Source organism: Solanum lycopersicum, chromosome 4 (genome assembly GCF_036512215.1).
Source record: "Solanum lycopersicum chromosome 4, SLM_r2.1".
In the NCBI taxonomy this organism is placed as follows: Eukaryota; Viridiplantae; Streptophyta; class Magnoliopsida; order Solanales; family Solanaceae; genus Solanum; species Solanum lycopersicum.
Window position 1 is genome coordinate 37,897,349 of NC_090803.1, and position 72,089 is coordinate 37,969,437.

Below are 72,089 nucleotides of genomic sequence, written 5' to 3' on the forward strand. Positions count from 1 at the left end.
ATTTTTGGGTATATTAAGTTGGTTTATAACATAAAAATCCCATACCCAATTCATTATACAAAATTAGATTTCCATCTCCCAAACCAAGCCTCTCTAGAAACCTCCATTAGAGATGAAGCTCAAGAACATCCTATAGATTTGATGGTGATGATTTATTCATCAATTTTCATGGTTTTATTCTACGATAAGGTATGGTGATCCTTGACTTTTGGATAACCTTACATCTACAGAGCTCTTTCCAATGTTTACAAAGAAGTTTCATGATCAAACTGTGTATTCTTCAATCTAGCCATGGGTTCTTTCTCAAAACTTTTTAAAAATAATGTTTAGGATGAATTTATGATAATGTACTGATTTTCAAGTCAAATTAAATCCAATTTCACGATGAACCCAAATCCCCTTTAATTCTCAAATAATCTTATGTTATCGGCATTGTGATCTTGATTATGTGTTGGTTGAATTATGATTCTATTATGTTGAATTGTTTATATCTACTGCCTATTATGTATTGATGGTGAATTTTTGATGAGTGATCCATGGGGACCAGGGTTTGAAGGTTTGAATGAGATTAACCTATGTTCTTTTATCTTTTATAGATTGCTAATGTAGTGTATTCAATATGATCTCGATTATATGGCAATTGAAGTAGGATTTCATTTAGGTTTATTCAATATGATCTCGATTATATGGCAATTGAAGTAGGATTTCATTTAGGTTATGTTATCTTTAGCTACTAACCTATAATTGTATTGTTGATGAAAAAGGAGTGTTGATCATTAATGATCAAAGCAAGGGAGATTCGGTAAGATTGATCTATTCCTCCACTTTTCTATAGAATTGTTAGATGATTGGCCTTGTGTGGTATGGTCAACTTATGTTGGCGGTTTTTACTTATTGTCAATGTATATATGTGTTGATTATGGACTTTAAGGCAAATTGATGATATGTGAATGGGTGGTTACGATGATAAACTATGTGAATATTATGCCTAGTTTTTATTCTAGTCAATGATCTAGGTGGTGTTGCTAATGTTGTGAGTATGTAGGCATCTATGTTAGTTCTGGTCTATATGCTGCCAATGGTGAAGCATAAATGGTAAATGACCCCCTTACCTATGTACCCCTACATGAATGTGTTATTAGCTTATGTTAGGAGTCCTGAATGCAATGGTTGAAGTTATCGTGTATCCTATGCTAGTATGTGGTCTATGGTCTATACTTGAATGTGAATTGTGATCTTAAGAGATGGATGCCTCAAGATGAAGTTGATAGAAGTTATGTGATCATGTTGACCAATGCACACACACATTCACTCGTTATGCATGCTTACAAAGTAGTATGGGTTCATAGTGTCTACTGAAAGGTTATTCTCATATGCACTTGTGTCTACTACTATGCATGTAAGGTATATGTCTATGAAGCATGTTATTTATCCCGTAACTAGGATGACTTGATAGGTGTACTAGTATGATCAAGGGAATGGGACCTTGTATATGCATTGCACATGTGTGCCTTGATAGGATAGTCTTAGGTTTTGTGATTAATGTACACGAATGTGAAGGTATGAGTACGTTATGAACATGTCTTATATACTATGATGTCAAGTATAGGGTACAATGAAGTATGATTATACCTAGTGTCTAAATGTGTTTATATGAAAATATTGCTCATATACTTACACTTGTACTCTTATGCATGAATGAAATCAAGTACGAACATATGTTGTCTAACCGTGTTTATGTGAAAGGTTTGCTCACATATATGCATACACACACACATGTATGATGATCTAGTTAATAGAGGGGCTCTTGAAAGGTTTTCTCAAGTGTACCCTAAACTATATGGTGCTTGAATATGCTACGTCCATGTGAAAGGACTTCTCACATGATTTAGGTTGAGGAACTATTATTTATGACCTATGAGAAAATCATATGAGGGGTTAAGACTCCTAAGCCTACATTTTATAAAGTAATAATAATGGCTTTTCAATAAAAGGAAACTTAACTTAGCACCGAGTGAACTTAGATGAGGGGTGCCGCTTCCCAATGTGAGAAGACTTGTTCACCATAGTCCTCACAAGGTGGATAACTACAATGTCTCAACAGGCATAAAGAGGGTTTCCATAAGTGGATAACTACTATGTCTCAATAGGCATAAAGAGGGTTTCCATGTATGCCTCCAAGTTTAATAAACTATGCTTACCCCAAAGGATTTAGCAAGTGATATCACCTAATATGCTAGAATGATGTTAAAGTTCTACCTTGGCTAGGTAGAACACCTTCTCTTGGTTTAAGGCTCTACAATACCAAATTCCATGTTTAGCACCCACAGTCTTAGTGTCGGTTAAGGCTATAGTTTCCCTAATGTAAAAAGGGCAATGGAAGTAAAGTAACGACCCTAACTAGGATAAACTAAAGGAAGTTGCTTAGTGTAGGTGAAGTTATGAAACTGTACCTATGCATTGAACAAGAAGAGCTTGAGGAGAGCTCTAGAAAGGTGTTTGTCACATCAGGGGAGCACCCCCTAGCCGGTTATATTTGAGGACTAAGACTAACCTCTTAGCTTACATCATTACATTCGTAGGTTAAAATTGCGAAAAATTTAAAACTTTTCTACATCTATCTTGATGTATACATAGACCTATCGCATACACATAATATAGTCTTATCGAGTATACATATACCCTTCGTATAGGAAGATTACTTAGTCTTCTATTTTTATTGCACATAGATATATAAGATATAACATAGTCTTAAAACTGGATGTCTCACCTCATAACCATCTAAAACAACAGTATATCAATTGGGCATATCCCATACATCAACATAATAAAACCACATATAGGCTATACAATGTTTAGTACTCAAATGAAAAGGAAAGAACTAGAAGTCTTATAACTAAAACAAAATCAAGATGTTGATAGCGGCATTTCCCTCGGAAAGTAAGGACCTACCCAACTTGGATGAGTCAGAATCCCAAGTCTTCCTTCAAAGTCATCTCAAAAGTCCTTCAATGACCGGATCAGTTGTACTAAGTATGAGACCATATGCACACATATCATAAAATCATTCTAAAAATGAACATTTCATTAAAGTATGCATTTACTTTGAAAACCCTTATGAACGTTCAAGAAGACCATACCAATCAATTAGACATATTCATTAAGTCAAGAACATGTAAATCATAAGACCAACAATACTAAGTCTAGTCAAGACAACATGCATATCACATAATCAAGACAACTCTACCATCAAGCTATAACATCAACAAGCATGGATAAGAGTTCATTATAACATAACTAAAGCAAGACCATTACCCATGAACCTTTCTTAAGTCAACTAGTGCAATAACTGAGAAAAGCCCTGGAACCGTACTCAATCAAGTAAACTAAACAAAAACCATGACCAATGTCTAACTTCACATAGCATATCATTAATAGTAAATATCATCATACTTTAGCAATAGAGACCAAACACGTATTCATAAGTGAAACCAATCATCATATACTATCATCAATGTGCAAAATCATCATATACATATCATGTACAATTATAAGAATATACATATATAAGAACATCCTCCTAAGACTTCCCTCAAGGCTAACTAGTGCAATGTTTAGGTAGAGTCCCATACCCATACCTAGACTAAGCTAAACCCCTTACGTCATCCTAATTAGAGTTCATTCCTTTAGTTCATCTTTACCTTTTGGGAACATCTTGCCTTAACCAACATAGACCACATGAGTTAATGAGGAATCAGTGTCATGGAACCCTACACCGAAGGAAGGTGGACTACTTTCCAAGGTAGTACCAAAGCATGAACATCACAAATACGTGGATCAACTAGCGAGTATTTCTATGGGGGCAACATAGTTCAAGAACTAGGAGATATATTTGGGACCCTTCTTATGGTACATGCATTATAGTATCCAATCTAATGAGTACATTAGTGATATTACCTTCCCTATGTTGGAAGGGACACTCCTCACACTAGTTCACTCGGTGCTAAGCTAGAGTCCCTTTTGAAATGTCTTTAATGTCTTTATTACTCATCATAGCTTAATGTAGTTCATAAGGTGTGTCCCTTATATAATCATCATCATCATAGCTCAATAATAATTGCATGAGTATTTTCCTTTCATTAGAATTCTTATATGAGTTTAGCACATTTATATAGTCACATCATAATAAGGTACATTGGTAAGTTATCACCATCCTTATAACATTTACATCTTAGCCAATAACTCACAATACATATTTCAAGACATTTCAATTCGACATCATACCAACCTTATCAATCTTAATATAAGGTCTACTTCAATACAACATAATTACTTAAGCACAAGTAAACATAATCGAAGTAAAGAATAAAGATCACAAAACTTACTAAATCGTCTTCACAATGCCATCATCAAGGTCTTACCATCAACCTCCAACTTAACCCAACAATGGTATAATAGCATCACATAATATTAAAAAACATAACAACAAGACCAATTGAATCATTATACATTAATCCTTCACGAGTTCATAGCCTAGAATTAGAGACTTAGAGAAAGTTCGTAGTCTACTTCACCATCTAGGTCAATTACTCAATAACTATCATGATAGGACTACAATTTATCTCAATCTATTCATAAATTAGCAAAATAACATCATAGGATAGTAATTCAGACATTAACTAAGCCAATTACATCAATACTAGATAGTTCAATTTTAAGATCACAACCTAGGGTTAAGAGGACTAGGTCATCTTCTACAAACTAAACCAATTCATTAAGAAATATTACAATGGAGTTATAATACACGTTAATATATTCATAATATCCAAAAGAAATCATAAATAAATCTATTAACAAGATCAATTTCGTATTGGATGAAAACCCACTTGAATTTCATATTTTTTAAATCAATTTGATGGAACCCTTTGGTGAAAGAAGTCCCAAAAGGTGAAAAGAATCTCATACCTTGATATTTGATGAAGATTGATGGAGAAACTTTGAGTTTTGAAGACCTAGAAACCACCTCTATCTTGGTTTCAATGAATTTTTTTTGGGAGAGAGAAAGAAGAGAGAAGGAAGAGCTAATTTGGGTTTGGGAATTATGAGGGCTTAGGTTAGCTTAATTAGATTAGGGTCTTTATATAGGTTGTTAATTAACTTAATTAGACCTCCCTTTAAACCACAAGTAATTATCTAACCACCTAGTTAATTAATTTAGCCAAACTAAAAACGTGCAGCAAAATAGTTCCCTCACAGACGACACTACGACAGACGGTCCATTTGTCAAACGATGGCCAAGGAACCAACCGTCCTGTTGGTCCATCGTTTGTGACTAAGACTTTCCAAAATGACCCCTTTGACAAATTCACTAAATTTCCATCGACGGAGGCCATTGACAACCCGTCGATTGGACCACGAGTCGTCGACTGGTTCCGTTTGTGGATACCGCTTCTTGGCAACTTTTGTCACTACTTTCAAGGGTCCTCCTTAAGGGCCGTTGGTTGGTCCTTGGGGAGTCGAACCCAAACGTTTAGACTATGAACTAACTCTAATACTTGTTAAAACATACTAAGACACACAAGCACTTTCCAAGGCACATATTTCAAACGTCATGGACGTTTTGACCTCCAAACATCACCAAACTTTAGACACTACCTCAAAACATCATTATTAACCATTTTAACACGAAATTAACTCATGAGACACATGCGAAGCTCTAGTTCAACATAGTTCGTTTTAGGTGCGTTACAATAACATTTCTTATAAAAATACATTGCGAAATTTTACGTTTCACTTATCATTGGTCTTCATGATTTTGTCTTATGTCTCAAAATTATCATATTTTATTTAGCCATTTGAAAGTAATTTAATTTTTAATCATAATGGAGTGATAATTTTTTTATAATACTAATAAGTTTTAATTATTTCTTTTAAGGAAAATTGTGTAGTGTGAAAAAAAAAATATTTTTAGAAATAATGATTTTTTTTTATTAATAGAAAGTTAAGATATAACATTATTTATATTTCACATGATTTTTCTGAGTCATTTTTGTAATTATTTCAAAATATTAATGTATTTCTTTTTTATAATTTTGTATTATTATATAATATTATAATATAAATTAAAAGGGGGTTTAAATATTGATAAACTTCGAAATATTGTTAGATGTTGAAGAAAGACGAAACCAGGAGCCGTCATTTGTATTTGTCGTCATCATCAGTATCAGTAATATATAAGTGTCAGCTTGAACCCTGTTGTGGCTAGCCAGCCTTCTCCTCTCCCCCTCTCTCTCTCTGACACTTACTAGGGCATTTTCTCTGAAAATCACTGATGGAAAGTGAGAACCCTGCCGCAGATCAGCTTCCAGAGGCAGAATCGTTGCCAGATGGTTTCAGCTCAACCACTGACCCGCTGCCACCCCAACCACACCACAAGGAGGAAAACATAATTCATCCCCAGCCTACCAACTGTGAAAAATCACATCCCAAGTATATGGAGGACTGTAAGTATATTTCTCTCTTATTTCACACGGATATAACTATCTGTGTTTACAGTTATATTATCTGTTATTGTAATGTTACATGGAAACATTAAATCACTTTAAAATGGATCATGTTTTTCAATATATATAGTTAATGGGATGGTTGAAATAAGACAGAAATGGAGAATTGAAAGGAAATATTTAGAAGCAGTTCAAAAACATTGCAAGATGTGATCATTTGCTTGAATAATAAAATGCTGGAGCTTCAAAATCTTCCAAAGAGATCCATTAGAAATGAAAAATGACTGATAACATTTTAAATGATGATGTTCATTGCTTCAAAGAAATGTCTGATGCAGTTTCTTTTGTGGTCGTATGTCTGAATGGCTATACGCTTGCATGTAGCTCTTTACTTCTTCATGATGTTTCTACTTGCAGCATTGTTTCATCTTAGGTTATTTAAACCTTCAATCAGCCTTCTCTAAGTGATACTTCTTTTCCCACAGCTGGAGGAGACCCGAGCCAAAATATTTCAGCTGTCAAGGAGATATCATTACCAGAGAGTGTTGAAAACAAAAAAGTAGTAAGTAAACATCAATATCAATTTTCTTATGTTATATATGTTTGTTAGCTATCACTTTCCTGCTTTTTGATCCAATCTAGTCATGTTTCTGCATAAACACAGTAGACTATTCATTTCTCAAATTGGATACTTTGGTTTTTACAACATGGAATAAAATGGCTATTTCTCTCATTTTGGGATATGTGCACTGCCAGTTCTATCCTCTTCTGTGACCACCTTTTTGACAAATTGATTCTCCTGCTATATTAATTGTCTTCCCTGTGTTACAGCTTAATCTTTTCTACGTCTCTTAGTTTTTATGGTAGACCAGTTCCATCAGTTCTTTTTTCCACTCTCTACAGGTCTGTTGTTCTTTCTTTCATTTCTGTCCTAATCTGCACCAACGGACTCTGTGAACCACAATTTTATTTACAAAGTAGCTTTAGCTTAGGTTATGTCAATGAGAGGAAAACCGTGTCAGTAATTTGTTTTGATCAGTTAACCATGTTTACATGATCAACACAAAATGGAAATGAAAGGAAAACCTTCTCTTGGCAAACACTAAATCATATGAATTAAGGGATAGGTAGTAATCTATTACAAAAAAAGGGATAGGTAGTAATGTTTTAGGGAAGTATGTGTTAACAATTTTTGACGAAGTAATAAGAAATTTCATTGCTGGCATCAAGAAGATGAAAAATAGTACAAAAGTTAGGAAGATGACAATTTAATTAGCTTAATTACAAAAAAGACCACTACTGCCAGGGAGCTAACAAAGTTCAAAAAGTACTCAGGAGAATATATGGGTGAAAGATTATGCCAACTATATAGTTACAAAAGATATCCCCAAGGGAGTGATATAGAGATGATATGCCTTCAAAACATTTGTTGTTCTCTTCTGACCATACACACCAAATGATATAGTAGATATCATCTTCCAGAATGGCTTGATGGCCTTACCAACTCTCCAATTGGACCAGCATTCAAAGGCCTCTTTGGTGCTATGTGGCATTACCCAATTCCTACCAAATATACACAAAACATACTCCGTAAGTCAGTATTGACTGTACAATGTAAAAATAGATTGTTGTTGGGACTTCAGGTATTATAACCGTATTAAGGTTGAGGAAGTGAAGTGTGCTATTAGTAGAATGGGTAACGGAAAAGCAGCAGAACCAAATGAGACCCCAATGGAGTTCTGGAAGAGCACAAATAAAGCAGGTTTGGAGTGGCTATGATACGCGAGAAATGAAGGTGGAGTACAACGGTTCCGTTGTAAAAAAACCAGGGTGATATACAAAATTGCAACAACTACGGGGGTATGGAGTTGTTAAGTCACACTATAAGAGTTTGGGAGAAAGTGGTGCAGATAAGAGTGAGAAGTGGTGTGTCTATTTTTGAGAATCAATTTGGATTCATGCTCGGGAGATTGACCACAACAGCTATTCCTGGGATAGAAAGAGGGACTTATATATGGTGTCCATTAACCTTGAAAAGGCCTATGATAAAGTCTTGAGGGAAGTCTTGTGGCGATGCTAGACGACAAGAGGTGTGTTGGTGGCCTACGTAAAGGAGATAAAGGATATGTATGAAATAGCTAAGGTAAGAATGGTGGGAGGAGACTTGGAGTACTTTCATATGGAGATGGGTTACACCAGGGGTCGACTCTTAGCCCGTTTCTTTTTTTCCTTAGTGATGGATGTATTAACGCGATATATTCAAGATGAAGTGCCAATGACATAGTATTGACAGATGAGACACACGATAGAGTGAATGCTAAGTTGGAGCTATGGAGACAAACATTGGAGGATAAAGAGTTAAGGTTGAGAATGTGGGGTGCACGTTCAATGATGTGATGCATGAGGTAAGCGTGAAAGTGAGGCTTGATACTCAAAATATCCCCAAGAGAAATAGATTTAGGTATGTTGGGTCAATAATGCAGGGGAGTGGATACATCAACAATGATATCACACACCGTATTGGTATGGCATGGATGAATTGGAGGCTTGCCTCTAGAATTTTGTGTGATGCAAAGGTACCACGGAAAATTAGAAGTAAGTTTTAGAGGGTGGTGGTTAACCCTTGTTGTATGAGGATGCTATGTCCAGAAGATGCATGTTGAAGAAATGAGGATGCTAAGGTGGATATGTGGTTATTGTTTAAAATTACTAGGCTTACTAACAACCCAAAGAAAGTGGAAAGATTCAAATTTGTTATAGGAGTACCTGGATTTACATATGGGAAAATGGCCAAAAGCCCCCCCCCCCAAGCCTATAGCCGGATTTCAAACTACACACTCATACTTCACGAGGGTTCTGTTATCCCCAAATTATTTGACAATGAAATAAGTAGCCCTTTAAAACGTCACGTGTCTTGTGGTGGAACACCTATTGATATCTTTTTTAAAAGACGTTCTTATTCTTCCTTAATCTTTCTTCTTCATTCATATTTTAGCCCTAACTATTTTGTGAGAACTTTTATTAGGAGAACAACAAGAATTTAGGGATTTGAAATTAGCAAGGTTGCTGGAAACAGTGTAGAGATCACACATCTGCAGTTGGCTGATGATACACTAATTTTTTTGTAAGACAAAGGAGGAGAAACTCTTGATTATAAGACTTATATTGGTGTAAGTTGAGGCTATTTATGGGCTCCGTATTAATTGGAACAAAAGCCCGTTGTATCCAATTAATGTGGTTCCAGAAATGGATCACCTTTCTCGAATCTTGGGTGGTGGGATAGGCACTTTGCCATCAATATACTTGGGCATGCCTTTGGGGGCAGAGTATAGGCCCATAGATATTTGGAATCCAATTCAGGAGAAATGTGAAAAGAAATTAACCAGATTGAGATCACAATATCTATCCTTGGGAGGTAGACTAACTTTGACGAACTCAATTTTAGATGTCCTCACTACATATATGTTATCTATCTTCCATATACTCCAGTCAATATTTCAAAGGTTGGATAAAATCAGAAGAAACTTCTTGTAAAAAGGTTCAAAGGTTGGATAAAATCAGAAGAAACTTCTTGTAAAAAGGCAATAGGGAAAGGAAAGGTTTTCATTTTGTCAAATGGAAGAACATTATCAGAAGTAAAGAACAAGGTGGACTAGGTATCAAGAACCTTTAATACCAAAGCAAAGCACTCAAGGTCAACTAGCTATGGAGGTACCGTCAGGAAGACCAAGCCCTCTGGTATAGAGTAATCAAAAGCAAGTATGAGCAACTGAACACATGGGTAACTAAAGAGGTCAACACCCCATATGGTATTAGCCTCTGGAATCCATTAGAATAATTTGTAGTTCCTCAGTAATCAATTAACTGTCAAAGTTCAAAATGGTAGTAAAACAAGTTTTTGGATTGATAAATGCATCGCTACTGTGAGCCTTTCAGATATCTTCCTTGAAATCTTTTTTTTGACCAAGAGAAAACTATTGCTGAAATGTGGTCACCACAAGGTGGAATATGATCTTTAGAAGAAACTTGAACGACCGGGAAATTGCTAGAATGATTGTACTTTTCAAGCTACTGGAGTGTTTTCAAGGAATCCAAACAGGTGGAGACTATTTATGGTGGCATGGGCACAACAAAAGAAGATACAGGGTGAAAGAAGGATAAAAACAAACAAATCTTAGGGAGAATCAAGACTTCAAATGGCCTTGGAAGCAAATTTGGAGAGTCAAAGTGCCACAAAAAGTGGCATGCTTCACCTGACTGTTTGCCAATGAAGCAATTCTTACATTGGACAATGTGGCCAAGAGAGGTATATCTCTATGCAACAGATGCTCCTTATATGGTAAGGATACAAAGACCGTAAACCACCTCTTAATACACTGCAATTTCATTAACCAACTCGGGCAAATATTCCTTAATCTCACCTTAATCTCATAGGCATTTCCTAGAGTATGCCTAGTAAGATTGATGAGACTCTTTCAGTTGGGAGGAGGTTGGAGTTGGGCTACAAACGGAGACAGACCCTGCTGGTGTATGGTGGACAATATGGAGAGAGAGAAATGCTAAATGTTTTGAAAATAAGAACAACCTGCAGAAAGTCAAGCTTAAATGTAATTTGTTGTTCATGTTTTTGGTGTACAAATTCTACTCCAATGAGACTGAGTCAATCACAGATGTTTTAGGTCCATCTAGATCCTGGTTCACATTGGAGAGACTATAATCTTTTTCTTCTTTTTTGTAAATATGGTTTTTCAATACTACGTAGTACTGACTGAAATACAAATGTTACTAGTGTCAAAAAAAACTTTGATTTGGAGAAAATATTGGGGGTTAAATTTTGTGTGAGGGGGTGGGTGGGTGGGGGGGCTCTTTTCTCTTCTCCGAAGGGATATGTTGCTGCCGCCGGCATAGTCTGAGTATTTCGTTGCCACTACCATCTCCATCTATGGCTTTGTTATTTCTCGCCTTAACCATTCGCTCGTCTACTTACTCAAAGAGCTCTCCACCATTTCTTTCAAATAATAAAGCTTGAAAAAGAGAACATTCACACCACCATCAAGACCACTATGAGTCTAATTCGATTAAATTTTTTTTTTTGGTGATTGGAGATGGTGGATTTGATTTTTTTTTCAAAAATTTTACATGAGAGTTGTCACAAATTTACTATAATGAATCCAGTGGAGATGGAGGTAATGGCGAGACAATCTTGGGATGATAAGGGTGAAGATGTTTGGCATATGATACCATGGAGAAGAAAGAAATTAAATTTTTTTAAAATAATAATTTAAAATACATATATTTATGAAATAATATATTTAAACAAAGTCTTAATGTTGTTTTGTCTGCTGACTCTCTCAAAGAGAGTGAAATACACTCACTATGCCCGGTAAGTATTTAGGGAGGTAACACTTTCAGCTTTACAAAATTCAGGGAAAATAGGACCCTTATAAAATATGAGTGTGTAGTTGGGAATCCGGCTATAGATTGAGGGGGATTTTGGCCATTTTTCTCTTTACCTATTAAGAAACTTGATTCATTTTTTAGCTTTAGCTGTGGTTAAGTCAACAAAAGAAAATCACCCAATTTGAGAAAATCTTGACTTTTAGATTTCTAGGATCAATAATGTAATCGAGAGTTTATTGTTATATAAATGATATATAAAGAAACAATGGTATATAATAAATACAAAGAGAAGGAATGGGATGAAACACAATATTATTTAAGTGAAAAGTCAATAGTAATCACGTGTTTAGTGTAGTAACAGGGGTGTGGAGGTTACTCGATCATTGCAACAAGAGTTTGTGGCTCAGTTTTCTATTAAGAAAGAAAAGAACTTAATTCGTTGGGAAGTACACAGTTGAATTACTCTCAAAGCTTAAGTTGAGGGGCAAAATGAAGGGTTATCAAGCCATTATAAGCTTGCACCGAAGGGTGTAGCCTAATAGTCAATAAAGTCGAGTGAAACCATGAGGTCTTAAGTTCAAATTCCAGCAGAACCAAAAAACTACTCAGTAATTTCTTTATGTTAGAATAGAAGTAGGTTTATATAATCCTATTGGAATAGAAATATGTTTATACAATCCTATTAGGATAGGAATAAGTTTATACAATCCTATTAGAATAGAAATATGTTTATACAGTCCTATTAGAATAGGAATAGGAATATTAAATAGTATCCTATTTGGTAAAGGGTTGTATTCTAGGGTCTTTAAATAGGGTCTCGTGTAATAATGCAGACACAACAACAATTCAACAATATTTTTTCCCTATATTTCTCACACGTAATCAGAGCCTCTATGATCTTGGTAGAAAATCAAAGAGCTTCTGCTGTCTGCGGGCGGCTATCACTCATATATGCTGCGCGCCTGCCGATGATTATGTTAGCAAAAGTTGAGTCACCGTGTATCTTTCTGGTGACTATTTTCTCTTATCTAATTTGTATAGCACCATGCCATCATTCTGGTGACTAATTTTTCATATTTAATATGTGAAGCACCGTTCCATCATTTCGGTGACTACTTTTTCATATTTGATTTGTGTAGCACTGTGCCATCATTCCAATGACTACTTTTTCATATATAATTTGTGCAGCACCGTGCCATCTTTCTGGTGACCACCTTTTTTTTTCATATCTGATTTGCGTAGCACGGTGCATCTCCCCGGACTGCTTTTCATATTTAATTTCTGTAGTACCACAGATTTTTCCGAACTATTTTTTCATATCTGAGTTGCATAACTTCATGTGTCTTTTCAGTGACTCAAATTTGATTTGCATAGTTCCATTCGTCTTTCCGGTGACTCCTCAAATCTGATTTGCATAGGGTTATGCCATCATTCCAAACCTACCCATGTTATTTCTCTTTTTCGATGGGGTCGTTCCATCAAATTCGAACTATCCTATATAATTTCTATTTACTAATGGGGTCGTGACATCATTCAGACCATACCTATATAATTTTATTCCTTATATTGTGACCACTTTTAGCCATCAAATCTAATACTCTGGCATATGAGCATATTCCAACCAGTTTTTCAGTGACTTATTTATTATCAACTCATCTATTGATTCCAACATGATCCATATACTTTGTACTAGGTTTTGAGCATTTTGGCTCAGGGGAGTGTAGTAGCCTTGTATGTCGATTATGTGAGTCACTCTATGGTTTGAAGCAGTTTTTTTGGTCTTGTCTTTGATAGGACATAAGAGAGGTTTTTCTTTTAGAGGGCTTTCAACTAGAGAGAAGAGAGAAGAAAAATAGTTCTTTTGCTGCAGTCTTTTTCTCCGACCAGCAACCGTTGGATCGGGCTAAAATTTGGATTATGTGTTCCTGACATCTTGGTGGTTGATTTGAACGGTGGAGATTGGATTCGGAGGTCAGCAAGATCCTGTTTTAGGTTCCGAACAGCAGTTGGGTTTAGTCTTTGCAGGTTTTTTAGTTTGGGAAGTTAACACTGGAATTTTATCTCTGTGTTTACTGACATTATGCATCAAATCCATTATTTGATGAGTAGACAAGCACATTTGAGATTGACGTGACTGTCAATTTTGTGAAGTCGTTTGATCAATTTGCGGATATCTTTCCAAGTCCCTCATCGGTCCTCGTGTTTATTACATTTGTAACAAGTTAGGTACATGAATTGTATGCACTAGCTTGAGGGGGAGTGTTAGAATAGAAATCAGTTTATATAATCCTTTTGGAATAAGAATAGGTTTATACAATCCTATTAGAATAGGAATAGGTTTATACAATCCTATTAGAATAGGAATATGTTTATACAATCCTATTATAATAGGAATATGTTTGTACAATCCTATTAGAATAGGAATAGGAATATTAAATAGTATCCTATTTGGTCAAGGATCGTATTCTAGGGTCTATAAATAGGGTCTCGTGTAATAATGTAGACAAAACAACAATTCAATAATATTTTTTTCCTATATTTCTCATACTTCACATTTGCATAAGTTGGTGAATAGAGTTATTCGGCAGGTAGAAAGTATCCGGTGAAATAATCGAGTTGTGCACAAACTTACTTGGACACCATCGTTAAACAAAAAAGTAGTACAAACTCTCACTCTGATGCTGCTATCAAGACATTCCACCATGAAAAACAGAAGAGAAAACTAAAGCATGTTTGAATCTAGATCCTACTGCTTCCTTGCTTATATTCAGGTAGAAGAATATCTTCAAAGGAGTAAGAACTTTGTAGAATCAATTTTGAGATTCAATATTCCCAAGTTTCTTGCAAGTGCCTCAGACTTGCATCTGAAGGGGAAAATATGCGGAAGATGGAGGAATGTAGAACATTGTCCTATTATATTTTTCAAAACTTCAGCATTCTGAGGTATGCTAGGATTGTTCTATCAAAGGTTAGAAGGACGTCATGATCATTTCTGTAATCACAGAGGATGTGGGATGGGTTGATATTGCAAATAAAATTAAGGAATTCGTTGACAAAGAAAACTCAAATGTCATCTATTGTAGTACTGATCAAAGAATATGTAACAATTCTCAAGTGAAGGGAATCAAGAGATGATTCTTGGAGAATTTAGAAATGCTGCCGCAAGAGATGCTATAAATGAGATCTTAGTATACAAACAATCCTTCAAAAATCCAGAGTTCAATAGTTAAACATGCATAGTTAGTGTCGCTATAAACAGTAATCATGTTCGCTACTCTTATATTACGTACTTACTATTTCAATATGTTGCAAGTATCAGTTACTCATTTTATTGCCTGTTAGTAACTTTCCATCTTAGTAGTTACCATCAGGTGGTTTATGTGCTTCAGTTCCACCAACTCCCTGAGCTAGTGTTAAAATGAACTGCAATATTCCTCCATTATTACTAGGGTTCACACTTCTTTTTGAGGATTAGTACTGTATTACTAGGGTTCACACTTCTAGTCATTTGGCTGGAAATTAGTATGAAGAAACAATCTAGCTGTCCTAGGGTGCGTCTTTGCTGCTTTTTCTTTTTTATTTCCCCATTACTAACAAAAAAAATGAGATTTGTGTTTTCTGTTTCTTTTCTTGCTATCAAATTTTAGGATGTTGTTTCTTATATCAAGCTATGTGCAGGTTCCCTTTTTTTCTGATTGTTTTGTAACTTCGCTCTTTTGGTTATATTCATGTGTTAGGATGCCTCTGAAACCAAACGGAAGATGGTAAAACGTACCTTTAAGTCTGAAAAAGAGTTTTTGGAATTCACTTTGAAGTATCAGCAGGTTCTTGCAGAAAGAGATTCAGGTGTCTTGTTATAATCCTAATTTTGCTATTTTTTCAGTTTCAGGCTTCCTTTCTATCATAATTTGCGTCTTCCCCATTTCCTCTGGATATGGATAATTTTTTATTGTTTTCACAAGCGATGATTATTTCAGGTTTTAATGTCACATGTTGAGGCCAAATGCACTCACAAGTATACGTGGTCAACTATGATGAAATTATTGTCCCACATATTGTTTAAATTAAACTAATGCTAATTATTTTATTCAAGTTACTTCCCGTAAGTGATGTTGATTAACTAGAAAGACTAGGAAACTAGAAATAGGAAAGCATTAAATATGCCCCTGTACTATTAGAATAGTTTAAATATACCTCTCGTTATACTTTTGGACTAAATATACCGCTCTCGTTATACTTTAGGTTCAATATACCCTCGAGTTCTACTTCTATACTGATTTCCCTTTAGTTTTGACAGCGACATGTGATGAGGTTAGAAACAAATGAACCATCCCCAGTGATCCTGCTTCCCTATTTGTGATGTATTTACTTTCTCCATAGATATGGGTGCGGAGTCGCCTTTGTTAGGAGTGCTTTACCCCTGAATGTGGGACTTCCCGGCGCGAATTCTGATTTAGTCGGGCTCCAATGTGAGTACATGATATCGGGTGGGAAACCCAAAAAAAGTTTCTTTCCACAAAGCTCTCTTCCTGAACATATTTCCAGAACCTTTTTGGAAGTAGGCTCTTGTTATGAAGCTTTAAGTTCCTAACTCCCGGTGCCCCACTTTTCCTACCTTGTTGTGCTATAGGCCATTTAACCAAGTTGAAGCCCTTTTCTATCTTATTTCCTTCCAAAAGAAATTTCTTCTTAGAGCATCTATAGACTTGACAACCTTACTAGGAATAGGGAAAAGGGACATCATATATGTGGATAGAGAGTCCAGTACTGAGTTGATTAGTTAAACTTTTCCTCCTAGAGATAACATGTTCCAAAATTTGAAACAAATTCCACTTCAAAGGTTGATTTCACATCATATTCCTATAGCCTTATTGTGTGTGTGTGTGTGTGGGGGGGGTCTTGGGAAAGGAACAAAAGTTACTTCAAATTCGAAAATTGGTGGTTAGAATCTGAGGGCTTCATTGACAGAGTCAGAGAATGGTGGTCTTCTTTCAACTTCACAGGGAAACCTGATTATAGATTGGCTTGCAAACTAAAAGCTCTGAAGACTAAACTTAAAGAATGGAGGAAAATTTGGGTATACATAGGAGAAATTGCTTGAACAGCTGGCTGATCTAGAAGCTGAGAGGGTAGACAGACCTTACTAATGAGGAGTCTGCCAAAAAATCTGAATTGATGTTCAAATATGAAGAGTTGATAAAAAAGGAGGAGATCTCCTGGAGACAAAAATCAAGGGCTCTATGGCTGAAGAATGGTGATAAGAATACTAAATTCTTTCACAACGTAGCAAATGCACATAGGAGATACAACAACATTGATCAGCTTATGATACATGAAGAACTGAATCAAGAGCCAAGCAGAATTAAAGGGGAAACTGTTGAACATTATAAAAGGTTGTATAAGGAATCATCCAAGTGGAGACCTGAGTACATAAATGTGCAATGTCCTGTCCTAACAGAAGAAGATACTCAAGCTCTTCAAAGCAACTTTGAGGAAAGTGAAGTATTGAGATGTTTGAAGTTGTCTGCTATCAACAAAGCAGCAGGTCCAGATGGTTTTACTATGGGTTTTTTAATTAAATGTTGGGATGTGGTAAAGCAAGACATCATGGACACCTTTCAAAACTTCTATGAACATGAAGTTTCTGAGAAGAGTTTCAATGCAACTTTTATAGCTCTTATACCCATAAAGAAAGGTGCCAAGGAGTTGCGTGACTTCAGGCCAATTAATCTAATTCGTAGCATCTACAAACTTATCTCCAAAGTTCTTACCGAGAGGCTGAAAAGGGTGGTGGACAAGTTTGGTAGACTCACAACAAATGGCTTTTGTTAAAGGGCGACAGATAATGGATGCAGTTTTGAGTGCAAATAAAGAAGTTGATTCCAGAAATAGCCAAAAGAAGCCAGGTGTCCTTTGCAAGTTGGATATATATAAAGCTTATGACCATGTTAACTGGAAATACTTATTGAAGATGTTGAATCTGATAGGTTTTGGGCAGAAATGGTTGAACTGGATAAAGATTTGCATATCAACTGTAAGATTCTTAGTACTCATCAATGGTATCCCTGAAGGTTTCTTTCAAACCCAAAGAGGTCTCAGACAAGGGGATCCCTTGTCACCTTTTTTATTCCTGATCACTATAGAGGGTTTAAACAACATGATAAAAACTGCTAACTTGAGAGGATGGTTAAGGGGTTTTGATGTTGCCAGAGAAGGTACTGAGAGACTAGAAAGTCACACACTTGCAGTATGCAGATGATACCTTGATTTTCTGCGATGCTGTGGAAGAACAACTAAAGTATCTAAGAGTGATACTGGTCTTATTTGAAGCTATTTCTGGTTTGCATATCGATTGGAGGAAGAGTATGATGTATCCTATAAATGAAGTAAACAACATGAGTTGTTTAGCAGCAACTCTGGGCTGTGAAATAGGAGTTCTGCCTTCTATATACTTGGGAATGCCTTTGGGGGCCTAATCCAAGTCCATAGACATATGAAATAGTGTGATCGAGAAGTGTGAGAAGAAATTGGCCAAGTGGAAGTCTCAGTACTTATCAAAGGGGGGTAGACTGACCCTCATTTACTCAGTACTTGATGCTTTGCCAACCTATATGATGTCCATGTTTCCTATCTTACCAGGGGTCATTAAGGGGTTGGGTCGTATGAGGAGGAATTTTTCCTGGTAAGGCAACAAAGAAAAGAAAAGTTTTCATTTGGTTAAATGGGAAGAAGTCATGATAAGCAAGGAAATGGAGGTCTAGGAATAAAGAATTTGAAATTACAAAGCAAGGCTCTTAGTATGAAGTGGTTGTGGAAGTATGCAAACAACAACCAGATGCTATGGAGGAAAGTAATTAGAGCCAAATATGAAGAAGAGGACAACTGGATAACTAAAGAAGTGCGCTCCGTATGGTGTTTAGCCTCTGGAGGTCTATCAGAAGCTTGTGGAATGAAGTTAAAAGTAAGTCAAAGGCAAAAGTAATGGATGGGAATAACACCGGATTTTGGAAGGACATTTGGCATGAGAGAGGCAACATGGAAGATCTCTTTCCAGACATCTACAACCTAATCATGTTTCAACAAAGCACTATAGCAGATCTATGGTCACCACAACGATGGAATTTCATTTTTAGAAGAATCCTTAATGGTAGTGAAATAGTGAGAGTTGCTGAATTTTTAAACATTGTGAACACTTTCACTTGACTACAGCTAGGTGAGGATAAATTTTGGTGGACAGGAGATGACAAGGGAGTGTTCAAAGTCAACAAGTCTGACAAGTTGATGGATCAGACAGATCACCAGTGCTCAAGTTGGCCTTGGAAGCAAATATGGAAGAGCAAAATCCCTCACAAAGTCTCCTTTATTGTCTGGTCAATGGCTAAGGAAGCAGTCCTTACACAGGACAATGTTATGAAGAGGGGGAAAAACCTTGTGTTCTAGGTGCTTTCTATGTGGTGAAATATCAGAAACTGTTAACCATCTATTTTTACATTGCAAGTACTCCCATCATCTGTGGAGAATATTCCTAAGCCTCAAAGGCACTCTCCTGGACAATGCGTAGGAAGGTGGCTGAGGCATTACTTTGCTAGAAGAAGCGGGTGTACATGTTAAGGACAGAGGTAGATGGAGAATTATCCCGGGGGCTATCTTGTGGGTTGTTTGGAAAGAAAGGAATTCAAGATGTTTTGAGAGCATCGAGAACAATGAGCAGAAAGTTAAACTAAACTTCATGTTACTTTTAGTCTTTTGGTGTAATCAGTTATACTCTAATGACACTGTCTCTATTATTAATGTGTTAGGCTCAATTTAGATGTAGAGAAGTGAAATCAGGAGTACACTTGTGATATAAGGTTACAGTACGACCCTTGTACTGTTTTGTGATATATTAAAAAGTTACTAAGTTCGAAAAATATAGCCAATTTCTTCTCAGATTTCTCAATTTCCTGGTTTGTGCTTGAAGCCCAAGGGCATGCCTAGGTAGACTGTAGGCAACTCTTCTGTCTTGCACTTCAAATATTTGCCAGAGTCACAATCTGCTGCACCTCCTTTATTGGAAAATTACTACTCTTTCTTGAATTAACTTTGAGACCTGAGAAAGCTTCAAAAACAACCAAGATCACTCTTTAGTAGCAAATTTGTTCCTGCTCTGCTTCACAGAATACCACTGTGTCATCTGCATACAAAAAATGTGTCAGTTCCATTGTATCATTCACCCTGTTTTGATAGAGAAGCCCCTTATCCACTTATTCTGAGTAGCAACTCTCATTAAACTGTCCAGACCTTCCATAGCCAAGATAGAGAGTAAAGGGGACAGAGGGTCTCCTTTATCTTAAGCCTCTCTCTCCCCGACCCATTCTGTTTACAAAGAAATTTGATAGTAACAAAACTTTGAATGACCAGAATTATATCTGTGAAATTGTGAATGTAATTAAGCACATCACTAGGAGTAGTTATTAAGGTTGCAGTACTCTTTTAATAACAAGCAGCATTACAATATATCAACACATAAAAAAAAGCCCCCAAGCACATCCACAGAGACATTTCTCTCTCCTGCTTCCTATTAGGGGAATCACCCTTCTCCGGTGAAATTTCCCAGAGATTGTACGCATCTTTCTTGTTCACCTAGCTGCCACCTTCTGTGACAGCCACCTTTTCTTTTCTTAACCAGTTTTTGTGAAGTATCATATCAGATCAAGAAAGAAGGAAGATATAATATATTTCAATGCTGGCTTGAAGTCATTCAATATCACTTGATGGCATCTGGGAAGAAGGAATTTTGTAGGATGATGAGAAGATCGACTATACCCAGAAAGGTGATGGAATGGATTGCTAATTCTCGAAAAATATTTTGTTCCTTTCTGCCCAAATATACCACCAAGTACAATCCGTGACAATCTTCCATCACTCCTCCTTCATGGCTGAATTCCATCTCTATTCCATCATGTTAAGACATCTTTAATGCTTCTGGGCATTATTAATCTATTTTACCTTAGGTTTATAAAGATGTTCTACAGTTAATCTTCCCATTTACAGTGTAATTAAAGATGGCTAATTGTCTCTGCCAGTTCACCACAGAGGTAACACCGGGAGCGTTTCTTTTAATTTAGCTATCATGCAGATACATAGTCTGTAGACTAAAAGTTTTTTCTATTTTGCAATTCAATAGAAATCTTTATTCTTGGTTCCACATTTTATGGTTTATTTCACATTTGGGAGACTTGTTTGGTGCTCTAAAGCGGATAGGTTTTGAAGAACATGTACCTTGTTGGAGGCAAAACCAACCACCAAGGCGCCTGCTTATGAACTGAAATAAGAACTACTGACATCTTTCGTTCATTTAATTCAGCTATTGCTGTTCGGGATAAACTGGAGTCATTGTGCCGTGAGTTGCAGCGCCAAAACAAAGTATTAATGGTAAGGTCTATTCCATATTCAATAAAGTTTCTGTATATTCTTAGCCCCTATGCAAGGAATTGCTGCACCAAAACCTCACATCCAGCCTTAGTGGTACAAGAGGAATCTCTTCTTAGGTGGACATACGCCATTTAATTGGTGGATCTTAGTCCTAGTAATTTAGTAATTGCCAAGAGCATCAATGACTTGCTCTTTTACTTAGCGTATACAATTCCTTTGGCACATACTCTGACATTAGTTTGTCATCTTAAAGTCTCTGTTACCTTTTTTCTCCTTAACAACTTGCTGTCTAGAAGCCCAAGTCCAAAGAAATTTTCTGAGTTGTTATTTGTAACACTGAATACTAGTAACTAAGCATACAGCCCAATGTCAGACTGCTTTCCTGAATTAGGTTGAGATGATAAATACAGTTCAACAGGGTTATTGTCATTAATTGGCCGTCTCTCTTCTTGTCATAGTTAGTGTCCCCAATTTCCATTTAACAGTGAGTGCTATAATTGACTGTTATCTAGATTATCATCTTTTAATTAGATGACATTAGAGATGGCCAGTCCTTTTTTCATATATTTTTTTTAAAGTTTGTAACTTGTTTGATTTTCAGTTCTCAAGGTTGTTATCATTTACGTCTTGAAATTCTTGAACGCTCATTATAACTCCCTTTTTCCATAAGGATGTTCTTTTTCTCAATTTTCATATTTTGATGGATAAAATCTGTGTCAAGTAGAGTGGAAGTTGTGTTATCGTGCCATTTATTCTGGGATGAAGTCATGGCTTTTTATGAGGCGTGCTTATTGGTTGTTTGTATGTTTCATTGCTATGCCACCTACATTACATAGCAGGCTGTTGCTATATTGTCTTTTTACACTTTTTGCTTCGCTTATTGGTGATGAATTAATAATATCTTATTACTCTGCAGTTTATGTTGTTTTTTTGTGTATTTCCCTTCATTATAAGTTTCTATGACGTTAAGTTGTCTGTTTTCTGTAATTTGCAGGAAGAATGCAAACGGGTGTCATCCGAGGGTCAAAATCTGAGGCTGGATCTTTCGAACAAGTTTCAAGATGCGATTAAGGTCTGAAAATTTACTGTTCTGAGAAGACCTATCTTCTGAAGGGTTGGCAAGTATTTGTATATGTGTCCTTTTTCAAGTCGACAGTGGTCATTTGCTCTTAGCCTTATCCTACGCATTATATTATTTTGTGTAGTTTGTGGAGACCAATGAAGAAAATCTGAGTAAATTTTGTATTTTTTAAGGACTTCCCTGAAAAACACACAGTAAAAGGTTGAAAAGGCTTTGTCTCTTATCTATCATCATCAGGCAATTCCCTCTAACTTTGTGTTTTTGGTTTGGTAGGAGATGTTAGGTCTCTCTTACAGAGTCTTCCTGTATTGTTTGATGAAGGTTCTATCGTTCTGCTTGTTACATAGTTCGTCTTCTAATGTTCTTCATCTGCCTCCAGCTGGCTTAACTACTAGGTACCATCATAGCTTTTCTTTCATGTGAAAAGAAGACAATTATGATAGGATAAGCTAGAAATGCGACTAGATCTGTGATATAAAGCCAAATGTGATATGAAGTCAAATATTATGCAGAATTTTGCCTTTAACCTCCCGTAGTGTATCTCTAAGTCGAATTAATGCAGATACAGATACAGTAGTTGTATTAGACATATATATGGGAACACATAAAACTTTCAAAGTTAGGTGGAAATTACGAATTGGATACAATTGCAAAAGATAACTTCAAACCAAAACACACATTCCACAAACCATAAGTACTAACTAAACATCCAAGATACTGTCAGATATCAAATGTCAACATAGCACCACCTAAGCCAACATAATGTCTAACACCAAAATTTCTGCAAATCTGTAACTATATTTTTTGATAAGGTAAATAATTTTATTAATGAAGGGGAAACCCTGTATACAAGCTGTATACCATAAAGTGGAGAACCTATATACCAAAATATGGTTCTCCAACAAAGAAACCCAATCTTCTCCATATAATTGGGGACCTCATGGGTTTGCCAAAAAGAAACTAAAATCAAGAGGCTACTTTGCAAAATTACAAAATCCTAGACAACTTCTTCAAATGCTCCCCAATTTCGTTCTTTTCATCTCACTCACATGATAACTAATGAAGAAATACCCCATTCCGTTTGACTTTGCTTCCCTCTTGTTAGAATAGAAATATGTATATACAATCCTACTTAGAATAGGACTAGGAATAGTAGTAGGAATAGAAATAGGAATATGCAGCACTTATAGCAAGTGAGTATGTGGACATCAGAGTCAAAGGAGATGATCCAGGAATTATGTGCAAGCTGGACATAGAGAAGGCTTATGATCATGTCAATTGGGGCTTCCTAATAATGATTCTAAAACAAATGGGTTTTGGGGATAAATGGCTGAAGTGGATCGATTATTGCATGAAAACTGTTAAGTTCTCCATTTTAGTTAATGGAAAACCTGTTGGTTTTTTCCCGTCAGAAAGGGGTCCAAGGCAGGGAGACTCACTCTCTCCTTTCCTTTTCATCCTAGCCATGGAGGGCTATAATAGTATGATGAGAGTAGCTACCCAAAACAATTGGTTAAAAGGCTTCAAGATTTGCAACTATTCAGGAAGGGAAATGCAGATGTTGCATCTGCTTTATGCAGATGACACAATTATTTTCTGTGAAGCCAAGGCTGAACAGGTTGCCATTATAAGAATGACTTTGGTGGTTTTTGAAGCAGTCTCGCATTTCTCAGTAAATTGGAGGAAAAGCAGCATCTTTCCAATTAAAGAAGTCCCTCAACTTCAGAGCCTAGCGAGGATATTGGGGTGTAAAGTAGAACATCTTCCCACTACTTACTTGGGTATGCCATTTGGGCACATCATAAAGAGCTAGAAATTTGGGACGGCATAATTGAAAAGAGAGAGAAGAAATTGACTAATTGAAAGTTCAGTATATCTCTTTGGGAGGGAGAGTCACTTTAATAAACTCTGTGTTGGACTCTCTTCCAACTTATGTTATGTCATTATTCCCTATGCCTACTAAAGTGAAAGAAAGACTTGACAAACTAAGAAGAGATTTCTTGTGGACAGGGGTAAAGAAGGGAGGGTTTGCATTTAGTCATGTGGTAGAATGCACAGTTACATAAACAATCTGGTGGACTTGGAATCAGAAACTTGGGTATGCCATTTGGGCACATCATAAAGAGCTAGAAATTTGGGACGACATAATTGAAAAGAGAGAAGAAATTGGCCAATTGGAAAGTTCAGTATATCTCTTTGGGAGGGAGAGTCACTTTAATAAACTCTGTGTTGGACTCTCTTCCAACTTATGTTATGTCTTTATTCCCTACGCCTACTAAAGTGAAAGAAAGACTTGACAAACTAAGAAGAGATTTCTTGTGGAAAGGGGTAAAGAAGGGAGGGTTTGCATTTAGTCATGTGGTAGAATGCACAGTTCCATAAACAATCAGGTGGACTTGGAATCAGAAACTTGGGGCTGCAGATAGATGTCGTTTGTCAAAATGGCTACGGAGGTTCAACACTGAGGAAGAAGCACTGTGGAGGGAGGTGATAGCCAACAAATACGGGTTGAATGAAAATTGGGTCTCCAACTCTGTAAATAGCACTTATGGGGTGTCAGCTTGGAGAACAATAAGAAATTTGTGGCCTGATCTAAGTAGAAACATAGTCTACAAGGTAGGAAATGGGACGAAAATCCTATTCTAGAAAGAGAATTGGAATGGAAATGAGGCACTGATGGTCTTATTTCGTGACCTATTCTCCTTGTGTACCATTCTGGAAAAAACAGTGGCTGATGTATGGTCTACTCACTGTAGGAATATTGTGTTTAGAAGGCACTTAAATGACTGGGAGATTGGGAGAGTGGCTGAAGTATTACATGTTCTCAATGGTTTTAATGGGTTATCAGCAGATAAAGATTCTATCATATGGAAACACTCTAGAGATGGAAGACTTTCTGTTAACAAGCTATATATTAAGGAGGTGAAGGAGCATCCAGGTGGCAAGCTTGTCCCTGGAAGCAGAGTTGGAGGAACAAGGTGCCAACCAAGGTAAAGTGTTTCTTTGGTTGGTTACCAGAAGAGCATGTTCCACTCATGAGAAACTGAAAAGGAGGGGTTTCTATATTGCCTCTTGGTGCTCTCTCTAGGAAACCAACAACCATCTGTTCCTCCATTGTAAAGTGACAACACAATTGTGGAACCTTTTATTTGGGACTAACACATACATAATGGATTATGCCTGAGTATACAACAGATCTACTTAGTTGTTGGATCAGCAGAGGGGGGAGAAAATCTAAGAAAAAGTGGATTATAATACTATCATGCATTTGGTGGTGTATTTGGAAAGAAAGAAATAGCAGATGCTATGATAACAAAGCAAATTCAATAGAGAAAGTCGAATGGAACTGCTTGACTACTTTTTATTTTTGGTGTAAAGAAGAAGGGATAGAAGAACCTGCATAAATTTTGGATTTTATAGGCTATTTGTAATCTATTAGCCTTTTTGTTTTTTCTCTTGTTGGAAACCATGTTTTGGAGGTCTCCAGCATATCCTTAATGCTTACTAATACAACTTTACCTTTATTAAAAAAAAGAAATGGGAATATAATATATAGTTTCCTACTTGATCATGGATTATATTGCAGTGTCTATAAAATGGTCTCTATGTAAATATGTAGATACACAATTCAATAATATTCTTCTTGCGTATTCGTCATGTGGTATCATAGCCTCTACGATCTTGTATAAATAGAAAAAGAACTTCCGCTGCCAGCGGGCAGCTATTACCTATATATGCCGCCCGTCTAACCAATAATTCCGTTTGCAAAAGTTCGGTCGCAGTGTATCTTTTCAGTGGCTATTTTCTCATTTCTAATTTGGGTAGTATCGCGCCATTTTCTTTATCAAAAATTTTTTAAAAAAGTATCGGGCTATTTTCTCAGTGACTACTTTCTTGTATTCGATTTGCTGTTTGCATAGTACTTTGCTATCTTTCTGGTGACTACTTTTTCATATATGATTTGTGTAGCACCATGACATCTTTTTGAGTGACTACTTTCTCATATTATATCCAATTTGCGTAGCACCGTGCATCTTTTCAATGACTACTTTCTCATATTTGATCTGCGTAGCACCGTGCATCTCCATGAATACCTTCTTATATTTAATTTGCAGTACCGTGGATTTTTTTGAACTACTTTCTCATATCTGTGTTCCATAGCATCGTGTCTTTCCGGTGACTCCTCAAATTTTATTGGCGTAGCTCCGTTCGTCTTTCTAGTGACTCCTCAAATTTGATTTGCGTGGGGCCCTGCCATGGGTTTGGAGGTGAAGGAGCATCTAGGTGGCAAGCTTGTCCTTGTAAGTAGATTTGGAGGAACCAGGTGCTAACCAAGGTAAAGTGTTTCTCTTGGTTGGTTACCAGAAGAGCATGTTCCACTCATGAGAAACTGAAAAGGAGGGGTTTCTATATTGCCTCTTGGTACTCTCTCTATAATGAGGCTGAGGAAACAAACAACCATGTGTTCCTCCATTGTAAAGTGACAACACAATTGTGGAACCTTTTATTTGGGTTAACACATACATAATGGATTATGCCTGAGTATACAACAGATCTACTTAGTTGTTGGATCAGCAGAGGGGGAGAAAATCTAAGAAAAAGTGGAGTATAATACCATCATGCATTTGGTGGTGTATTTGGAAAGAAAGAAATAGCAGATGCTATGATAACAAAGCAAATTCAATAGAGAAAGTCGAATGGAACTGCTTGACTACATTTTATTTTTGGTGTAAAGAAGAAGGGATAGAAGAACCTGCTTGACTACTTTTTATTTTTGGTGTAAAGAAGAAGGGATAGAAGAATTTTTTATTTGCGTAGCATTGTGTCAATCCGTCTCTACTCATGCTGGACACACTAGTTTGACGAGTGTCCATTCCCCCATAATTTCCAACTCCATTACAGTAAATTCTCCATGTGGAATTGGGTATGCTGCTTGACTTCCTGAATGCAGGTGCATCAAGGAAACCATTTGTCCAAGTATTTAGGGTGTTAACAGTTTCATTAAGTGGAAATTAGTCGGTACACAGGGAGAGATAGAAGATTGTCCCGGCCTGCATTTGGTGGACTATTTGACCGTAAAGGAATCAACGTTGTTTTTAAAACAAGAGCTGCTCTATGGAGAAGATGAAGCTGAATTGTTTAGATCTTTCCTATTTTTGGTGTAAACATGAATATCCTCATGAACATGAGGATACCCCTAGTATCTTAGAACCAGTAAAATTACCCGCGCTTTGCACGGGTATTTAATATCACAGAGTATAAAAAGAAAAATACACAAAACCTATCAGTCACTACAGCTAAATTACTATATTATCTTACATAAAAGTGGTGTCACTGTGCCGCTCAACATGAGTAAAATACTCAAATATTTAATACTAAAAAAGAAGAAGAGCTTCAGAATTTTCATTGTTTTGAAATGAGAGGAAATCTCTCTATCTATAGACAACAAATGACAACAAATGGTAGTATGAACAAATATTTATTGTTTCGTATCGGAAAGGTTACAACTATTTAGAAAAGTTTCAACTGTTCAAAATGGTCACAACCTTTAATAAAAGTCACAATTTTTCATAAAAGTCGCAACTCTTCATTAAAGTCACAACTTTTCATAAAAGTCGCAACTTTTTATACAAGTCACAACTTTTCATAAAAGTCAGAATTTTTCATAAAAGTCCAAGTTTTCATAAAAGTCACAACTTTTTGTTAATGTCCCAACTTTTCATGATAGGGGAAAGCTAGTTTTGTAAATAAATAAATTAAAAGTGAATTCTGGTTTGTAGTGGCGCCACGTAGGCGGGCCTAAGGTTCACTTTTATATATACATATATATGATATGATTTTTAAGGAGTTCATAGGAAAACAACAACACTTCTATATTTCTGATTATAAGTATTAGTGGATTACGTCCCGAGTATTCCTTTGTTTATAACACAAGTTACCTTTTCTCAAAAGAAAAGTTTCATTTAAGGTCATCACTCTGAATAGTTTTCTGACCTTGCCTAGCAAATAGTTTGAGGCTGGTGCTTGGCTTTCTCTTTTGCCAGGTCCACCTTATTCAGGGTTTTAGAATGGTGACATGCCCAGTCCAATAGGTTGCCTTGATTGTGCTGTGCATGCGCGCGTTGACATCCTATACTTGATCTGATTGAACAACCTTTTGGGATCAGGTGGGAAAAAAGGTGTGTTGATGTAGCTCGCATACATCCCTGAGGAAGTGATAAGCAGTTCTACCTTCTTGCACCTGGATTTTGACTACTTGATTAAGAAGGTTAAACTTCATAGATAGTAGCATCACTAACCTAGTTATGCGTTCCTGCTGAGTTTTCAGTTGAAGTGGTAATCTATTTTTTTTTGATGACCGGAAGTGTTAATCTAATTGTAGAACTGTGTTCTTTAAAGCCTTAAAGGCGTTTTTGTGACTCACTTAGAAAGTGAAGTTGAGTGCTGCATAGGTTGGTAGCTGTACTTTGCTTATGCAGCACTTAAGTGCAGGCACAAGAAGCTAATGCATGCACCTAACTACTGTTTAAAAACATAACTATATTAAATTATGAGGCCAGTACTCTTATCTGAATTTGGTGGCATCATATATGATATATAGATGGGAAACACTATATTAAATCATTAATCATTAAGATGATGTCATAGATGAATCTGTTAGTGTAGGAATTGATTACATGGTATATAAGACCTAGTCACTAAATCTGAGATGGAAATTTGAAATTATGTTTTAATACGAATCAGAAATTCTAAATGTTTGTTTAAACTTGATCAACATGGTTTTTACTTTAAAATTAAATTAGTTGTTTTTGCAGTTTAAAGTATTTTCTCCTTGATGACACTGCATAGAATGTCTTGGGTGTCATCTTATTTTCTACTAAGTCTTGATGAACAGTTTGAGAGTGATTGAAACTTTGAGGTCACAAGCCCTTCACTTTGGTGTTCTATATCATTGCTTTTTTGTGGGTTGGGAAGGGGGGAGGAGAGCAGTGAGCAGTGGTTTCAAAGGCCAGGTTTCTGTTTTTGATTGATATAGTGCCTACCCATTAATAAAGCTCAGCTCCTATGTATGAACAAGGATTGATTTTACTTCCCCACCTAGCTACTCTAGGTTACTAAATGCTTTGGCCTCTATTAAATGCTTTTCCCCAAACTGCCTTCATGATCCCACAATTTTTTCAAGAATAAAGTTGTGTTGGTCTCTATCCTGACTGTATTCTTGACTTCGTAACCATTAGCTAAATTTAGTCAAAAGTATTCTTTGAATCCCGTTTAAATTTGTTTCTCTTAGAGACTGTTTGGATTGACTTAAAAAACTTGCTTTTAAATCAAAAATAAAAAGTCAAACGTAAATGAATTTCAAGTCAAAAATAAAAAGTAGGGGGAGACCTACTTTTGGTTTTTGACTTATTTTAAGTTATTTTTACCTTGTCAAACCCTTCCTAACTTATTTTTAAGATTTTATGTGTCAAATTCTTCCAGAAGTCAAAAACTGACTTAAAAGTAGGTTTTACCAACTTTTAAGACAATCCAAACACCCTCTTACTTTGTAGTCATTTCAAAGGAATGTCTCAGAGGACATTTTAGTACATTCTACATATCTTTATCTTAAGACCACAAGATTCAAAAGGTTTCTTTATTTTTTTTAAACTCCGTGGCTGAGCCAAGTCAAAACCAAATAAACAAGTCGAAGCAAAGGGAATACTAGTTTCAAAAATATTAGTAATTATATTGTAAACTAATAATTATCTTCACAAGAACATGCAAATGCGCCACCGCTGCTTGCTGAAGGAAATCATTGCTTAGCTTTGTGGAAACACTTTGTTTTTCTAGATGTTTTTGCCAATTTAAGTTTAATGTGTGTCATAGTATTTGTCTCTTCATTGTTATTATGCTGAATAGTTAAGATGTGACATCATGAGTCCTTTTTGCTAAGCTACTACTTTTGTAACTATTTGGCGTCTCCTTGATGCTAGCAGTGAAATCAATTACTTCACAAAAAAAGAAGGTGACATCATGAGCATTGTGCAAACGTCTGAGTTTTGGTTATCTTTGTGCGGAGAGCCTCACTCTCTTCGTTATTGTGTTCTGATGTTTGTTGGAGTAATGTTGTGCTGCATACTGACAAATTCTTGTATTGTTTATCCTCCAAGAATTAAAAACAATTTTTTCTTTACCAACGCCATGCTTCCTACCCGTACATTGAATCCTAAAACAAGGAAGAAAATAAATTATCGAACCCAAAGATAAAAACTGTTAGCTCATTTCATAAACAAGGATTGACCTTTGTGTGGTGGGCATGGCTTTGGAAAATATACACTTCTTGAAACTGAAATTCGTAATATGTTTGTTTTTTGCCTCTTAAGTGTGGATCAGCTTGAATTGTTGTATGATAGTTCTTTCCTGATTTTCTTCCTACTTAGGACGTAAGCAGCAAGCTGGAAGAACAAAAAGATGAATGTCTATTGCAGTTGAAGGAGAATGAGATGTAAGATTTCAGTATTTATTAATCATGTTGTAGTAACACTTTAATATCATGTTTTTGCTTATATCCTGCAATGATAAATATGAGGCACACCATAAAAGGAATGGTGCGGAATAAAGCATATGGCTTGACATGGATGGGGAATTAGAATAGTAGTAGATTGTCTGATTGAAATTATGGATGATTTGATCATAATGGGATTAGGAGGGGGTTGTATCTAAGGCAATTTGAGAGCATTTAATCAGTTTAGATGCCATATTTAATGGATTTGGGGGATGACTTGTAATTCAAAACATAGAGTTTAAAAGAAAGCGTTGGAATGGTCGAAACAATGGGATCAAATTTGAATCAATAGATTTCCATGACGGACTACACAATTGAGCATCATCAATCTTCACCCATTCGCCCTTATCAGTTTTAGCATTATCCTTGGCCTGTGTAACCAAGTGATCTCGAACACCTTGTCGCTTGCACCATAGCCGATGTTTTGGGAAGCGAGAAGCAGAAAAAACGACACGGGCTTGCTTCGCTGAAGTGAGAAGTGTGAAGCGAAGCATTAACTTTTTTCTATATAAAGCGGTATTTAGTATAAAATAAAAAAATATTAAATAACTAAATAGAGGTAACATATTTCCAGATTAAAAAGTAAGTTGGTAGTCGATACTCCTCATAAGATATAACATATAAAGCAAATACATGGCCAAATCACGAAGGATCAAACTCCTATTCTTCATTGTGACATTGAATAAGAAAATACAACTTGCGACAAGCAAAATAGAAGAGTAACTCAGTAACAGAGTAGCAAAAAAACTAAGGAAAAGAAATATTGAGACAGAACAGAGCAGCAACCAGCAAAACAAAAAAAGAAAAAAGAGCAGAGGATAGTATTACGAATAGAGCAACAGTAACTCGGTCACAGAACAACAATAAAACAAAGGAAAAAAATATACAGAGACATAACATAGCAGCAGCCACCAAAAGGAAGAAAGAAAAAAAACAGAGCAGCAGTGACCAAAGAGAAGAGAAAAAAACAGAGCAGCAGTCGACCAAAGAGAAGAAGAGAATTAACCTGTAGAGTGTAGCAGCAGTCCCTTAAAGAGGGAAAATAATTGGAAAGGGGTTGCCCCAGTATACTTACAAAAATTAAAGAAAAAACCTAACATATATTTTTGAAAAAACCCTAACTAGCGCTTATCTCTTTTTATTTTTTTTATTTTTTTTAATAAAGGTAAAATTGTATTCCTCAGCATTGAGGGTATGCTGGCAACCATCAAAAAGATTTACATCAGTGACCCAAAATAGACCAACTCAAGAAATTGCTACTAAACTCATAAAGCAGAGAAAAAATTTAAAATCTGTACAGCATCCTCTATATACTCCTCTTTACACCAAATAGAAAGAATTCATACAACACCATTTGATCTTTTGCACTGATTTTGCGGTAGTTTCAACTTTCAATACACCTCTTGTTTTTTTCTCTCCAAATAGTCCACCATATACAAGAGGGTATCATGTCCCACTATTTTTTCTGGCTCTTACTCCCCCCTCTTTTCACCCAACAACTAAAAGGTCTGCAATGTGTTCTGACATTGTCCAGTTTGTGTCTGTTCTGTTTTGAAAAATGGCTCATAATTTAGCAGTGACTTTGCAATGGAGGAATAGATGGCTATTATTAGTCTCATTTGTCTGATTACACAGTAAACCAGGAAGCTATTTCAAAGCCTCTTCTCTGTAGCTTCGCATGAGTTACGCATGCCCTTTTAGCCACTAGCCATGAGAAACACCTCACTTTAGTTGAAACTTTATTTTTCCATACCTTACTCCCATGGTCCAGAGATTTCCCCGGAAAGTTCCTTCACATTCCTATTGTACAGTCTGCTGACTGACAACATACCATCATGATTGTTTTTCCAAATCATTATATCAACTTCCGATGTGCCCTTGAAATCATCTAGTGTTTCTAGCATCTCGGCTATTGTCCCTATCTCCCGGTCATTTAGTAACCTTCTGAAGCTGAAACTCCACCCTTGTTCAGATCGTACCTAATTTACCATTGCATCTGGAGAAGAGCTGAGGATATATATATCTGAATAGGTAGACATCAAGGAGTTCAGACAAATCCAGTGATCCAAAGAAGCCTGGTCCCATTCCCCAGTTTGTATCTAATATTGTGTTGTAGTTGACTCCATATATTTCTGATAGTTCTCCACACTGAGACACCATAACGATAGTCACCATATCGAAAAGCCATGGGGTATTCTGGCCGTACTTGTTACTGATAACTTCCTTCCAAAGTGCTTGATCCTCTCTTCTGAACCTCCACAACCATTTTACCAATAAGCACTTGTTGTGTAGCCCCAAGTTTCTTACCCTAAGGGCATCTCCAACCCTGCACTTTATTTTACTCTCCAAATATATAGTTTTCTATTTTTTCAGACAATCAACTCCAACCCAATTCTCCATTTTACTCTCTAAAAAAGAATCTTATTCTCTCTCCTCAATATTATATTATTATTTCTATTTCAATTTCATTTTCTTATTTCATAATATAATCAGTTCTTTCTTTTTTCAAAATAATCACCCTATATAATTTTTGTGTAATATAAAATTATTATTTTTTTAAAAGTCTTTATTTTGTATAAAATTATATTTTATTCTAAATTTTAAAGAACAACTACGAATAATTGAAAAAAGAAATCAGCAAGCACAACCGCAATCACAAGCATATTGTTAAACTTAAAAGATGACCTACCGGATTACTTAATTATTGTTGTGATTTTATAGATCATTATGTTATGTATTGTATTGTTATCTTTTATTTAAATCATTATGTCATGTATTATATTTTTAAATTAAAATTTTCATTTTATCATTTAAATTTCGTGCATTCTTCATAGTGAAAATCAATAATGATAATAATATCAAATTATCTCTCAAAGTGACAAAAATTAAAAAAATATATATTTAAAATATTGTTAATTTGGGATGAAAGTAGTATCTACTAAATAATATATTTTTTAAGATGTTATATTATATTTAATAAGAATTACGAACATTAGAAATTTAATTTAGCGTTATATGACAAATAAAATGTTAGTTACAAATAGTAGAAATAACATTAAAATAATGAAAAAGTGAAATAGAGAGGTGAATAATTTGGAGAACTACTATTCACCTCTCTATAAATAAAGAATAGAGTGCTTTTTAGAGAGTGGTTGGAGACCCAATTCTCTATTTTACTCTCCAAATATAGAGAATGAAGAGTAAAATAGAATGGGATTGGAGGTGGTCTAACCCCCCCTCCCCCCCCCCCCCCCCTTCTACTCAGCAAAGCATTTGCCATTTGACAAGATGTATTCTTCTTTTACCTTCCTTGATTTCTGACCAAAGAAAATCACTCCTTAATTTTTCAAGTCTTTCTTCCATTTTGGCCAGCATAGGGAATAGTACAAGTTTATGGTTCTCCCACCGAAGGATAGATATTGAGATTTACAGTTTGCCAGCTTCTTCTCAATTTTTTTCAATTATACCATCCCATATCACTAGCTCTTTATGATCAATTACCAATTTCAAAAAAATATCACTAGCTCTTTATGGTTGTTTCGAAGTGGCATACCTAGGTAAACAGTTGGGAGTTTTTCAATTCTGCACCCCAAAATGTTTGTTAAGGTCTGGTAACCTCTTTGTTGGGATATATACAATTCTTCCTCCAATTGACTGCCAAGCCTGAGACCACCTCAAAGACTACCAATATCCTTCTGACAGTTCTAATTTGTTCCTCAACTCCACAAAATATGATAGTGTCGTCAGCATAAAGCAAGTGATAAATCTGCATATCCACCCTTGAGAAACTGCCTACTTTGAATCCTTGCAACAATGAGTTTTTAGTAGCCACCCTCATCATACTATCGAATCCTTTCATGTTATAATGAAAAGGAAAGGGGACACAGGTCTCCCTGAGGGAAGAAACCAGTAGGTTCTCCATTTATCAGAATGGAGAACCTAATAGTTTTTATACATACCTCAATCCATCTTAACCACCTCTCACCAAACCCCATTTTTTAATCATATTGAGCAAAAACATTAGTTGACATGATCATATGCCTTCTCAATGTCTAGCTTGCACACAATTTGATTTCTTCTAGCACTTCTTCTCCTCGAACTATCTTTGTAACCAATCCTTCGGTATCAGTCAACTCTTTTTCAATTGAGTTTATTCTTTTGTATCTGTGGCCATCCTATGGAAGTACTTGGTGTTCTTGTCTCCATGTTTGAGCCATTGAATTCTTGACATTTGTCTTCAAGATATCTCCTCATTCCTGGAAACTTCATCAAACTCCCTAGAAAAACGAACTTCTTGAATTTCCAAACCAGCAATTTGATTGAGTATCTCTTCCTTCTTTTGTTTCAAGTTGACTCTGTTCGCTTACTCATTGTTTCAACTTTCCTTTCAGTAACTTCAGTTTGGAAGCTGAGACAAAAGAGGGGGTCCCATTTACTGAGAAGGAGCACCACCAATCGTTTATCTTCTCTTGAAACCTTGTAATTGCGTCCACCATTATTCAAACTTGAAATAAGATTTCTTCAAGTTTAGCTTCCCGCAAGTAGCAACACTGGATTGTGATCAGACTCTAGTCTCGGTAGAAGACTGTCTGATTTGTGAGGAAAAGTCGTCCCAATGATGAGAGTAAAGAAGTCTATCCAATCTAGAAGCAGTCGAGTGTTTTTCACCCCTTCTCCAGGTGTACAATCCTCCATATAAAGTAGGGTCAATTAGCTCCATTTCATTTATCCAATCTGTGAAGTCAGACATAGCCCCCTGTTGACCTCTGTCCACTTGATCTCTCCGTGGGGTATCTTGTCACATTGAAATCCCCACCAAGGACCTGTGCATGTGTTCTTTAGATTGATTAGATCCCTCCACAACTCCCTTCTGATGACTTTGTTACAGTCAGCATAAATTAAACTAAGGAACCAACTTAAGTGTGTATTAATGCCTTCAAATCTTCATGTGATTATTTGCCTAGAAGTATCCACCAATTCACCTTTCCACATTCTCCTGTCCCATAGCACTGCTATACTCCCTCTTCTCCCTACAACCTCTGAGCGTAATTCTCCCAGCCATCGGTTGAACCACAATTGTTTGATCAATTGTGTATCTGCTCCTGTCAATTTTGTTTCCACTAGCACGTATATATCTGCACACCACTGTTGAAGTAGGCTCCGAATTAGTGTGTGTTTGGATTGACTTATTTTAGGTGCTTTTAAGCTTAAATAGCTTTTAAACAGTTTTGAAGTGTTTGGGTAAAGTTAAAAAGTGCTTATAAGCACTTATTTTTAAAGCCAAAATAACAAAAATAAGGCAAAAACCATAAGTTAGAAATCCTAACTTATGGCTTTTGGCTTATAAGTCATAAGCCAAAAGCCAATCCAAACAGGTCCTTAATCTTCTTTTATTCTCATTGTAACATTCCATGTTACAACTTTAAACATTGATCACTTGAAGTTGTTTTTCTCCCCCCTACTTCTCGGTTCGCCATCTTTAAAATTCACATTAAAAGTCAAATTCCTCACTTCCCTTGGGATGATATTGGAGTTATTGCCATTTATGTGTTTCTCCATATTTTGCTGGAAGAATTCCCTCTTTTCATCAATTTTCAGAAATAATTCAAAAGGAGTCTTTATCACATCCTTCGAAGGCAGTACCAAATAATCTGCTAGTCTAAGGACCTTTGCTTGCACCCATAAAGAAACTCTGTCATGAATGGCTTCCTCTGACAGAGAGTCATCACTGGCAATATGAAGAAGCTAATCCAAAAATTCCAATTGGTCCTTGGAGGGTCTCCTGTGTAAACTTATTGATCATACCTTGTATTCACCCTTTTCTTGCAATCTAAGGGAAGTATTGTCTCCTCCACATACTCTGAAGGATCAACTGCACGCTGCATGTCGATTCAATTGTGATGTTGTTCGGTGGATAAGGATTCTGAGTCGCTCTCATGAGTTCTTCAAGCTCTGTAGAAGATGTCATGAAATTCTCCATATAGATTCTGCCGTTGAAAATATCCCAGATAAAAGGCTCTGTAAAATAGGTCATTGTAGCTTCCCAACCCCACTACACTTTGAACAAGATAAAAATTGACCCGGACTCTCTACCAGGGGTTCCACATACCTTTTTCCAAATGAATTTTCACAAGTCACATGCGCACATTTATCCAGCGGTACAAGACCCCTATTATGATTGACTTCTGGACGAAGCTCTCTTTGCCTTCCCTTAATATCTCTTGCATCTCTATTGTAAGTCTCCCTCTACAAAGTACTTCCCCATAAGTCAAACCGCTGACATATCGATCAGAGTGTTTCTCCCCCTTCTTTTTTTTAATCTTGCCGGAGCTTCACACCATACTGGTAGCATCTCCATCTTCAATCTCAATTTCCGTCGGAATTTTCTCCCTAGAACCCTTAACACTGATTCTGGCCCATAGGAGATGTTTCTTTAGGGTGGTTTCCTTTGTCTCCAACCACCCCCACATTGGTCACCCATTTGTTTCATCACCTTGTCTGTCCCGAGATGCAGAGGAAGACCTAAAATCCGAACCCAAAACCAATCAAACTTGAAGTCAGCTTGCGCCGTTCCTGCTTTGGGAGACCACCATTCCATCTGTAAATGATTATTCTTTCTTCTCCACTTCCCCATAACAATATGCTCTGCTTCATTTCTTGATTGGAACTCGAAAAGAAACTGATACCATTCATGTCGTAAATGTTAACATTATGGATGTCTTTCCACGTTTGAATAACCCACCTTCTGACTTCGTTCCGTGAGGGAATTTCGTCATCGTCTGGGAAGCTTCCCTCCAGACATCTGCTAAGGACCCCTTCTTCTTCACAGAGTGTCTCCTTCTGATTTTCTGCTCTCCTATCAGATATGGCCCTCCATTTTCTCCTTTGAGTGACCTCCTTGTAACTGTCCTCTTCCCTGAGCCTCATAAATGCAGAATTCCCTGTTTCTCAGTGACATGTCCTGCCTCCTGAATGATGAAGCTTTCAATTTTTTTGATAGGCCAGCCCAACCTTCATTAAAGATGTTTTCTGGCAGAATAATCACCAAACGTTCATGGCCATTAGCCACAATGATTGAGATGAACCTACCGTATTTATTGAACTTCAATGAGCAATAAATGTAGGTAAATGTCCTTGCATCTCCATGTCTTAAATGACCTTCAATGCCAGAAGCCTCCCCTAGCCTTTTGCATATCCATTATAAAGCATCCCTGCACAGCTTTATTTTCCTGATGTGTAAGTTTCACACTCTCCACCTACTCAAACCAGTTTCCTTTTGTGTTTCTAGACTCAGTAATTGTATGATTTGACCCCAAGTCTGAAATATATTTTGTTATCCGTGGGAAAGAAAGAATATGGAAGAAAAAAAAAGGAATTGGGTTTTCCACCAAAGGAAGTTCACCGGATTATGTCTTCCTAAGGACCGGAAGGGCCCGTAGGAAATTGTCTTGAGATAAGTGCCTGAGAGCTTTTCTAAAGTTTTTTTCTTGGTATTTGATAATGTTCTTATCTCATTTAAGCGAGCTTTTGGTCGCCTTTGCTCTAAGCGCGCTTATCTCTTTGCCTACTGAAGTGCTCACTTTTTCAGCAGCGCTTTGATTTAGAGGATAAAAGTGCAGTGCTTGCGCCTTGGCTCGCTTCACCCTTTAAGTGCTCTTTTTGTCACATTTCACAACACAGACTATAACTGAAGAGAGGAGGACCAAGATAAATAGTTTGCACAACCTGTCAAAGGTTTTGTGGTGATGCCATGGTTTGGGTTACTGGAACTCACAGGTTTACTGCTAAACATATCGGATCTGAGAGACATGAAAAATAGATCTATTAGTGTTAAAAATAAAGTAAATTCTGGGGAAAAAACCTGAAGAACAGATTTGGGAAACTGGAGAACTGCTTGCTATCTTGTCAGAAAAAGTTACTGGAAAAAAATGCCAGAAAAGTGGCTGAAGAAACAGCATAAGCCGCGAGGATTCTGATTGTAATGGTGATACTCATATATGCACAACACCCCCCAGAAAGTGTTGGAGTCGCGAAACAGAGGAGGTTTTGCTGGAAAAAGAATTCTCCGCAATTTTGTTCTCTTATAATTCTTGTTTTCTCACTAAAAAAACTTCGGATACCATGTGAGAAGAGAAGAGTTTGAGAGAGAACTCCGTTTGGTATTCCCATAAGCTATTGCGTTTAAATAGCTAAGTATACATGTCCTAAAAAGTGAAGGAAATCAATACAAATTAATATCAAATCAAGCTAGAGTAAAACTAGGAGTAAATCAAGCTACCTACTATATTTACACATCTGCTATAGAATGTTCCTAGGATTCTAACAGTTTTCAAAAGCACATGTGGTGTGGTAATGGTATCTTCAGAGTTTCTTTTCCAACAATATGTGACATGTTTAAGAACAATATGATGATATTTCATGTCCGTAGAACACAATATCACTGCTTATTTGAATTGAGGCTCAAGAAGAAATCTACAAGTGGTGATAGATGCAATTCAATTTTTTTGGGTATTACTCTGTAAGCAAAACATCACACTGTCAGAATATTACACTTGATAATGGAACGCTAGTGGGAGAAAATTGTTCTCGGTGATATCTTACTAAGCAGGTTACTTTTAATAGAGGATACAAGTTTCAGACAACTTTTAGTTGGACTTCGAGAGTGACATGGGTCTATTTGTTCCCATGGTCGATGTTGGCTATAGTTAAAAATGTGATGCAGGTGGAAGATCTAAGCATGGGATGTATCCCTTTTCCCTCTATGTGAGAATTTTGGAGGGGAAGTTATTATGGAAGAGCATTTGTATGAGTGAAAAATGATTTTGCTTACTTGAGAGCTTTTTATTGGATAAATTATTGGTGCTCAAGAGTCTCAATTAGTGCGTTCGATTAGGCATTATTTGTAGTAAATCATATCTTGTTAAAAAATTTCTTTTTTCTCTTTTGTATACCACTTGTATACTGGGTATTCCAACATCGACAATATTATTACTTTATAAAAGAAGCACTGTGTTTGTCAATGTTCACGGCCAGGGTTGCTTTTTTTCTTAAAGAGTGGATGTTCTGTCATGAGTTGTCTTCTCAAGTCTAGTGTGATTTCCCTGTCAAAACAAGGTGCTTTTATCCTGCTTTATTCATACATACCATCGCCACTCTCCTTTGGACTGGCATGTGATACTTATGGCAATAATTTTTTGCTGTTAGTTGGGCTTAGTTGTGGAAAATTAAACAATTTTATGAATTGCTTGAACATAAAACTGGGGTCATTTTAGTGTAAGTTCATTTTAAGATTACCTTTTGAATACTTCTGTTTTCCTTTAATAACTGCAGGTTAAAGAGCAAGTTGAAGCAACTTGCAGATCAGTATACTCTCTCTGAAAATCAATTTGCAAACAAGGTGATTCACATTTGCTCTTATTCAATTTCCTAGTAGTATTGAGATCATAAAACATCTTTGCGGATTTTAATATTTTTCTCCAAGGCTTTTCCTTTTTGATCAAGGGCCTGATGAATACCTTTCTCTTTGCAGATGAAGCAAAAGAGTCTTGAACTTCAGCTTGCTGATTTGAAAATTAAGCAACACGAGGAGAAATCACAGCAGGAACAGTCCCAGATGAAAATTTATGCTGACCAAGTGTCGCAATTACTGGCAACAGAGAAGAACTTACGGTTGCAATTGACTGCCGATGGAGAAAAGTTCCAGCAGTTCCAGGTTAGCCTGTTAGTCTTACTTACAATATTATATGTGTCAGTTGTGACATAACTTTCACGAAGTTTGTGCTTGTGTATTAGCTTGCAGTTTCTATTGGTCTAGGCATTCTTCAAGACAAATTGTACTGCTTCAAAGAGTTTGCCACTCTATAAAGAGGTTTTTGATTAGGCGAATGATCACATATCTCTGGTTAAATTGTTTAGATCATTAGCTTTAGACATTCATCTTGGGGAATTGTATAGGTGACAAAATTTAAAAAAGTTCAAGAAACTTGAAGCAATCTAGTATCTTCTTTATTTCTTCACCACAAGTTTTCATTCCTAGTTATCTTACCTCTCAAGTGGAATTCACAACCTTTTAGCATAAGAGTACATATGATACCAGAGAACTGCACACGTTAGTGAATAGCACTTCTGATATTTGGATCAAAGAAGTGTTCCTTTATTTTGTCTAATGTGATTGGATGGTATGCCCAGGATCATTGCTTCCTTTGTTTTGGTGGATTTGAAAGTTGAGGATTGTAGGTAGCTTTCACTTCGGGACTTTTTCCTTTCTGTTTTGTTTGGTATTCTCCCTGTACTACTCGTTTGGAACTTTTCCTCTTTTATTTGTTCGAGAAAGATCAGTTCTTCTCTTTTTGAGACTAGATAATTTTTACTTTCTCATTGCAATTGACATAGCTTCTTGTTGGTCCCACAGGATACAAAACAAATAGTTCAGTATAATGGTAGTTCTGCCATTTAATAAAATATGTAGTTTATATGTTACAAGTCTTTCTTACAACACTGCTTCCTATCAAACTATGTTAAATAAATTGGGACAGAGGAATCAACTTATTGAGAAATGGTTGTCCTTTTCTATCAAGCATTTAGAATTGTTTAGAGGGGCTGATATGAATGAAAAACCTAACCGGATTTGGTAATATTATTATAGACAAGAAAATAATAGAAAATTTTGAACGAAATGCCTTCTTGACTTCTGATAGCCAATTGATCATAGGTGATAAACCTGAAGAGGATTGTTTTTTTAGTATTTCCACATTCATCTTGAAGCCGCTTAAGCGAGGCTGGATGGTAGCACGATAGGTTGTGCCTTTGCCACAAACCTCAAGGATCTCCATGCTCTCCCTTTCCCATCCTTATGCCTTTCTCTTTGCTGAATTCCTTTTTTTCTCTTGGATTTGCTAATGGGTTTTTACTCTTCCCTCGCAACAGTATGGTTTTAATGAATGATGTTGGGGGTTTATGATGGCTTAGCATGGACTGAAAGTAGTGGTATTATTCCAATTTGTCACAGTGTATGACTATAGAATTCTGCTGTTTGTCCAATGAACTGATGACGCATCAAGCAAAAGCAAGTCAAATCTACGAATAACAATCATCTTTGGGGCTTAAAAATCATTTTCTCTTGTTTGTTTTAGGAGAAAAACTTGTGTGAAGATTGCATTTTAAAAGTTTTCCCTATGATGTTTGTTTGTCAATTCTGAATCCTGTTGTGTGCATTCATCGAGTCTTCCATTCCACGAGTTCTAGTGACCTGCAATTTTACTTATTAACCAAATTATGGTGAAATACCATTATCACACCTCCCCTCCCCGCTACCCACCCAAAGGAAAAAACACTTGTTTAGTTCCAGTCCTCTTAGGCTTCCTCTTTTCACCATTTCAAACACAAGATAAGAGAAAGATAATATGCACTTGCCTAGTGCTTGACAACGTAAGAGCTTCGTTGTAATGCTTATTTACATGGTTCTTTTTAGAGGTTTCAAATTACTGCAATAATGGGACAAACCTACAATTAAAAATCAGGATAGGAAGGATCTTTTGTTTTATCTCCTTTTATGTTTCTAAGCTAGCTGTTACTGGTTTTAATGTCATGAAAAGTTTGAACGTAGACCTTTAAAAGTAATTCTTCTGTGCTATTCTTGCAGGAAGCTTTGCTGAAGAGCAATGAGGTTTTTGAAACGTTTAAGCAAGATATTGAGAAGGTTTACTTCCATTTATTTGTTAAACTTCTTTTTCCAATTTCCCAGTGTTCTGTACTCTGTTCTAGTAAACTAGATGTAGTTATGCATGCACAATTAGACTACTGTTTCAATCGATTAGTAGTGTTCAAGTTCCATCGCGAAGTGATCAATATATTGGTTAAAAATGACAAATGAAGAAGTGGAATCATCAGGTAACATGTTAACTCAAAGTTGAGATTATGTAAAGTAGTATTAGTTTATACTATTTTGAAATGTTGAAGGAAGGGAAGTTTCCCATTTTGGTAAAGGGATCAAATATTTTGAGATGGACCAAAGGGGAAAGATAGTTAGGTTTATTGTGGCAGAAGGAGCAGTTTGCCTTCATGCTGTGGTTATTCTAACAAGTCAAGTACTATTTGTTTTTGGCCTACACTCACAATGTTATCCTTTTTGATGTTACGCGGTTCTGATTTTAGATGGCAAAATCATTAAAAGAACTCAAGAAGGAGAATGCTTTCTTGAAGGGCAAATGTGACAAGTCAGATGTTACTCTTATAGAACTTGCTGAGGAGGTAATCTTGTTATCTAATCAATTTAACTCTTTGATGGAAGGAAGTGATTCAATTTCTCTTTAGTTGCATATTCTTTTTTAGTTGTTTACTCGTGATGCCGCAAAACTGGTGCCGCAGACAGATACACTGAACAACAATCAACATAAGACACGCAGGATAGACTAGATTTCCCATGAATATTAAGTTTTATACCAACTTAAGATAATAAGTTATTGTCTTTCTATGTCACAATTCTGGTTCTCAAACTCAATATTCCTTAACTTTAACGCTCCAAAAAAACAATCTATGATATGTTTCCCAAAATACACATGCTTTAATAAAAAAACATTGATAACTAAGTAATTCTTGAACACAGAAAGTTTTATAGGCTAGTCATGATCAGGATATCGAACCAAAAGTAAAGACGACAGGGAGTCATTAAGGTTTGAGTTGTTGTTCTGCATATATCTGTTTTGCTCCATATGCTTTGAAACCATTTTTACAAGGCATAAGGAAGAAAAACTTATCAAAACTGATCAGAAACGACTCAGTATCATCTATGAAGGTTTGTCTACACCAAAAATAGAGAAGTCTTAATGCAAATCAGTTTGATTTTCTGTAATGAACTGCTAGTGTCTTAAAAAGATCTGGAATTTCTTTCTTTCCAGATTGTCCACCATATACAAGCTGAGACAATCCTCTATCTATCTTTGTCGGCAATTCCTGTTCCTGCCTCCTCCCAGCTAAAAAGAACCTCACTTATCTTCGCGGGCATTGTCCATGCTACGACTCTAAGGTTGGTACACATCCTCCATAGCTGATCTGTGACCTTGCAATGTAAGAATAGGTGGTTGACTAACTTAAATTTTTTCCACAAAGAAAACCATCTTGAACAAAGGGGGATCCTTTTCCTGCTAGATTATCATGGGTCAAAACAACTTCATGTGCTAATAACCACATGAAAACAAGAAACCTTGAAAGGTATCTTCGCCTTCCAAAGAGCTATCTGTTGATTGTCTTGATTCAATTAACTTTTCAGCTACGCTTAATTCAACGAGTTTCCTACAGTCCTCTTTCCAGCATAGACAATCTGCACCCTCCTGTAAACCTTTGAAATCTTCCAGCACTTGTACAAGCTCAGTCAATGTATCCACTTCCCAGTCATTGAAATTCTTTCTGAGTTGTATGTTCCACCCCTTGAGGACCATGCATATACTACTGTCATCTGATGTTGCATAGACAGTACATAAACACCAGGATATATATATCTTTCAGACACCCCCTACCCAACATGTATCTTCCCAAAATGATGTTTTGTACCCATTGCTCACCTTTATGGAGGTGTGATTCCTCATAGAAGGCCATTATGCTTTTATGGACATTGTAGACCAACTCCACAAGTAGAGTGCACTTCATTAGTCATCCAACTGTTGTCTTCGCCATATTTTGCTATGATAATATCACTCAAATAGGATGAGGTCTCTTGTGAATATCTTTGTAAGAATCTTGTGAATATTCTATAGCATATGTAAATATAGCAGGTAGATTGATTACTTCTATTTCAATTAGGTATTGATTTGTATTGATATCCTTAACTTATTGTAGATGTGTCTATGCTTCTATTCCGGTAGACATGGTACCAGAGCCTCGTTAAGGCCACAAATATTTTTCTTGTCTGTCAGGAAAAATTGCTATTTTCAGAGATGTTGATCAAACCAACACCACCACGAGACTTGGACCACCGATGCGAGCAAAGCCCAGTCAGCTCTATAACTACCAGCAAACCTATTTGCATATCATCATAAAATAATAACAAATATCATGACTTGTAATATGCTTCTGACATCTATCTTCTGTCTATCTTATGTGGGTTGCTTGGCATCGAAACCATGAAGCTTGTTAGTCTTTGTTGCCCATGTCAATATTTGTTGTAGCACTTTGTGCATTGAATAGCTTGAATGATACTTTAGTCTCTCCAAAGCTGCTTCTTGTAAATAAAGAGTGTCTATGTTGTTTTATCGCTTGATGCTCAAGTTATGTTTGCGTAATAGAACTTGTTTTTCTCAGTAGGAGCCTTAAATTATGTTGTTTTCTTTGCAGCGTGAATTCTTGAAGAAACAGTTGGAGAAAACAAGGAACCAGAAAGAGAAGCTTGAAGCATTGTGTAGATTGCTTCAAGCAGAAAGGAAAGCACAATCATTAGCTTCCAGCAACTCAAATTCAGTTAAAGCTTGAAAATTTCTGTATATTAAATCATACTATGAATGTTTTGGCTGCACATATTGAATCAAGAAACAATCTGTCTGATTTACTCTTTTGTTCTATTCTTGCTACTATTTCTATTTTTGTTGCAGGGAAGGAAACATTTTCAATTTGTTACCACTAACCTGGTACCAAGTGACAATAGATTACCTAGAACCATCTTGTAGGGGAGAATGTTGTTTTCCTTGATTTACCAAGCGTATGTTGAATGAATCTGTTTAATCTCTCTGCTCATTTCTTTTAATTTTCAAGTTTGAGAACTCCTATTTTTCCCACCTTCTTTGCATTGTTCATTGCTCATGTGTCTCCTTCTTATGCTCTTTTAAAGCTTTCAACAAAGCAGTCTTAGGTGTGAAAACAACAATCTGTTTGTTGGAAAGTTTCTACAAAAATAAGCTTTTCCGGGAAGGAGATGTGATTTTCAACTTGAGTTTCCTTTTAACTTGCTAATTTCCGGAGAACGAAACAAAAATTGAACGTCCTTTCAAGAACCTACTTTTTTTGGTTTGGGCATGCTCAAGCATTGGGATTTCCTTGATCCATTCTCAAATTATATGCCATTTAAAAATTGTTTCTACATTAAGAATTAACTCATATGAATAGGATGTAGTGTAACCACATAAAAACAAGTCATTTATTATGTTTAAAATAGTGTCAAGTAAAATGTAAAAAATAATGACTGCCTGTTTCAATTGCTTTTAAAAAGTAGCTTGTAAGTCGAAAAATAATAATTGGAGAGATGTCTACTTTTGCTTTCCAACTTATTTTAGGCTTTGTCATACTTTTGTAAGATGCAGAAAATGACTTAGGTGAACTAGAGCCTTATATGTTGTTTTTGATGTTTAAGGTCCTAATAGGTCTATTATGTGTTAATGAGGTAGTGTATAAGTGATTAGGTGCATTGGAAGTCAAACGTCAAGGGACGACTAATACGTTCGACGACTAAGTCGCCTATGTGCCTCATAAATATTAAGTTTTATACCAACTTAAGATAATAAGTTGTTGTCTTTCTATGTCACAATTCTCGTTCTCAAACTCAATAATCCTTAACTTTAACGCTCCAAATAAAGCAATCTATGATAAATTTCCTAAAATACACATGTTTTAATCAAAAAACTTTGATAACTAAGTAATTCTTAAACACGGAAAAGTTTTATAGGAAAGACATGATCAGGATATCGAACCAAAAGTAAAGACGACAGGAAGTCATTAAGGTCTGAATTGTTGTTATGCATGTATCTGTTTTGCTCCATATGCTTTGAAACCATTTTTACAAGGCATAAGGAAGAAAAACAGATCAGAAACGACTCAGTATCATCTATGAAGGTTTGTCTACACCAGAAATAGAGAAGTCTTAATGCAAATCAGTTTGTTTTTCTGTACTGAACTGCTAGTGTCTTAAAAGGATCTGGAATTTCTTTCTTTCCAGATTGTCCACCATATACAAGCTGAGAAAATCCTCCATCTATCCTTGTCGATAATTCCTGTCCCTGCCTCCTCACAGCTAAAAAGAACCTCAGTTATCTTCTCGGGCATTGTCCATGCTACGACTCTAAGGTTGGTACACATCCTCCATAGCTGATCTGTAACCTTGCAATGTAAGAATAGGAGGTTGACTGACTTAATTTTTTTCCCCCACAAAGAAAACCATCGTGAACGAAGGGGGATCCTTCTCCTGCTAGATTATCATTGGTCAAACAACTTCATGTGCTAATAACCACATGAAAACAAGAAACCTTGAAAGGTATCTTCGCCTTCCAAAGATATCTTCGCCTTCCAAAGAGCAATCTGTTGATTGTCTTGATTAATTAACTTGTAAGCTACACTAACTTCAACGAGTACCCTACTGTCCTCTTTCCAGCATAGACAATCTGCACCCCGCTGTAAACCTTTGAAATCTTCCAACACTTTTACAAGTTCAGTTAATGTATCCACTTCCCAGTCATTGAAATTCCTTCTGAGTTGTATGTTCCCCCCTTGAGGACCATGCATATACTACTGTCATCTGATGTTACATAGACAGTATATAAACGCCAGGATATATATATATATATATATATATATATATATATATATATATATATATATATATATATATATATATCTTTTAGACACCCCCTACCCAACATGTATCTTCCCAAAATGATGTTTTGTACCCATTGTTCACCTTTATGGATGTGTGATTCCTCATAGAAGGCCATTGTGCTTTTATGGACATTGCAGACCAACTCCACAAGGAGAGTGCACTTCATTAGTCATCCAACTCTTGTCTTCACCATATTTTGCTATGATAATATTACTCAAATAGGATAAGGTCTCTTGTGAATATCTTTGTTAGAATACTGTGAATATTCTATAGCATATGTAAATATACCAGGTAGGTTGATTACTTCTATTTCAATTAGGTATTGATTTGTATTGATATCCTTAACTTTTTCTAGATATGTCTATGTTTTTGTTCCGGTAGACATGGTACTAGAGCCTCGTTAAGGTCCCAAATATTTTTCTTGTCTGTCAGGAATAATATCTATTTTTAGATGTGTTGATCAAACCAACACCACCACGAGACTTGGACCACCGATGCGAGCAAAGCCCGTTCATCCTACAACTACCAGCAAACCCATTTGCCTATCGTCATAAAATAAAAACAAATATCATGACTTGTAATATGCTTCTGACATCTATCTTCTGTCTATCTTATGTAGGTTGCTTGGCATCGAAACCATGAAGCTTGTTAGTCCTTGTTGCCCTGGTCAATATTTGTTGTACCACTTTGTGCATTGAATAACTTGAATGATAGTTTAGTTTCTCCAAAGTTGCTTCTTATAAATAAAGAGAGTCTATGTAGTTTTATCGCTTGATGCTCAAGTTATGTTTGCGTAATAGAACTTGTTTTCCTCAATAGGAGCCTTAAAATATATGTTGTTTTCTTTGCAGCGTGAATTCTTGAAAAACAGTTGGAGAAAACAACGAACAAGAAAGAGAAGCTTGAAGCATTGTGTAGATCGCTTCAAGCAGAAAGAAAAGCACATTCATTAGTTTCCAGCAACTCAGATTTAGTTAATGCTTGAAGATTTCTGTAAATTAAATCATACTATTAAGGTTTTGGCTGCACATATTGAATCAAGAAACGATCTGTCTGATTTACTCTTTTGTTCTATTCTTGCTACTATTTCTATTTTTGGTGCAGGGAAGGAAACATTTTCAATTTGTTACCACTAACCTGGTCCCAAGTGACAATAGATTACCCAGAACCATCTTGTAGGGGAGAATGTTGTTTTCCTTGATTTACCAAGCGTATGTTGAATGAATCCGTTTAATCTCTCTACTTATTTCTTTTAATTTCAAGTTTGAGAAATCCTATTTTTCCTACCTTCTTTCCATTGTTCTTTGCTCATGTGCCCCCTTCTTCTTATCTTTTAAAGCTTTCAATAGAGCAGCCTTAGTTGTGAAAACAACAATCTGTTTGTTGGAAAGTTCCTACAAAAATAAGCTTTTCCGGGAAGGAGATGTGATGTTCAACTTGAGTTTCTTTATCGTCCTTTCGTCATTCCTTTTAACTTGCTAATTTCCGAATATCGAAACAAAAATTGAATGTCCTTTCAAGAACCTACTTTTTTTGGTTTGGGCATGCTCAATGGCAAAGCTATACAGTTCAACATGAACAATGGATGACGAAGCGTTGGAATTTCCTTGATCCATTCTTAAGAAGATATGCCGTTACAACTTGTTTCCACATTAAGAATTAACTCATATGAATAGGATGTAGTGTAACCACATAAAAACAAGTCATTTATTGTTTTTAAAATAGTGTCAAGTAAAATGTAAAACATAATGACTACCTGTTTCAATTGGTTTTAAAAAATAGCTTGTAAGTCAAAAAATAATAATTGAAGAGATGTCTACTTTCGCTTTCCAACTTATTTTAGGCTTTTGTCATACTTTTGTAAGATGTAGAAAATGACTTAGGTGAACTAGAGCCTAACATGTTGGTTTTGATTCCTAAGGTCCTAATAGGTCTATTATGTGTTAATGAGGCAGTGTCTAAGAGTTTAGGTGCATTGGAAGTCAAATGTCAAGTAATAGGTTCGACGACTAAGTCGCCTATGTGACTCAATATGTGGTTTTATGTGTTATATGAGATTTGTCAAAAAATGATTTTAAGTAGGTTTGATCAACTTTTGAGTCAATTCAAACAATAGCCTGACATATCACATACTCAATATTGATAATCGAATGTAAATGATACTCCCTCAGTTTCATTTCATATGTCACCCTTTTATTTTGCATTTGCATTACAAATTATGTAACATCCCCCCCCCCTTTAGCCTTATTAGTGTTTTCTTAAGTCAACTTTATAATAAATGATGAATACATTTTCAAGATTAATTAGCCACTCTATTAAGGGTATAACAGGCAATATATGGTAATTTATGTATAGAATTTATAAAATGAGAAAATTGTGATCCAACGATTTAATAGAAAGGGATAACATATAAAATGAGATGGAGGGAGTACGTATTATCTGAATATTCAAAAGTTGTCATATCCGGGGAGTACCCCCTAGAAGTAACCAGCGTCGTTGTCCTCATCGAGGACTAAGACTCTCCTCTTAGCTTACATCATTACATTCATAGGTTAACATTGCAAAAATTTAAAACTTTTCTTCTATCAATCATGAGGTTTGCATAGACCTCTCGCAAACACATAATATACATTCATCGAGTATACATAGACCCTTCGTATAAGAAAATTACATAATCTTCTATTTTTATTGCACATATACATATATAAGATATAACATAGTCTTAAAACAGAAGTCTCATCTCATAACCATCCAAACAAGAGTATAACAATCAGGCATAACCCATACATCAATACAATCAAAGCCACATATAGGTTATACAGTCGTTAGTACTCAAATGAAAGAAAATGAATATAGTCTGTATGACTAATCAATATCCAATGCTAGAAAGTGGCATTGTTCTCGCAGTAGTGAGGACCTATCCAACTTGGAGAATGAGAATCTAAGTCTTCCTTGAAAAGTTGTCAGAAGCCCTTCAACGAACAGAACCTACAATGTTGGACAAAAGGAAGAAAATGGGGTTAGCACATCACTTCTACTAAGTATGATACCATATGCATAGACAACATAAAATCATGCTAAAAAGGGACGTATCATTAAACACGCAACTTACTTTGAAAATACTTATGCACATTCAAGAACCAATACAATTGAAGAAGATATATTCATTAAGTCAAGACCATGTACATCGCAAGATCGACAATACTATGTCTAGTCAAGCCAACATGCAATATCCATATAATTGAGCACATAATCAAGACAACTCTATCATTAAGTCATAACATCAACAAGCATGAATAAGAGATCTTAACATCATAACCAAAGCAAGACCATTACTCATGAACCCTCATTAAATCCACTAGTGCAATGACTAAGCAAAGCCCCATAACCTTACTTAATCAAGTAATCCCAACAAGAACCATAAATAATGTCCAAATTCATGAAACATATTATTAAGATTACTTAAATTCCCTCAAGGCTAACTAGTTCAATGTATTAGTAGAGTCTCATACCCCTTCCTAGACTAAGATAGTCCCCTTAGGTAATCCTAGTTTGAGTTCAGTCCTTTACTTTAATTTTACCTTTTGGAAATATCTTTCCCTAACAGACATAGACCACATGAGCTAATGTAGAATTCAGTGTCAAGAAACCCTACACCGTAGGAAGGCGGGCTACTTTATTCTACCTTAATTATAGTCTCCAATATCATTAGTGATCCTATCTTTCCTATGTGGAAAGGGACACTCCTCACTCTAGTTAACTCGGTACTAAGTTAGAGTCCCTTTTGAAATATCTTTAATACCTTTATTAATCATCATAGCTTAATGTAGGTCATAGGGTCTATCCCTTATATAATCATCATCATATCTCAACAATAAATGCAGGAGTATTTTCCTTTCATTACCATTCATACATGTGAGGTTATCACATTTACTTAGTCACATCATAATAAGGCACATTGGTGCGTTATCACCATCCTTATAACATTTACATCTTAGCCAACAACTCACAATCCGTAGTTCAATATATTCCAATTCAACATTGTACCAACCCTACCAATCTTAACATAAGATATACTTCAATACAACATTATCACTTAATCACAAGTAATCATAATTGAAGTAAAGAATTAACATCACAAGACTTACCCAATCTCCTTCACAATGCCATCATCAAGTTCTTCAATCAACCATCCAATTAAACCCAACAATAGGTGTAATATTATCACAAAATCATAACTATCATCATAATAAAGTCAATTGAATCACTAGAAAACAAGTCATCACTAGTTCATAGCCTAGAATTAGAGACTTGGATCAAATTTATAATCTCCTTTACAATCCAGGTCAATCACTCAAGAACTAGCATAATTGGATTACAATATATCACAATCTACTCATTAATTAGCATGATCACAACATAGGATAGTAATTCACACACTAACCAAGCCAACTATATCAATACTATACAATTAAATTCAAGATCACAACCTAGGGTTAAGGGGAAAAGGTCATCTTCTACAAACTATGTCAATGCATTAGTGTAATGTAACCTTAATACATGTTAAGCATATATTATTATAAGCATGAAGCTCAAAACATAAAAGTTGAATTACAATTTTGCCCCTGTAATAAATTATAACTTATATAATTTATATATATAGTCTTCTTATTCTCATTTCATAATTTTGACCTTTCAAATTTCTAACATAATTGTAAATAAAAATAAAAATGAGTAATTATCAAGAAATTAAAGTAGATTCATGTATCTTTAAAATTAAATTTCATCGCTATCTTTTTTATATTTATTTTAACAATAATTCATGTGACTTTTCATGTTTCTATAATTTTGTTCTATAAATTTAACTTTTTCAAGAAGAACTTTTATTTACCACTCCTACAATTCTTGAATGTAGGAACTCTAAACATGTGAAATAATTTCACAATTTGAGGTGAAAGTTGTGAGATTTCCTTATGCAGTTACGAGAATAGATAAGAATTCAATTAGTGAAGCATCGGAGTTTGATGTGTTAGTTTTATACTTATTTGTAGTAAGAATTATAATAAGACTTTTTTTGTCTCTCTTCATATAGTTGAATTCTTTTTTTATTAGCAAGTTGCTCTAAATTCATATTTATATTTTTATGCTTAAATGTTCAATTTCACTATAGACACAAACAAAATGAAATGCCTAATTATCTTGCTCATGTGTACCTTTTTCTTTTCTTTTCTCCGTACTTATAATTTTTACATATACATTAATTTTAATCTTTAAGAATGAATGTGATAAAATAGGATGTTTACTCTTTTCTTTTATTTTTATGGAAAAAAAAAGGTGAAACATATAATATTAGATTAATGGTGGATAAGTTATGTATGACAGAATTAAATTTTATATAAAAATAGTAGTTATTCATAAATATCCTGATTTTAAAAATATAAATGATAAAAAATTTTACATCTTAGTTTTAAATATTTATAGTTAACTTATTAGTTTAAAGTATTTGTGGATAAAAATTTGATACAATACTTAAAACACATTCATTAAAAAAGTTGAAAGGTTTTGTTTTCCTACACTCAAAGTTAATCTACATTATCTAGCATTATTCTACCAATAAAACAGAACTATCAAGAAATTTAATTTAGATAGTTGTTAGTTTTCCTTTTAGCTTTGTAAACTTATTTTTTGAATTACAAACAAAGTTTATTTTATTAATTTCTCATATTATTATCTCGATGCATTCACTTGGAGGTCAGAAAATTGGAGTGTCACAATTAGTAGTAAAAAAAAGTAAGAAATCTCAATTAGACATATTTTATTATTTAGTAGTATTATCTTTTAAGAAATAATATACTCATGGGTTACACGCGCAAAGCGCGTGCCCGGAAACTAATATACTCATAATAACCAAAAAAAATCATAAACAAATCAATTCACAAGATCATTTTCGTTTTGAAAGTAAACCCACTTGAATTTCATACTTTTGAAATCAATTTGGAGGAGCCATGTGGGGACAGAGATCACAAAGGTGAAAGGAATCCCATAAACTAATTGATTAAGTTTGATGGAGAAAATTTCTTCTTTGAAGCCCTAGAACCATGCATTGCTAGGTCTTCAATGGGGTTTCTTTGGGAGAGAGAAAGAAGAGAGAAGGAAGAGCAATTTGGGTTTGGGAAATTATGAGGGTTAAGTTAGTTTAATTAGGTTAGGGTCTTTATATAGGTAATCAACTAAATTAGTTAGACCTATATTAACCCCTAAATATTTAACTAACCACCTAATTAATTAATTGAACAAATCTTAAAACGTGCAATGAAATCAATCTTGACACATGAAACCCTGACCCACGCCCCGTTTGTCAATCGATGACCAAGGGACCAACCGTCCTGTTGGTCTGTCATTTTGGTCATAGATTTGTCAAAATGAACCCTTGTAAAAATTTACTAAGTTTCCATCGAAGGTGGCCCCGTCGATGGCCCATGTTGGTGAACACTGTCTCTTGACAGCTTTCAGGCACATTTGCACAGGTCCTCCTCAAGGGCCCTTGATTGATCCTTGGAGATTCGTAACTAGACGTTTTTAATATAAATTAACTCTAATACTTGTTACACACCTTACCACCAGATATCATCATTTTTCGACTTTTAAAACTTCAAATAGGCTAAGACCCACTAGCACCTCTTGAACTGGTTTCCGTACGTCATGGACGTTTCTTGACGTTTTGATTCCAAAACTTCCTAATTGACTCAAATACAGTATAATTGACTTAAAAATAATGGTAAAACTCTTAGACTCTAATGTTATGCTCTAGATTAGGCTTTAGACTTTTGGAGTATTACAAACGCGATCCTACATTTTCTTGATTGAATAAACATGATATGAATGTTATTATAGTAAAATAGACGCTAAAATATTCTCTTTGGAGAAGGCATCTGCTGGGAAATATGTCTTTTTATAAGTTGATGAGATTTATTAAATCTATGGTGCTGGAATTTACTAGACGGATATTTGGTGGAAATAAACAATCTCATTATCTTTTACTAAAAAATTATGATTACTTAAAAAATCATAATGTTATTCCTGAATTGTGCATTCGAGAAACCCCAAGAAAGATCATATTAACCATCTCAAAAAATTGTATATTTAAATTACAATGGACGGTAATGTCCAAATATCAATTTTACTAGAAGCAGTATGTATAAGAAATCAATTGATGTGACTTTTTTTAATTTTATGTATCTACTTCTACAATATTTATGTGGTGTGGTTTTATCTTAAGTATTTATTTCTACAATCTTTATATGGGCAGGCTCACTAGGCGATCTACCTTTCTCATTTGGCGGTCAACAATGTATAGTTGAACTTCTTTTTGTACTTTTGGTCATTCTTTAAAACATCAATTTCTGTCTAGTTCATTTTCCTTCATAGCTTCAAATAGGGGTGTAAAAAATGAACACAAACATAGGTAACCCATCCAACCCGTCTAAAATTTTAAGGGTTCAGGTCAAGATAATTTGAATTGGGTTCGATCTTAATTCATTCAAGCCTAACCCATTTGAAGAGAATCCTATGTTGAGTCCAATTCAATCTCCAATTTCTACCGTTTTAAAATTTTTTTAAAGATATTTTCCTATATTGAAGGTACGAATTATTATCTATTTAAAACCTTTTAGGATTTATCTATCAATTTGTTATTTTTTAAAGAAAAAATTACCGAGCAAAAATTTAAATTGTGATTATAAAAGTTAAACATCAATATATTAAATTATTGAGATTAATCGGGTCAAATAAAGCGGGTAAGACTCAACCCATTTTAGCCCATTTGAGCTCAAAGTAAACTTGAGAGGATCAAGACCCAATCCAAATTTCTATTTCAATCCATTTTAATAACTGTAATTTTCAACCAACCCGCCCATTTGACATACCTAGCTGCAAATAATTAATATTTGATCAGAATAGGACAAAGTTATGCATTGATGACACTAATTTTTGAGCTAAATAGACCTTAAATGAGTAAAAATCTGTATCTGAACAACAACCAAAGTTTCAACATATATTTAATAATATCAAGTAGTAATTTTATAATTTTTCAATGAAGTGACTTTTTCTTCATTGATATGATGGAATTAAGTAGTAAATTAGTTGTGATGTCACTGAATCAATCTTTGATACCATCAAAGTATAAAAGGAGTAACTTATCAGTGATTCACTAAATTGAGTTTTTATTTCTTGATACCACCAGTGTGTGTGTCTCTGTGTGTGTGTATATATATATATATACTAAATTTTAGACACGCGCGCTGCACTTGATTAACAATCCAAAAATATATGTCATAGTAAATATTAATTGCTTATTTAAGCAAAAAATTGAATAATAAGCTTAACAAAAAGTAATATTGCATATTCTTTTGTGAATGTTTAACATGGATCGTCATGTATATTTCTTAAAAATGCAAACCTATGAATATGGTTAGTGAAAAGTTTTATTAATGAAACGCAATAAGGTATATATTTATTTCAATTTGATGAGGTTAATCATGTAACTAGTCTTATGACTAATATTACCTTATAAATAATATTTTCTTTGTATTTTTCTTTTCGTCTAACCAAATATGATTTGCATGTATATTTCAAATTAAATTGTTTAGATGTCATATGAATACGTGAAAAGAACATGTACATTTTATATATTCAAATATTTTCTCATTGGTTGTGAGTTTTTTTTTAAATAACTCAGAACTTTTTAAAATAATATATTTTGAAGATAAAAACTCTTGTTAACTTGATAATACATTTGTGACACATATAATACTTTAATTTAAATACAAATACCTGTGCAAATATAAATATATATTTGCATTAATCAAAATTTTGGTCTCATAAATAAATAAAAATATAAAATAATACGAGCTTCAACTTGTGTTATTGCACATATAAACTTTTCTTCATTTAAAATATTGAAATATTAAGAAATATTAATTAAGTAAAACAAATGTTTATATAGTCATTACTATTTTGAAGCAAACTTTATGAGGGTCTAAATCAAATAAGTAACACTAATAAATAAAGTCATTATTTGTCTTGAGAATTAAAAATAAACTGTGACAGTTCTCTAAGTTTTGGAAAAGATATTCAAAACCATACATCTACATTAGAAGAGAAATAACAAAAAACAAATGAATTAGACTACATCATGTCAACTTCATATATTGAACATTACCTACTAATGTATATATTAAGCGAAAAAATAATTGTTAAATAATCAAAATTATTTTTCTCAAATACTCGAGCTTATCGAATATACCCTCTTAGGATAGAACGACTTACTTCATCGGAATAGTGGTACCTCATATTCTGCTAAACCATGAACTCGCTTAACGACAATAAGTCACAAAAAAAACTTTAAAATGCAAGAAGAACAGTAGAACATTAAAAAAATTGTGGTTGAAAAATGAGAGGAAACTTCTATATTTATAGTCAACAAGGTTAATACGACATAATGTTTTTTTTTGTGTTTTCTCTAAAAAGTCATGACCTTTTTGAGAAGAAACAACTTAAGAAAAAAAGTCATAAATTGTTGAAAAGGTCACGACTTATTGGAAAAGTGACAACTCTTTGGAAAAGTCACAACTCATCGAAATATCACAACCCTTTGATATTTGTCCTGAGCATAAAAATAAATCTTTACAATTCTCTAAGTTTTAAAAAAGATATTCAGAAGCATACATCTACATAGAAACAAAATTTTTTAACAAAAACAAATGAATTTAGACTACATCATGTTAATTTCATTTATTGGAACATTACTAACTAATGTATAAGAATAAAGTAATTAATAAATCATAAAGTTATTTTTCTCGAATGCTCGAGGTTATGGAACATACCCTCTTAGGAAAGAATGAGTTACTTCATCAGAATAATGGTACCTCATATTCCGCTAAATTTTGAAATTGCTCAACCACAATAAAACGCACAAAAAAATTTAAAATGCAAGAAGAACAAGAGTAGAACATAAAAAAAATTGTGGTTGAAAAATGAGAGGAAGCCCCTCAATTTATAGTCAACAAAGGGTGTAATTTGAAGAAATATTTTTTGTGTCTTTTCTGAAAAGTCATGACTTTTTCGAGAAGTTCCAATCCTTTGGAGAAGTCAGAATTTATTAAAAAATTCACAACTCTTTGGAAAAGACACAACTCTTTGAAAAAGTGACAACTCATTGAAAAATCAAAACTTCTGGAAAAACGTCACAACTTATCAAAAACGTCATAATTCATAAAAAAACTCACAACCTAAGTTAAGGATATTATAGTATTTTAGCATTTATATTAGGAGTTCATATATATATATACATATACATACATACACATATATGCATACATACATACATATATATACATATATATATATATACATATATATACACACACACACATATATATATATATACACATACATACTCCAATGATATCAATTATCAAAATGACTAATAAATCAAAAGTTGTTTCATAAATGGTAATAAATGTAAATTAACATTAAAAAGGGTAATTAATCAAATAGGATATACCATTTAAGTAAAAGTTCCATAAAAAATGATTACATGTTAATTTTCAAACAAAAATTACTATCCAATAAACAGGTCAAGAGAGTAAAAATAAAATATTATTACGTTCCAATAATTAACCACCAGAAATGTTGGTCTAAGATAAAACATGTGTATAGTAAGAATCACAAGATGTTGCAAGAATACATGTACATAGAATTATTAACCTTTTCAAACACAGTATTGAAACATTCTTTATTTCACATAAAATTTGTTGATATCATAAATGAAATTGTTTTTATTTGACTTAACAAGCACATGAAAAAATATAATATGTTTGAAAATGTGTATGTAGGACCCCAAAATTTTTTGAGCTAAGACCCGAACCCTTCTTCATTGTGAATTAAGTTTTTTCGAGTAATTTTAAATTTTCTTAGGTTTTAAGGTCACTAGATATGATATCTCTAATTCAACAAAGAACTAAAGAGAAAGTCATTTAAGTCTTCCATCAATATTCTTTGGGTCAACTTCAAATGACCATAACTTTTAACACAGGATGATTTAGGTAGATCATAAGATATCAAATGAAAGATCTTTGATTCTTCTTTCCAAAACTACCAATTTTGCTAAATTTAAAGTTCGGATGAGGGAGATATGACTGTTTGAGTTCAACCTGCCCGGTTAAGGAAAGTTCATCCGAATTAAAGAGGGGTATTTTGGTCTTTTCCTTACTCTTACTAGCCTAAATCATTTTTATTTTGGGGTATAAAATTATTTGGGTCAGTTTTCACAATCTCGAATACGCTTAGGATTTATAGAGATGTTCAAGAGGAGAAAAAATGAGAAAGCTTAATGGTTCATCGAGTTTGGAGGTTTTCGCTAATAATTTGATCTTTCAAGGTATGTAAGTTTTCATAGTGTTGGGTTTGTTTACCCTCACGTCAATTATGAGTTTCCAGTTTCGAATTCATCCATAAGATTGTCTATGATAAGATTCTTATGAGTTCTTGAATTGAATTGGTAATGGAGTGTTGTTTTGAGTTCTTGAGGCGAGGGTTGCGAATGAGTTGAGTTAATAGATGGTTCCTTGAATGGGTTTTTTCTGGAATTATTCTCGGTTATAAGATTTTGTGAATTTTTACCTTAGATTTGTAGTGAGTATGAATTGTTTTGACTTTGGGGGAGGAAAAAAAGGCCAGGCAAAAAATACATGCCCAGCTCCGCATCGCGTATGTATTTAAAAATTCAGTCCGTAGAAAAGTATGTTTCTCTTCGTGTCACGGAGGCGATACGGAGTTCACTGTTCCAAAATTTATTTTTTGACCAAAAATTTAATTCATCTTCCACATCGAACTAGTGTCCTTTAGTTTGTTTCTTCTCCCATTTCTTATTATCAACCATCTAAGCTTCATTTAATCATTGAGAGATCCTATATCCTAATAAAAGTTCTTGAATTCACATCTGAAATTCAAAGTAGAGTTAAGAGGAAAGTCCAACAAGTTCTTTTGAGTCAAATTGTGAATTCCTTTGAAATCAATGATAGGTTTAAGCTATATTTTGAGGAAGAAAGTATGACAATGAGAAGAGTTGTACACAAGAGTCTTATATTGTCATTGATACCCTTGAATCAATTGTTCATGTCCATAATTAGACGTGGCCTCTATGAATTGAGTGTTCTAGAGAGTAGTGGTACCTTCAAGTTCTAATTTTTGAGTATTGAGCTCCTAATTTCTTTGAGATTATATTCCTAATTATGAGACTACCATACGTTATACGTAAAGGTCCTTGAGATGAGTAGTATCATGGAGTCCTTGAGCTCCAGAGTTGTTGAGTATTGAGTTTTATGTATGGTTATGAAAAACCTTGAAATGAATCATTCACGTACATTATTCGGAAAGGATCCTATTTTGAGAAGTCTTTTACAATTATTTATAATTTATTTTAAGACTTGAGTAAATGAGTATAAGGAGTAAGAGAGTCGAGTTTCATTTTTTAAAAATGAATATAAGGGAACTAAGTATTCCCAAGAGTAAATGTTCTTACATTTTAAGATGAGAGAAAACTTCGTTTCACAAATGAGTTGATGAGGATTTTTGAGCACTATCTCTTTTAAGTGAAACTTTTGATTAATACTCTCAAAGTTTGAGGATGAGGAAATATTTTTGAACATATAAGAACACCTATTTGGGGACGAGGTCACACAACTCAAAGTCCTCATAAACCAAGTATGTCAAAATGGATAGAAGGTTCGTACTTTTTATATAATTTCTTATTATTTTTTAATCATAGATTAGTGAATTTACTTAGTTAAGGATGTTTATACTCCGATAAGGTATAGGACAATTCTGGCAGTGTGGGCAAGATGATGTATCATCACAAGTGATGGTTGTTGGTTAGATAATCTCTCAAATAAGAGTTATCATTGTGCTTTTTTTTTTACATACAATTGAGCTATTATTATATTTTTACATATAGTTGAATTTTATCTAGCATTTTATAAGCTTTCCATTTATTGCATCTTTTATTGTTGCTTATACTTGAGTGTCTTCTCTTTGAGTATCTTTGAGTTAAGTATCTTGAGTTTAAGTATCTTAGTGTTGAGTATTTTGATTTGAGTATCTTCGAGGTGAATATCTTACCTTTGAGTTGAGTATCTTATCTATGAGTTACATATCCTCTCCTTGAGTGTAGTTTGAGAAGAGGTGAGTACGTTTATTTTCTATTAGCTTAAGTTGATATTTATGCTTTATAATTCCCCTTACATGCTTGCATATTCCATGTATGGACACCATTATCCTACATCTTTATGATGCAGATACATGTATTTAGGGTCATCAAAAGGTTCTCCGTTGAGACCACTTGCAGTTCCAGTTAGCTTTGGTGATCCTCCTAACTTCAAAAGGGTTCCACTTTTATTTTCAGTTTGTTAGGATGTCGAGCTCTATAATCCTTTTGTAATAGTAGAGGCATCATACATAGTTTCAAAGTCGAGGAGTCTATCATTATTTCCTTTTTTGTTGTAATGGTTTGAGTTATTAGACATTAATAGATATTTGTTAAATTAATTTCAGACGGTTATTGGAGTTAAGTTTATGTTAAGTTTTTAAAGTTATTTTTACATCATTAGTTTCCATTTTTCTTGATTAATGTATTCTGCTGAGTAGTGAGACAGACCAAGGGTTTTTTGGGAATGAACAATGATTTTTGGGTGCCAGGGTGTAGGTTCATGGCTTGACAAACTTGATATCAGAGTACAAAGTTTAAGTGTTCTAGGATGGCTATGAAGCTGTGTCATTTGGATCTTATTTATGGTTGTAAGATCCCCGATTCTACAAATTAGTGACTATAGACATTTAAGAAGTTCTTTCATAATCTAAATCGTGCAATAGAAATATGTCATAAGGAGCTTATTCAAACTCATGCATTTCTCAGATTCGTTCAACTACCCCTTATAATATATGTGGTTGAAAAGAAAAGTCAGTTCTTTATTAATGAATTTCTCTTAGCAAAATTCTGGAGGAGGTTATGAGACTGTAGATGAGCTTGAGAGTATCCTAAGCGTGAGTTAGGTATTGAGTTCGAAAGAATGCACTCACATTCATATGTATCGTGCGTTTGATCAAAATTGAGATGTACTCTGTTGTCCAAACCTCATTCATGTTGCACCCTTATGAGAAAGAGTGTTTTAGATCTTGGATAATATTTTCACCCTAAAATATAGTATAATTTCCAAGATTATGAGTAATAGTAGTAGTAAAGGGTGCCCTTAATGTAACGACGCGAGAGCACCTCCTAGTCGTTACCGGCGTATTCGACCTCAAAGAGGTCTTATACAATCCCTTAACAATCTTTACAACATGTATCATAGAATAAAACTGCGGAAAAATTAGCACTTTTACTTTTGGAAGTTAAACTTCACTTCATATATAAAACATATAATCTTATTTCGTCACATCATACCATATACACATAGAGGTGTTGAAAATTGGAACTTAGCCCTTACATCAACAAGAAGTCTAGAAATAAGAAACAAAACAATGTTCCAACAGAAGCAAAGGAATTAAAAGTTAGAACATAAGGGTGTTATCCTCGGATGTGAGGACTCACCAACTTTGAGAAGAAAATCCAAGTGTCTTGAGAAATAGCCTTGAGATCTCCTCAAAGGCCCGAACCTATAATGTTTGGGAAAAAAGGAAGAAAATATGGGTTACTACATCATACGTACTAAGTGTGACTTCTATGCATAAAATCATCAATACATGTATAAAAATACGTTTTAGTCAAAACATGTTTTTACCAAGTACATCCAATATGCACATAAAGTAAGCATCATAAGCCAACCAAACATAATATCATCCCAACATGTAGACAACCGAAGCAACACTTGTGCAATGCAATGCATAGAATCCCATAACCCTATCCAATTCTAAGTATCACATTAAGTGACCTACTTCATACATATATTCTTGTAACACCTCTAATACGAATAGGTGAAACTAGAGCCTAATACATGTTTCATGAGGTTCTAAAGTACTAAAATGATTTATAATGGTGTTTAGATATTGTGAACACCTTATTTTTACCAAAACATAATATATTTTTACACCAATTTAAAAAGGGTTATATTTAATATAAAATAAAATAATAATAACAAATTGTAAATTAATAAAAATTATAAGATCAATTATAGTTTAATAATAATAATAAAAATGATAAATAGAAGTTTGGAATTTAAGTTATTTGTTAATTACCTAGTCTAAAAATAATAATAATATAGAAAATATTATGAAAAAGTATAAAAAAATAAAAGAAAAGAAAGATTTAAAATTTGTTTTACCTTATCCTAATTATTCCTAACTTCCTAACTTATTTTCCTGAAAAATCTCATCCCATTTATTTTTTTTTCTTTTGGACGTTTTTTTAAAACTTCACACAATTTTTTGAATTTATTTTTATTTTGTTACTTTGATATTATTATTATTTATTTATTTATTAAATTTAATCCTAATACCACTAGACGACGTTTCTTAAAATTAGCACCAGATTCTCACCCAAAAAATACTATATAACCCCACGTTCAGTTGAAAAAATATAGACAGAGAGATGTAGAGAACACACAGAATGGAGATTGAAAGATCAGAAAAAAAGAGCAAAAATCAAGAAGAAGAAAAGTGAGTTATTATTTTTAAATTTAGGTTAGACTTAGAATTTTGTTCGTGGTTTCAATTCATAGCTCATTAAACTTAATACTTGTTTATTAACTTTGGAAATCAGTAGATCGTAGCAGTTGGTTATTTTGTGGTGAATTAATAATACGAGGTAACTCTAAATTCTTGAATTCTTGTATGATTTTAATGAAATGCTTGTAAGAGAGTTTAATTCTAATCATATAAAATTCTTGTGATAGTGTGTTATTATTATTATGAAATATCATTTTTGTGATTGATGTGATGATTTATTTTTAGAATTCGCAAAAGCTTAAGAAAACGTTGCCAGAGATTCTTACCGTTAAGAATAAATAAATAAATAAATAATTTACATATGCATCATGTATTATTATTATTATTATTATTATCATTAAGCTTTTTAGATACACTTTGTAACTTATGTCTCTTCATGATATTGAATTGATAAATTTAAATATATATTCGTATTTCTTTCCATTTAGTTTTTCACTTTATAAGATTTTGTTGAATTTTTTGTTGACTTATTAGATTAGTATATAAAAATAATTAGTAAATGTAACGACCCGTTTAGTCGTTTTGAGCGACAGACTTCAATTCTGGAAAAACTGGTAGAAGCGACGGACCCCACGACGGAACGTCATGGGCACGACGGACCGTCGAGGGGGTCTCGTCCCAAAATACTTAGAAAATCTGAAATTGGGTACTGAAAATCAACTCTCTGAACTTTGTGACGGAATGGCAGGATGGACCGTCACAGGTGTGACGGACCGTCACAGACCCTTGGTGGAAATTTGGGTCTCTGAACTCTGCGACGACCTGCAGGACGGACCGTCGCAGGCACGACGGCCCGTCACAGGTTGCGCAAATCCCAGGCAGAGTCGTATTTCTGGTGAAGTTTTAAGGGACGTTTTTGGACTATTCTTTCCTTAATTATAGACTTCGTGGATTTATATTAATAACTCAAATTCTTGAGGGTTAAAAGGGGTAACCCTAAGTTAACTAGCGGGGTATTATTGTCACCTTTTATTCTTAATTATATACTAATTAGGGTAAAAGAAAGAGGGTTGAATAAGAAAAAGAAGAAAAGAACAGAAAGAGAGGGAGAAACGAACGGGAAAGAGGAGAAACGAGAAGAAGAACAAAGCTTTGGGAACTTGCTTGCTTGATTTCTAATCTTCGGTGGAGGTAGGTTATGGTTTTCATGCTTTCATAGTAAACTCTTAATAGAGAATGATATGTATTGGTAGTATTGTAAACCCTACTATATGCTTAATTGTATGTTTGCATGAATATGATTATGTGATTGTGATAAGATAAGCATGATCAAAAATATTGAATCCCAAATCTTGAAAAGAAACTTTGATATACATTATTAATGATGATGCCTTGGTATAGAAGAAGGCTTGATGAATTAAAGTAATGGGATTGAGGATGCCTTGGTATAGAGAAGGCTTGATGATTTACAGAATGATATTAGTGGATCGGAGTGTCACGTTCCGACACATAGATTTAGTGGATCGGAGTGTCACGTTCCGACACATAGATTTAGCGGATCGGAGTGTCACGTTTCGACACATGTAGGGGATCGGAGTGTCATGTTCCGACACATGTAGGGGATCAGAGTATCACGTTCCGACACATGTAGGGGATCGGAGTGTCACGTTCCGACACATGTAGGGGATCGGAGTGTCACGTTCCGACACATAGAATTAGGGGATCGGAGTGTCACGAACTGACACAAGAGGAGGAAAGATAATGAATCTTGAAAGATGTTAATATACTCAATCTAACGAACATGATTCCCAAATGAGTATGGTATTGGGGCTTGAGTCCTCATGTGTTAATTTGATGGTACTTATTGATGATTATAGTACTTGTTGTTGTTACATGTTGAGTTTTATAGTTGATTTATGATAATACTTGATATATACTGTTCCCTATTTTGAGTTGGCCGATGATATCTACTCAGTACCCGTGTTTGTACTGACCCCTACTTTTATTGTTTTCTTCTTGTTTAATTGTGGAATGCAGCAAACGTGCCGTCATCTTCGACTCAACAGTAATTCAAGCCAGTCTTCGTCACACCGGATCTTCAGGGTGAGCTAACACTTCTAGCTTGGACTGGATCTCCTCCATCACGTCTTGATGCCTTGAACCTCCGGCACGGACTAGCTTCTTATGTATTTTTAGCTTTTAGAATACTCTTAGTTTAGTCATTTGATTGTAGATGTTCTTGTGGTGATGACTTCCAGATTCTGGGGATAATGATAAGTTTTTGAGTTATAGAAGTTGATTATTGATTTTTATTAATGAGTTTAAGTCTTCCGCATTACTTTTTGTTGTTATTACATTGAAATGTTAAGGTTAGATTGGTTGGTTCGCTCACATAGGAGGGTAAGTGTGGGTGCCAGTCGCGGCCCGGATTTGGGTCGTGACAAACTTGGTATCAGAGCATTAGGTTTGTTGGTCTCATCACACAAGAACAGGTCTAGTAGAGTCTTAAGGAACGGTAGGGGGACACCTTTACTTTTCCTTGAGAGGCTATAAGACTTTAGGAAAAAAATTTCACTCTTTCATTCTTTCTTTCGTGCTACTACTTGAGTCCAATTGGTATCTAGGCGATACGAATTGATATCTGACCATCTTCACTCTCTTTCGCAGATGGTTAGAACTAGAGCAACGACTACTCCAACACCAACACCGGCCAGACAAGAAACAACTGAGCCAGCCATTGGGGCTGTGGCTCGAGGACGAACAGCGGCAAGGGGCCGTGGTAGAGGTCGTGGGAGGACGTCCTCTAGAGGAAGAGGACGAGCACCTAGCCCATCTGATACTAGGGCAGTGACTCCTCCACCGACTGAGGAAGTAATGAGAGAAAGGGAGGATGGGGAAACTGAACAAGTGCAAAATGAGGAATTGCCACCCCAACCTACCCCAGAGATGATCAATCAGGTTCTCGCCTATCTCAGTGGGTTATCTGATCAGGTCCAGACACCCCCAGTGTTCTCTGCACCAGCACCTCAGGCTCCGGAGGTACAACATGCGGCTACTATGGCTTTCCGCATGGATGTTCCATTGGAAATAGGCACGTTTCCACGTCTGACTACTGGGCCTATAATGACAAGTGATCAGCATGAACTTTTCAGTAAGTTCTTGAAATTGAAACCTTCGATCTTCAAGGGTACTGAATCGGAGGATGCTTATGATTTTCTGGTTGACTGTCACGAGCTACTACACAAGATGGGTATAGTCGAACGGTTTGGTGTTGAGTTCGTGAGTTATCAGTTTCAAGGGAACGCCAAAATGTGGTGGCGGTCACATATTGAGTGTCAACCAATAGAGGCACCACCTATGACTTGGGCCTCGTTCTCTAGCTTGTTTATGGAGAAGTATATCCCCCGGACTTTGAGGGATAGGAAAAGGGATGAGTTCCTGAGCCTAGAGCAAGGTAGGATGTCAGTTAATGCTTATGAGGCTAAGTTCCATGCACTATCCAGATATGCCACTCAACTCTGTTTCAGTCCTCAAGAGCGGATTCGCCGGTTTGTGAAGGGGTTGAGGTTAGAATTGCGGATTTCGGCCTTACAGGTAGCGGCAACGGCAAAATCCTTCCAAGAAGTGGTAGACTTTGTGATAGAAGTGGAAGGAGTGAAGCCAGACGACTTCACCCCAACATCGACATCAAAAAGGCTTCGAAAGGGAGGTGAGTTTAACGGTTCTTACACTAGAGGACAGGGTTTGGGAAGTTACTCAGTCCGACCAATTCAGTCTTCACTACAGACTGTAGTTGGGGGACCACCTCAGACCGGTCAACACTTCTCCGAGGGGCCTAGGATTGACTCCATAGAATTTTATGGATGTGGGGAGAATTGACATATTAGGAAAAATTGTCCCAGACAAAGTTATAGACCCCCAATAGCTAGAGGTAGAGGTGGTCATGGTAGAGGCCGTTATTCTGGAGGACGTGGTGGTCGAGGTAATGGTGGTCACCAAAACGGCTGAGGTGATGGGCAAACTGGAGCCACTACATCACAACATGGTAGGGGCAACGGACAGACGAACGATAGGGCCCATTGTTACGCTTTCCCTGGGCGGTATGAAGCGGAGACATCTGATGCTGTCATCACAGGTAATCTTCTGGTTTGTGATTGCATGGCTTCTGTATTGTTTGATCCTGGATCCACGTTTTCTTATGTATCTTACTCATTTGCTAATGGTCTAAATTTACATTGTGAATTTCTTGATATGCCTATTCGTGTTTCTACTCCGGTGGGTGAGTCTGTGGTAGTTGAAAAGGTATATAGGTCTTGTTTGGTGAACTTTGTGGGGAGCAACACTTATGTAGATTTGGTTATCTTAGAAATGGATGATTTTGATGTAATTCTAGGTATGACTTGGCTTTCTCCGGAATTTGCGATCTTGGATTGTAATGCTAAAACGGTGACGTTAGCCAAGCCTGGGACAGACCCGTTAGTGTGGGAGGGTGTCTACACTCCCAATCCGGTCCGCATCGTCTCCTTTCTTTGTGCTAGGAAAATGATTAGTAAAGGGTGTTTAGCTTTCTTGGCACATCTCAAGGATGACACTACCCAAGTACCTACGATTGAGTCGGTTTCAGTAGTTCGTGAGTTTCTAGATGTGTTCCCTGCAGATCTTCCTGGTATGCCACCGGATAGGGATATTGACTTCTGTATTGATCTTGAACCCGGTACTCGCCCCATTTCTATACCCCCTTATAGAATGGCTCCCGCGGAGTTAAGAGAGTTAAAAGTACAACTTCAAGAGTTATTGAACAAAGGCTTCATTAGACCAAGTGCATCTCCTTGGGGTGCTCCGGTTTTGTTTGTAAAGAAGAAGGATGGGAGTTTTCGAATGTGTATAGACTACAGACAACTAAACAAGGTAACCATAAAGAACAAGTATCCTCTTCCCTGCATTGATGATTTGTTCGATCAGTTGCAAGGTGCTTGTGTCTTCTCTAAGATTGACTTGAGATCCGGTTATCATCAATTGAAAATATGGGCAACGGATGTGCCAAAGACTGCTTTTTGAACGAGGTATGGGCATTACGAATTTGTAGTGATGTCCTTTGGTCTTACGAATGCCCCTGCTGCGTTCATGAGCTTGATGAACGGGATTTTTAAGCCATATTTGGACCTCTTCGTGATCGTATTTATTGATGATATATTGGTATACTCAAAGAGCAAGAAGGAACATGAAGAGCATTTTAGAATGGTATTGGAAATGCTGAGGGAGAAAAAGCTTTATGCCAAGTTCTCTAAGTGTGAGTTTTGGCTAGATGCGGTGTCCTTCTTGGGGCACGTGGTTTCTAAGGATGGAGTGATGGTGGATCCTTCTAAGATTGAGACAGTGAAGAACTGGGTAAGACCCACTAATGTGTCAGAAATAAGGAGCTTTGTTGGGTTAGCTAGTTACTACCGTCGATTTTTCAAGGGATTCTCTTCTATTGCTTCCCAATTGACGAACTTGACTAAGCAGAATGTTCCATTTGTATAGTCGGACGAATGTGAGGAAAGCTTTCAGAAGCTCAAGACTTTGTTGACTACCGCACCTATCCTTACCTTACCAGTAGAGGGTAAGAACTTCATTGTTTACTGTGATGCATCCTATTCAGGTTTGGGTGCAGTACTAATGCAAGAGAAGAGTGTGATTGCTTATGCTTCGAGGTAATTAAAAGTGCATGAACGTAACTACCCAACTCATGATTTGGAATTGGCTGCGGTAGTGTTTGCATTAAAGCAATGGAGACACTATTTATATGGGGTTAAGTGTGAGGTCTACACGGATCATCGTAGCCTTCAGTATGTCTTTACTCAGAAAGATTTGAACTTGAGACAGAGAAGATGGATGGAACTACTGAAGGACTACGACATCACCATTTTGTATCATCCGGGGAAGGCGAATATTGTGGCGGATGCTTTAAGTAGAAAAGCGGGAAGCATGGGAAGTCTAGCTCACTTGCAAGCCTCTAGACGCCCATTAGCTAGAGAGGTTCAGACTCTAGCTAACGACTTGATGAGATTAGAAGTAAATGAGAAGGGAGGATTGTTGTCTTCTGTGGAGTCAAGATCTTCTTTTCTTGACAAAATTAAGGGAAAACAGTTTGATGATGAGAAACTAAGAAGAATTCAAGATAAAGTATTGCGAGGGGAGGCTAAGGAAGCACAAATCGATGAGGAAGGTGTTTTGAGAATCAAGGGAAGGGTATGCATACACCGCATCGATGATTTGATCAACACTATTCTGACAGAGGCTCATAGTTCAAGGTATTCTATACATCCGGGCGCAACCAAGATGTATCGTGACCTAAAGCAACACTTTTGGTGGAGTAGAATGAAGCGTGACATTATGGATTTTATTGCCAAATGTCCAAACTATCAACAAGTAAAGTATGAACACCAAAGGCCCGGAGGAACGCTTCAGAGATTGCCCATTCCAGAATGGAAGTGGGAAAGAATTGCAATGGATTTTGTGGTTGGTCTTCCGAAGACAATGGGTAAGTATGACTCCATTTGGGTGATTGTTGATAGGTTAACTAAATCTGCTCATTTCATTCCGGTCAAGGTGACTTACAATGCAGAAAAGTTAGCCAAACTTTACATCTCGGAAGTGGTGCGATTGCATGGGGTTCCACTATCCATCATATCAGATAGAGGTACGCAGTTTACTTCTAAGTTTTGGAAAACATTGCATGCAGAATTGGGTACTAGGTTGGACCTTAGTACTGCGTTCCATCCCCAGACCGATGGTCAGTCTGAGCGAACGATTCAAGTGTTGGAGGATATGCTTCGTGCGTGTGTGATAGAGTTTGGTGGTCATTGGGATAGCTTCCTACCCTTAGCGGAGTTTTCATACAACAATAGCTATCACTCAAGTATTGATATGGCCCCATTTGAAGCATTGTATGGGAGGAGATGTAGGTCTCCCATTGGTTGGTTTGATTCGTTCGAGGTTAGACCTTGGGGCACTGACCTTTTGAGGGATTCGATGGAAAAAGTGAAGTCTATTCAAGAAAAGCTTCTAGCGGTGCAAAGTAGGCAAAAAGAATATGCAGATCGAAAGGTTAGAGACTTAGAGTTCATGGAAGGTGAACAAGTCTTGTTAAAAGTTTTGCCCATGAAAGGGGTGATGCGGTTTGGAAAAAGGGGTAAACTAAGTCCAAGGTACATTAGACCATTTGAAGTACTCAAGCGAGTGGGGGAAGTGGCTTATGAGTTAGCCTTGCCCCCAGGGCTGTCCGGAGTACATCCGGTATTCCATGTGTCGATGTTGAAAAGATATCATGGGGATGGAAATTACATTATCCGTTGGGATTCAGTTTTGCTTGATGAGAACTTGTCTTATGAGGAGGAGCCTGTTGCTATTTTAGATAGAGAAGTTCGCAAGTTGAGGTCAAGAGAGATTGCGTCCATCAAGGTGCAATGGAAGAATCGACCGGTTGAAGAAGCCACTTGGGAGAAGGAGGCGGATACGCGAGAAAAATACCCACACCTGTTTACAGATTCAGGTACTCCTTTTCGCCCTTGTTTTCCTTCTCTTGATCGTTCGGGGACGAACGATGGGTAAATTGGTATCTAATGTAACGACCCGTTTAGTCGTTTTGAGCAACAGACTTCAATTCTGGAAAAACTGGCAGAAGCGACGGACCCCACGACGGAACGTCATGGGCACGACGGACCGTCGAGGGGGTCTCGTCCCAAAATACTTAAAAAATCTGAAATTGGGTACTGAATATCAACTCTCTGAACTTTGTGACGGAATGGCAGGATGGACCGTCACAGACCCTATGTGGAAATTTGGGTCTCTGAACTCTGCGACGACCTGCAGGACGGACCATCGCAGGCACGACGACCCGTCACAGGTTGCGCATATCCCAGGCAGAGTCGGATTTCTGGTGAAGTTTTAAGGGACGTTTTTGGACTATTCTTTCCTTAATTATAGACTTCGTGAGTTTATATTAATAACTCAAGTTCTTGAGGGTTAAAAGGGGTAATCCTAAGTTAACTAGCGGGGTATTATTGCCACCTTTTATTCTTAATTATATACTAATTAGGGTAAAAGAAAGAGGGTTGAATAAGAAAAAGAAGAAAAGAACAGAAAGAGAGGGAGAAACGAACGGGAAAGAGGAGAAACGAGAAGAAGAACAAAGCTTTGGGAACTTGCTTGCTTGATTTCTAATCTTCGGTGGAGGTAGGTTATGGTTTTCATGCTTTCATAGTAAACTCTTAATAGAGAATGATATGTATTGGTAGTATTGTAAACCCTACTATATGCTTAATTGTATGTTTGCATGAATATGATTATGTGATTGTGATAAGATAAGCATGATCAAAAATATTGAATCCCAAATCTTGAAAAGAAACTTTGATATACATTATTAATGATGATGCCTTGGTATAGAAGAAGGCTTGATGAATTAAAGTAATGGGATTGAGGATGCCTTGGTATAGAGAAGGCTTGATGATTTACAGAATGATATTAGTGGATCGGAGTGTCACGTTCCGACACATAGATTTAGTGGATCGGAGTGTCACGTTCCGACACATAGATTTAGCGGATCGGAGTGTCACGTTCCGACACATGTAGGGGATCGGAGTGTCATGTTCCGACACATGTAGGGGATCGGAGTGTCACGTTCCGACACATGTAGGGGATCGGAGTGTCACGTTCTGACACATGTAGGGGATCGGAGTGTCACGTTCCGACACATAGAATTAGGGGATCGGAGTGTCACGAACCGACACAAGACGAGGAAAGATAATGAATCTTGAAAGATGTTAATATACTCAATCTAACGAACATGATTCCGAAATGAGTATG

The 72,089-nt window shown here is 35.6% G+C and overlaps 1 protein-coding gene across 2 annotated transcripts; it reads left to right on the forward strand.

The window, feature by feature from the left end:
- Positions 1-6,146: 6,146 nt before the first annotated feature.
- On the forward strand, positions 6,147-45,662 carry LOC101263108 (uncharacterized). Of its 2 annotated transcripts, XM_026030694.2 has the most exons (12): positions 6,153-6,503; positions 6,989-7,065; positions 15,641-15,749; positions 21,250-21,317; positions 22,312-22,389; positions 30,822-30,886; positions 40,277-40,343; positions 40,476-40,658; positions 42,588-42,644; positions 43,100-43,195; positions 43,843-43,970; positions 45,275-45,662. In XM_026030694.2, the coding sequence occupies exons 1-12, from the start codon at positions 6,332-6,334 to the stop codon at positions 45,285-45,287; spliced, it is 1,113 nt and encodes a 370-aa protein (XP_025886479.1). In that variant the 5' UTR covers positions 6,153-6,331; the 3' UTR covers positions 45,288-45,662. The 2 variants fall into 2 exon arrangements, with proteins under 2 accessions (XP_004237557.1, XP_025886479.1); XM_004237509.5 differs by lacking the exon at positions 43,843-43,970 and having other exon boundaries at positions 6,147-6,503.
- Positions 45,663-72,089: the final 26,427 nt, after the last annotated feature.

What these genes read in the sequence shown, in the direction of transcription:
- LOC101263108 (XM_026030694.2), top strand. Translation starts at nt 6,332, where the DNA reads ATGGAAAGTGAGAACCCTGCCGCAGATCAGCTTCCAGAGGCAGAATCG. An exon ending in TCCCAAGTATATGGAGGACT is followed by an intron (nt 6,504 to 6,988) that starts GTAAGTATATTT and finishes CTTTTCCCACAG; the next exon opens with CTGGAGGAGACCCGAGCCAA. An exon ending in GCCAAAACAAAGTATTAATG is followed by an intron (nt 21,318 to 22,311) that starts GTAAGGTCTATT and finishes TGTAATTTGCAG; the next exon opens with GAAGAATGCAAACGGGTGTC.